The sequence below is a fragment of the Seriola lalandi genome, unplaced genomic scaffold (genome assembly GCF_002814215.2).
Source record: "Seriola lalandi dorsalis isolate HSWRI2012SDOR001 ecotype SW California unplaced genomic scaffold, Sedor1 jcf7180002054966, whole genome shotgun sequence".
In the NCBI taxonomy this organism is placed as follows: Eukaryota; Metazoa; Chordata; class Actinopteri; order Carangiformes; family Carangidae; genus Seriola; species Seriola lalandi.
The window spans coordinates 1,304,612-1,376,700 of NW_019525517.1; the positions used below are offsets into that span (position 1 = coordinate 1,304,612).

Here is a 72,089-nt window from a genome sequence, read left to right on the forward strand (position 1 = left end):
TCTGGCAAGACCTTATTTTTATATATAGTCAGTGTTGAGGTTAATACAGACACACTAACACTCTCAGTCTAATAACTGAATCCCCTTTACGAATAAGGAAAATGACCAAGAAGCTCCTGATGGCATATTGATCTCTCCACAGCACTCATGGAACATTATGACTGCAGCCAAGCCATATGACTTATTCTAGCACATTTTTTCTGCCTGTGCCTTAAAATAGACACAACTATAGTCTCTAAAAGTGCAGTCACTTGTGAGTAACAGTCTCCCTAAAACCGACCAAATTGAGGATTTGATAGATAGTGACTTAGGGGAATCAGAGAATGCTTGATGGAGATGTGAGTGAGTTACTGACACTTGCGTTACTGACTACCCACATGTTATTTATGGATTTTCTCATGTAATTCTAATAAGGTTATATGAGGAGATGATAAAGCCAGAACAAAAGCTTTAATAGTCAATTACTGCATCCAATCCAATGATATTTCTGTATGGGGTTTGTTTGGTTATTTTCTTGAATCCTAATAGTGACATCTGCTGGACATTTAAAGAACTGATTTCTCTTTGCCATAAGACAGTATAGAGACCAAGGCTTTTTCATAGAAAGCCACAAATATTCTGGCAACGCTAGTAAGAAATAAACAAGTAAAACATTACTTATGCATATTATATTAACGCTAAAATACTAAATTCATCTCATGCCACATCATTATACTTGCCATTTGTTTCCTACCCTATGGAGGCTTGGATGTGCTGTATAATGGCTGATCAGAATTTCACATTCACAGTTCTGATGTTTTGAGAGCATATATGCAGTATTCTCCATAAAACAGATGATTTAGTCCCAGTAACACAAGGGTCACACTCAGCTTCATTTTGTCTTTGTTGTTACTTTTCTGTACCAAATTCTGTCCCATTTTCCTGGGGGAGTTGGTATTATTGCTTCTCTGCTATTGTCTCAAAATACCACCTTTGCCTGTTTGCTAGATGTGGCCAATTGTCACCAGAAAGTAGTCACTACTACATGCCTGAGTTCACTTGCCACACACAAACACATGCATCAGAATGGCTCAATCCTATAGAGTATATCCACAGTTCCCCCAGGACAGCAGAGGAAGTGTCTCTTGGAGTCTTGTAAAAATCCTCTGGGGACTGCAGAGCCTCAAGACTGTCCATACAAGTACAGTTTCAGTGGTGGGAGCGCAAAGAGCACCACACTGAACCAACTCTGGCTTGATGATCTGTATAAAAGTGGGACAGTGTTTGCCTGAAGCAGAGTGAAGTGGTCTTGTGAAGGGAGGTCAGTGGTTCAAATCCCAAAGCCCATGGGGAAAAATTGAATGACTAACAGTTTCTGCTTCTTGCAAAAATATATCCAAGGTGCCCTTGAGGCAACAAAAAAGAAAATGGCCTGAGCTGTTTAAGCTGCAGGACTTTCACACCACTACTCAAGTGTGAATATGGTGGTATGTCACCATATGTGTAGAAAAACAACACACAAGCTCAGCAAATCCTTTCCTTGATAAAGGTTAATAAAATAGTTGGTCCTCTACCTTTGCGCTACATTTCAGCCGAGCAGCAAAACCCTGAGACACATTAAGTTACTGTATCGATCCTCTGAAATGTCACACAAAGTCTTGTATGAGAACACAAGAGGGTCAGTACACACATTTAACTGCTGAACTTAGCTGAAATTGTATTAGGCTGGAGGAAAAGGTCAAAATTTAAGGCCAGTAAATTTTATTTTACAAAAATGAAATGCAGACTTCTGAAAATCTCAAAGCGTAGCTCCAGTGCAATAAACTAAAACAGAATCACTTATTTCATATATTGTAGGGACCAAGTATCACCAAGGAATATATAATATGCAGAATACTCTCAGTGGCAGGATTTAAGCAGATAATTGCTCTCTATGGACAAAAACATTATAAGAACTGACACAATTTATGCACAGAAGCACAGATGGTCTCATATTGTGACTTGTGTTTTTAGACATTTAATATGCAATTGTGTCATTGATGTAACACTCTAAAACTGGTTGTCATGACACAATCTACTAATTATATCCAGTCAGTCACCCAGATTATTTAGCTGTGTTTGGATTCCTACACACAATCCAAAATCATTTAAGCAGAAATGCAGTGAAGGTCTGATTAAAGTCAAAATGTGTGATTTTTTTAAAGAAAATAACTGAACTTTACATTTCTTCAAAAGTGTTCAGCATCCATGTTTTATGTATGTGTAGTGTAAGAGTCTGTACTTTAAGGGACTGTAAAGTTGCAATATCTGACACTGGTGAGTCCTTACAAATTTCTCAAGAGCTGCTGATTAGGAGAAGGTTTATATTTCACACAAGCATATGCACCAATCTTACATGCATATTGTGTATTTCATAGACCAGCAATTCTAGAAAGTAGCACTAAATACTGGTATTAATGCATTTGACAACAACAGAGGGAAGTCTACCATAATCATGCTATCCTCAGCATAGCCTCTGTATTACAGGTTGAATAACAGACAAGCACCTCCGTTATTTGTGGATGACGACCTTTAATTTGACTTTTTGCCCTTTTTATTGTCTGCTCAGTGGAGCGCTGGGTATGCTCATTTTTGCCTGCTCACACCAGTGAACCGTGTGAACGACACACAGAAAGATTCAGCTGATGCTACAGTAGCTGTTCAGCATCAAAAACCCCCCACTGAACCCTGGCGTCAGTAACAATTGCTCCTGGAAAACCAGGAAGAGCCCCTGATGTCCGCGGGAAGTTCACATCATAAACTCAACAACTTCCTCTTCCACAAGAAACTCAAGTGAACTTGAGTTTGCGTCTAAATTTAGAGTTTGACATTAGCATCTGCCTGGATGATTCATCATGGGGAAAGAAAAGTACAGATGCTGTGAAGAGCTTTGATGCCTTGTGCAACATCTTTTCCTGTGGTAGTTGAAGTTCCTAGTAATGTGGTTATAAAAAAGATAATTGCATTATTCTCTTATAGTGTAGTCAAGATGATTAGTGTCCACTTTGTTAAATAAATCTAGCTGAATCTAGCAACTGCTGATCCAAGGATAAACATCTAGGCAAAGTGGTTTTGTAACCAATCTGGACATGCATCTCTAAATATCAGGTAAGAGTGTAGCTTAGAGCAGTGGTTTCCAATCTAGGGTTCAGGAGCTCTCACAGGATTTCAAGATAAATCTCAGATACACAAAATTACAAAAAATTGTTTTTTGTAAATTACTGGTTAATTTTACCTTCTTGAGCTTATAAATACAAATTAAGAAAAAGTGCTCTTAGAGCACAGTGAAATAATCACTGTTTGATTAAACTTCTCTCAGTTGTATACACAGTGCAGCTGTAGTGAAGAGTTGAAAGTGTACATAGTCCCATTTTGCCAAAAACCGTAGGGTCGACAGAGGGCCATCGATATTCAGAGGTCTATAGTTCATGTCTGGAATAAACATGGTCAATTTAGGCTAAAATTTGGATGAGGAAAAAATAAACAAAAAGATTCAGATATCTGACTCTTCAGCTGCTAAATGCTAAATTGTTCACTTTGTCTGTCTGCCGCTTGGTGCTGAGCAGGCAGTATACAGTGTGTTTTTAGAGCTGACAACAGATGCAGAGCAGTGAGAGTGAACCAAAACAGTAAAGGCGCGGGGCCAGAAAACCAAAACAGTCGGCTGAAAGATGCTACCAAAGCTCCATAGAGCTCAGAGGAACTGTAGAGTCGGATGATAATTATCTGTGGGTTTAACACAAAGCTAAAGCTTTTATGTACAGGTTGTCATGTTTTCTACTTGCTAATGTAAAAATGTTGGTTATAGCAGTTTTAAATGCTTGACAACTGACGGTCTGACCTGAATTTGGCTCTTTAACTGGGGAAGCTTGAGCAGAAGAACATATCCATGCTTATAGCAGTAAGTGCATTACCTTCCTGGAGGGCACCAGTAACTTTACACAGACCAAAATGCCATGGTCTATACTTATTGAATTTGGGGCTGCTTCAGTTTCCTCCTTTGTTTGTACGTCACCCAGAAAGAGCGAAATGGCTCCTGGCATTTCACCCAGTCCTGTTTTATGAGAACAGCTCTTGACATTCTCACACTGCAAGATTACTTGACTGGAGGAAAGAAAAAAAAAATCATACTTTAATGCGAAAAGGAACGTTTATTTTTTACCTTTTCATAGACATATCTCAGACGACAGTGAAGCAAGCACTCATATCCTGTTTTCCATAAAAATGTCCACAGAGACAAAACATATAACACCGTGGTAAAGTTCAAATGGAGACATTAAATTAAGCACTATATATTTGTATCCGATACAATGAAACATACAGTTCAATTTATTGCCAAGGAAACACAGAATTAAAGAATAGATTGTTATTTGTTCTCCATATTTTAAGTGTGGTGGATATTGAAAAGAAGCAACATTGAGAAATACAACCAATCATTGTATTTACACTGAGGAGATCCATTTTGTCACTTACATATAGAACAAAACATGATGTAGAATTGAAAATATGCTTCGGGGGTTATGCTGTAATGGTTTTGACCTATGAGTATCAGTGGCTGTAGATCATTTAGGCCTTTTTGTCCATTTTAAATAATTCAGTTCAGCCAATAAGATTCAGCCAGTGACTGAAGACTAAAGATGACTAAGTGACATGATGAAAGAGTGAGGGAACCTTACTGATATAACCATTATGCAGTAAGTCCAATGACATCCCCATGTCTATTGCTGTATTATCTTAATAAAAAAGAAAAGAAAGAGTAACTGAACTTTTATTTTTTCAAACAAACAGCTGCATCTGGATTTAATGAAATAAGACCTCAGTGTGAAAATGACATACAAAATTGAATATTTTTATGAGTTAAAATGGGAAGACACTTTTTATGAAAAGCTAATTCATGGAGTATTGGCACACCAGAACAAATATCTCTCACTAAATAGCTTGTTTCAGAGAAAAGTGACAAAAATTACACCCAATTGTGCATTTTACAGCCTAGCTCAAATAATAACCTGCGGCTACAACTGTAGCACAACTCATATATTGTGTAACGCATGAAATCATAATGGCAGGACTTGTCTGGCTGCCAAATCAAGAAAAATTAACACAATAAGTCAAACAAAACACAACACTGCCAATATGAATGCATGTTAATTGCACCAAAATGAATGAGACTTTGAAGCTACAAAACCATGAATAAAGTATGAACAATGTGCAAAAACAAGGTCTAGATTTAAAGGAATCCTTTGCTTTTAATATTAGCATAATGCTATTTCCTCTCTATGTCACTTTTTAAAAATAATTCAGCATTTATTAAGAGTAAAATTTTATGCAAAGACAAGTGAACAGACAGCAATGGCTACTTTGGTTCCTTTTTAATGAAGGAGGGAAAGATAAGGGGGGATGACTATGAATTTACAAAATATACACCTGCTCTTTCAGCAACTGTGATCGATTAAAGTAGGGGTTGCCTGTGTGTATGCACTCATGTTTGTGTGTGTGTGTGTGTGTGTGTGTGTGTGTGTGTGTGTGTGTGTGTGTGTGTGTGTATGCAGTGTGTGTATGCAGTGTGTGTATTTGTGTGTAAGGGATTTTCAAAGTGCTATATCTGATAAAATGGTGTTAAACAAATGAAACAAAAAAACTGATTTGTGGCTTGTTTCCTAGTTGCCGTGGTACAAATATGCCCATCGTAGCCCAAAGTGCCTTAGAGAAGGAATTTCTGGTCCAACAAGGTCCATTTGTCCTGGTTTCCTCTGAACTGACTCCAGCTTATTGCCCTCCATCTAGAATAGGTTTTCACTAAGTCTTTTTGAGTCAAATACAACATGAACCAGCATCATATTTGCTTTTATAAATCATAATAACCAATTGGAAATCACTAATGAGAAGACCTCAGGAAGTTCTCTTTTTTGTCTTAATTAAAACTGCACTAGGCAACTTTGCACTAATAGTAGCAAGTGTGAACTATTTTGATTGAGAAATTTATGTCACTGGCTTACTCACATGCTAATTTTTACCAAAAATAGCTGGTCTATAGTGGTATGTACCAAAGAAAACCAAATGGGAAATGAAGAAATAATCAAGCAGTTATGAATTCAGCTTTTTGGACAAAGTGCTTGTTAGCTTCTGGTTAGGAGGCAGTTTATATTTCACTCACTGTTTTGTAACTGCATCTGTGTGTGTAAATGTTCACATAAGCAGAATTTAATCACTATAATCTTAGTGAATTTAAGAGGATGGAACACTTTTCTGTTCTCTATGCAAGCATGAGTATTATCACAAATATGCCCAGTGCAGCTTTAAGATAATGAGGCCAGTTTATGCTGATTTATTCATGTCTGTCTGTAGCTTTCAGGTTACGGGTTCCAGTCCCTCTAGATGGTCTGGGATGGGTAGACCAGTGAGAACCGTCAAACACTTATTCCACACGTTAAACACAGGACACACGGGCTGGATAAAGGAGACGTGAAATGTGTGCAGGTGCTGGGAGCCCACAGCATCATAGAAGGTCAGGTATCCGGCGTCGTAGTCCAACAGGATCCCAACGCGTCGCAGGTGGGGTGATGGCTCAATAGCCAGCTCCTTGCTGTTGTGGCGAACTACCCAAGAGTTGTTGCAGCGGCAAAGCACCCAGGAGGCCGAGTTCTTGCCAATCCACTCATGCTTGGGGGCTGATTTGTAGGCTATACCCACAGCGTACCTGAGGAGGATTGGAAGTTTCTGTTATCCACAAGTGAAAACCTCAAACTTTGAACTTTAAATAGATTCCCTAAATTATGATACTCACCATGTGCTACCTCCAATCAGAGCCTCCCAATAGTGACGCCCACTGTCAATATAGACATTTCCCACCACGCCATAGCTGCTCTGGCTGGAGAACCGATCCTGGCTATGGCCTTTCTTGGATGTGGTTTCATCCCGCTCCACTGTTAGGTTATCGTGAGACACTTTCAGCTTCTTGTGAGCTGATTTTGGGTCCAGCTTGAATGGCTGGCCTGAGAGAGGAGAGGGAAGAAAATGAAAAATTGATTTTGAAGTGGCAGTACAAAGAGACTCATACTCTGCAACATTCCTTACAGAACAGCTCATTTATTTTCAGTTAATTAAATTTCATATGTCCCGACAGAAGTCTTTCAAGCTCAGCAAGTGGAGCAAGTGACATAAGAAACCCAATAAGCTACCTCTGCGTGAATGTTTACTCATGAATTTTCCTGTAAAGGTCAATTCTATGTGGAGTGCTCAGTTTCAGTCATCAGTCGCTTACTGTTGGTCTTCAAAGTTCCTGGTTCACTGCTCCTACTTCCCGCTTGGTTAATGGCCTTGACAACAAAGATATACTTGGTGCCGCTCTGCAGGCCGTGCACCGTGTAGTGGTTCTGCTTGATGTTGGGAACAATCATCCAGCTCTCCAATGAGTTACAGAGACCTGGGAGGAGAGGGAGAGGAGGATGAGATAAGGAAAAAGAAGCACAGCAGAGAGAGAAGGGAGATACAGTGTGAAGTCAAATAATTCAAGGAGATGACATTCAAATTTTAGTTGTTTAAGGGTCCTAAAAAGGATGCATTTTAGCAGTTTATAAAGTAAATACTGTGCTGTTTTAAAGGGAGAAGAAAAATTTAATTTTGACATCAGACAATTTCACCAAGCAAGAGAAAAACTATTTACTTAAAAGTCTCAGAGAGAGGAGTGATGTACAGCTGTGTGAAAGGATAGTGTACTAAATGGCTGGCTGTGTTCAAGCCTGTGGCAGTGGGAACAGGTGAGAGGGTGTGAAAAGGCACATGAAGAAAGCATTCACACCTAGTTGGCTTCATAGCTGCACCGTGCTCTCTCTGCTGTGTGTGCGTGTGTCTTTGGTGTGTGTTTTATTCAGTGGCACTTAAGCACTGCTGCACCACCTCCTAAGTTGGGTATGTGTGGGTACATTTTCCTCCCATGTCATGTCTTTGTTCGCCTGAGGAATTTCTGCAGGAAGTTACTGCTATAGTGCTGCTCTTGTTGGCCACCCAGAAGTGAAAACCAGTAAAACAATCTTCTATAATGAGCATCTTAAATTCTCAGCAAAATATTATAATGTCACATAACAATATTGTGTTAACACCATATAACCTTCTCCTGAAGTCCTGCCTTTTGACCAAAAAATATGCATGTGAATAAACTGAAATACCTGATTCAACATTTTAATGTTAAAGTTAATAAGGTAAATACGAAACAGAACTAAAAGTATTTTTTTGCATCGGATAAACATCAAACTGCGCAGCTAAAACAAGAGTGCTATATCAAGTGAAAGCTAGCTAGTGAGTTAGCTAACATTAGCTAAAGCTAAAACTAAATATACCTATTGATTTTTCCTTAGCTGTTATCTGTAATTGAAAACAAACAATCAATTGATGAACTGACATCTTGGTAATTAGTTTAGTTTGTTATTACACATAAGCTAAATCCACTCATTATGGGGGAAAGAAAAAACAGATAAACTCCTGCTAAAGGTAGCTAGCTTTACAGAGCAGCAGTAGGCTATCAACATTTAACTCTGGTGGAATTGATGCCATAATAGTTTCCATTCAGAGATCTTTAAATAATATTTTTAAATGGATTCTAACTTAATTTATTATATAATTAATATCAAGAGTAGACACCTAGCAAAACAGAGATACATTTAATGTATCTTATTTGAACTGTAAATAATTTTCAACAAGTTAGATTCAACAAGATAAGCTAAAACAATGAATTTTGTTGATAGATGCAGCTTTCTTTCAACTTAACTGCAATTACCACTCTCTGCCCGTCTGTCAAGGACACATTCAAATACATTAGATATCTAGCCTATTTTTGGTCCACCCAACCCCAACAATGACCAAATTTAGGATTGACACAAATCCCATTGAGGACATTATGATTAGAACAATGTTAATTGTTAAAACGTAGCCTTCGAAGTGCTACTATTCCTGTCAGTACACTCTCAGACTTAAAGTAAATACATTCGTTAAAATTAAACACATTGCAACTTTATTTGATCAAGCTTGTAGTTCCAGACATATCAAACTGAAATGGCAGATAAGAATGTGAGTCACTATCATCTTGACACACATTTCCCCCAGGAAATCCAATCCAGAAGGCTGCACAGAACAATTACGCACAGGAGTTAAGTATGTTATTTTTGTGCTGTTATTACATTAACATTATGGGACTGTTTCCCTTCTTGCAGTGATTCGTCTGAATTGGGCCTGGGGGAATTTTCTGGCACGTGATTTGGACGCCAACAGCAACACCTCTGACATTATTGGATGTGAAAACAGGAGGAGAGAAAAATCACACCATCTTTAGTGCACAGAGGGAGGCAGGGATGTGAAAACAAGAGGGGGACATAAAGAGGGAAATAAACTGTCAAATTAGTTTAATAGGCCAAGCTGTCAATTCTAAACATGCTTTAAACTGTAAAGTAATGAAGAGGCAAAGACAAATGTATAACCATGGGAAGTAGGAAATAGAAGAAGGAAGGAATCCCTTCCCAGATTGAGTTGAAAAAGGAGGAAGAACATGAAGTAGAAAAGGAAGGAGAAAAGAAAAAAAAGGAAGGCAGAGGACTTTTGTTGTGAGGTAGATCTATTTGAATCTATAAAAAAGAATAATTGAAAGACAGAGAACATGCAGTTTGATTGAAAGGAAGCAGGGGAGTTCGTCTTTAGATGCCCTGACCCCATTTTCTTCCTTGTAGTTTTTGCTAACTTGAGTGCGCTCATGATTTTCTGGGTCTTGTGTGTATGCGATTTAAGTGTGTGTGGATGTCAGCCTATACAGTATGTCTGTTGCTGTTAAACAAGACATTGTGTCACTAAGTGTGTGTCTGGGATGCTGATTCATCCTCAGCTGTCATCTCTCCTGATAGAACATCTCCCTCCTTCAGTGCCACTTAAACCTAAACGTCTTGCTTGTGCAGACACTGAAATATCTCTGCACATCCACTGAAGTCTCATCTGCTGAGTGCTCTGCACACAGTGTGGATTCTTTGCTGAACTATTGTTAAATCTTACTCACATCTTTCATTCTTCACAAGCTACAGTCATTTGATGTGCGACAACATCTGATAGTGATAGTAGCATAAAGGCTAGAGGGTTCTCTTCAGGAGATTCCACTTCTACTTCACCACCATATAAGCTTTTAGAAAAGCACTTCAACTCCCTGCTGCCTTAGGCGAGCTAGAGGCCACCAGTGAAGCAGCGTGATTGTATAGAGCAGCTCTGAGGTCTGTAAATAGTCTGTAAAGATTAAACAAAATGTGCATCTGCACAACAAATGCAATGGCAATGTTTACATGCGGGATGTGGGACAAAAGCCCAAGTCCACAACAGTGGTTATAGGCTCCCCCTAAATTCACAAATATTATACTGTATATGTATAGTGTTACATTAACAGATCTGACTACTTGATGTACTCATTAGATTACTGTGAATTCAGTGTGTCATGCTGTGGGCTGCAACTTATGTCCAATTCTTTTAGCCTATGTTTACACTTTTTACAAATAGGCACAATTCAAAGTATGCTGAATAGCTACTGGGAGTTCCTCCTTGCAGTACACCCTTGGATGACTGATTACTTTGACTCTAAAGAAAACGGAAAAAGGTGATGATTCTCTGGTATGTTCTGGATTCTTAAGGAGCGTTTGTTTTTTTTTTCTACGACTTTTAAGGAGGTTTATTCATGTTTATTCACAATAGACGTCAGAGATAATGCTGTCCTCTAAAATTAAAAGTCCACTGAATGTAAAAATATGTGCATCATGTCTTTGTGTTCAGATTTGACATATTCAGTCAACTCGACTACACCCTCCATCATAGGGAGGTGCACTTCATTGTCTGGAAAACCCCTGGCTTATAAAACACACTGTTTGGAAGTATAATGTAATTGTAAATTACCCCCAGGATGATAAAACCCATGAGTCCCATGAGTAGATTGGACTTGTGATGGACTATGTTCTGTAGTTTGTATTTTACTGTCAGTCACATATACTGTACTTACTGGCAATGTTGGACTGTCCAGTGAAGATGGCATACTGGAGCTCATAGGACACCACTGTGAATTCATCATCAGATGTCCAGTGGACTGTGATAGTGTCGTAGGAAGCAGTGCACAACTCTTCCCTTATGGACGGAGCACTTGGAGCTGTGTGTGAGAAAAAAAAGTAACATCATCCAACAACATCTTAGGCTCCAATGTTTTCTTCTGTTTGAGTATTATTGCAAATTACATTAGTAATATTCTTAACTGATAACACTCTCAAAGGTTGTCAGTTTTTATAACAAACAGTTACCCAAAGTAATATTGTATGCATTCATTGGGTTGAATTTATGTGAAAAGGCTTCATTACACAGAGGAGTGAAGATGTTCTTTCCACTAGAGTGGTAGGTTGAGCATTTAAAGTAATGCAGTAGAGAAATGATAAAATAATCAGATAAAAAGCAGCTCAGATTAAAACAGTGAATATCCTTTAGTAGTAACAAATGTGACTTGTTACATAACCAGAGATCCTGAATTGGCTCTCTTACACGCATGTACTGATTCATGGGTAAACTTTATTATGTTTTATTATGTTAATACCTGCTTTTGTTCTTTGGAAAAGTAAATTAAATAAAACCCCTTTGTAATCAAGCCATGAAGCCTCTAGTAGAAATATGGACTGAGGTAAAGAAACAAAGATACAAAGCCACAGCTTGAATTGATTTTAAGGCCACTTCCTCTCTCTTTCTGTGTCACTCTCTCCTTCTCCCAAGCCTTCTGTCATGAGTGGATGCACATAGTGGAGTGATTCAGACTGATTCACTTAGTGAAAAGGCCCTCAAGCGAAGCCCTCATGCATCGCAGAGAATAAATTTGAGCCAGCCATTTTCACAGACCTTCAAATCCACTACACATGATGCCTTGTTTTTTGTCCCCAGTGTACTCATAATTCATAGGGTGACATTTTGATGGGTCCTCACAAATCAGAAATTAATGTTGAAAACTAATTTTGGAGTTAAAACGCCTGTTCCTTAAAATGCAGTGCCTGAAGACAGAGACTTCAAAAGAAGTAAAAAAAATGGCAAAATTACAATTTGAAAGTGGAGTAAAATTGTAATTACAGGAGATTTTAGGGGTTGTATGGTCAGCGAGGAAGTGAATTAAAGGGCTAGATTCTAGATCCACCAAAAAGAGACATTTGATTTGCAATTGCAACCTTGAAGAAAGTAAACATCAAGTGATTATGGTGCACATGAATTGAAATTCCTGTTGATTTTAATTATATACTTCTTCAAGATTTAAAAAAATGAACCTGGGACACTTCAATGAATGAATAGCTTTTAGTTGAATCAATAAAGTCCTTCAGAATGCAAAGACCTTGATGGAAACGCAAATGTTTACCAGTGAGGTAATCCAGAGTCTCCAGCAGCTTCTTCTCTCTGGTGAAGTCCAGGGCGAAGGTGTCGAAGGTGTCTGTTAGGTGTATCTCAGGGATCAGCACTTGGGTTGATGCGGTTGCCATGGACACCCTAGATGATTACCAATAAAAATTGAGCAGGTTTTTCATCCTCCATTTCTGCACTACAAGCTGATTAAAAGAACAACTAATAAAAATGGATTTGCCAGTTCAAAGGGACAAACAATTCCATGTGTGGGTTGTATTGTACTTTTTGAGGGATGAATTACGTCAAATAGGCTGCAAATGTACTTTAAAAGTACAAGTATGAGTTATGTGCATATCAGCAGCATAAGGCTTTGTTATTATCTCTAAAGAATTGAGGAGCATAAATGAGTGTTTAGAAGTTTCACTTCAAGATGTAGAAACATCAGCATTTTCATCAGATGAGATTAGCTGAAGGGGTACCACAGATATAAATTATTAAAAAACTTGCTCAACAACTGCTAAATTAAAAAATACTGAGTTTCAAATCTGAATAGAATCAGCCCCCTAATTAGAGAAGCTCTAAAGATTAGATTCTGATTGAAACACTTGTTTTGTTTGAAGGACTAAAGGATAATGGTTTTGTTTTATATCACTCTTTGTTTCTCCTGAGGATGCACATATTGGACATTGGGTTTTGTTCTCAATTGCCATATCAATTAGTCAGACAGCTTAAGCAGGGAGTAGAATAAGACTGGGCTGAATAAAAGTTCCCTTTCTACTTTTTTTCATCTTTGCTGTTGGGGTAGTCAAGGACATAAAGTTATCACATTGTTTCTCAACATCTATGTGTGCAGTCTTTAACCTCTCCCTTGACTTAGACATTATATGGCCAAGCATGTGTGGTCAGTGTGTGGGCTGTCTGACCTCTCGTTGATGCTCTTGGCGGTCTGCAGGAAGCGAGCATGATCGGTTTCTTTCAGCGTCTGATCGGCCTGTGTGATGAGGGCCGAGGACCTCTCGATGCACTGCTTGCAGTTGGAGATTTGTTGGGCGAGCTTCCGAAGCCTTTGTGTCTGAGAAAAACAGCAAATGCAGAGGTCTGAGAACAGTATTGTTAAGATGGATAAACTAATCAAATCAAGAGTTTGTTAAATGTCCTCATCCAGGTTAAGGTGTTGCAGATCATTAGAGATAAGAACATAATCAGAGCTGACGACAGGAAATGACCAAAAAACACAGTTTTGTGTGTACAAGGAGATAGATGTTAACTTTTCGAAGTCACTCACACACGAAAAGGTCAAATCCAAAGTTGATTAATGTAGGCAGTCATCAATTTGTTCATGTTTTCTTAATTGGTATGAACATCACAGAAGATAAATTGTAACAAAGGGCATGAACACATCCATCATGCTCAGCTAAAGTTACAGGGACTGAAAGCTGATTTGTTTTGGCCTCCTTACTTGTTTTTTGTTCTATGAGGTTTTGTTTGAAAGTAAATGAACTGGAAACTTCAAGGTTAACTTTTTCTCCATGTTGTAGACCAAATAAAACAGTATTGGGTGTGTATGGAAGGGATTTTTACAACTAAGCCTCAAAAGAAAGTGATTTCTAAATAACAGGAGAGAGTTACCAAGAAACATACAAAGATGTTCGGACTACATGAGTTAAGCTTCGCGCATATCCCTACTAACACTAGATTTGTTCCAGGCCAGTGTCAATGATTCTATTGCACACAAATCTGGGATTTCATTTCCCCTTGTTTGCCCCTCAGTTTCATTCCCTCTCCCTATGAGCAGAGATTTTAAGAGACAGATTGAGGTCAGTAGCTGGATTGAGGTCAAAGGACATTTCATCAGCAGTTTGGCTTATAAAGAACCCAAAACAGTGTAATCTCAGCCTAATTATACTGGCATATGCAAAATCATCATCATGTTAAAAAATAAAGACATAAGGTAGACTAAGAGGAGAAACTTTTTAGTGGTACTGATCATGAATTAGCACTCCACTAAAAGGCAATTTGTAGAAATGTGTTGGCCTAAAGATAAATATCTGCGCATGCATCTCTGTATCTTCTCTGATGCAATCCTAAAAGCTAAAAGCCTACATTACATGGTGAGAAAAAATCCCTCATGTGTTCAAAGTCTCATTAGACACAGCTTTAAAAAAAAATCATCTGGGTTTAGTAAACAAGTAAATACGCCCTCCCATATGCTCTGGGATCTACTTTTGGCCAGTCGGACTGTTTTCACCGTCTGTTTAGAATGTGTTGAAGGGTTTGTGTTTCAGGCAGCTGAACAGTTTGCTGTCTGTTCTCAATGTTAGGATCAGGTGAAGTGGCTGTGATCTAGTATTGCATTTGACACAAAATGAGGTCTGGTGGTAGCTTAAAGTGTTTTCAGTGTGTTTAAATAGTGATGAATATAGGTGATGGCGTTAGCAGTCGATCAACTGTAGCAACCCAGCCCTTTGGATTGTGAATGCCTGTCAACCAGATATTAATATGTACCACATTTGCAAATTTCATTTCATACACTGAAGGAATAGTGTAGTTAACCCGCTTTTATTTTTATGCATATAACTGTGGAATATTAGATCTGCAGGCCATATTTGCCCCTTGATGATCATTATACCCGCTGGAATGGCTCACTGATGGAAGAAATCATCATTCTCAATGATTAAGAATTGTTGTAAATCAGTAGCTACAAAAGCATTAGTAAATTGTCAAATTAGGAATCAATAAGAATAAAAAAAAGCACATTATGCTGTTAGCAGTGGAATAACAAAATGACAAGTGGCTCCATGGATAGCTTTAAAATGAGCAACAAATTAGAAGTTATTCACTGTTTACCACGCTATAAATCAGCTAAGAAAAGTGAGCGGATATGAAGTGAAAGATGGATATAAAAAAGAATAAATCCTATCTGCTATCACACTCCATGGCCCTCTGAGTGTTCACCTCACCTTCCCCTCCTTGATCTTGCTGCCAATGATCTGCCTCCTCTGCTGAATAATGTCAATCAGGAGATCGCACTCCTCCATGAGCTTGCCCTCCTGGCGGGACGCGTTCACCTGTGAACCAATTCAAACACAGTATTAGATAAACAAAGAGAGTGATGGAGGTGGGGGCGGGCTGGTGATATAGAGGGATACATGGTGAGTGACTCCTCATCATGTCGACCAAGGGACAGGATGTCATTTTCATCCATCAGCCGGTGCTCTTGTGTGGAAGCAAACACTTCAGGGAGATGAGGCCTATTCGGCCATTTTGCCTTCTGCTGGCATGAGAGCTGAGTGACAAGTAAAATAAGCAGGAAGCCATGTGGTTATTAGAGGTAGACATGACACTCCAGACCAAAGGACTGTGTCCATAATCAGTCCCTATTTACTATATAGTGTACAATATTTTCCTCTGCCATTATATTCTCCAGATTCTGAGAGTGTCGTCCGTGCAGAATATTACATAGAGAATGGCGAACGAGTTAACAAGGGAGTGATTTCAAGGAGTAGCTCTCATTCCCTGAATGACAGACATTTTGAAGTTGGGGAATTGTTGGACAAGATGAGAATCAGACATTTGATATTGTTTTACATTTTAAGGTGATATATCACACATTAGCAGATAGAAACAATCTTATGAGCAGATACCAGGTTATGTGTACAGTAAGTAAGTAAGTAACTTCATTTGAGTGACAGTAGGACACTAGGAATGTCAGTGACTTTTTTTTTTTGTTTTTTTATCAGGGCCTCATGAGGTTTCCTGTAGAGGCCGAACAGGCCATGTTACACCAACACTACATGGAATAAAATGACAAGCTGTTGTGTCCAACACTCATTTTGTTTTCTGACACCTCGCGTAAGTCAAATCGGGCCGGATGTCATGTAGCCGGATCCCTGCTTGAGATGCTCTAAACGTCAAAGTTAAAACCAGGCAAGATTTGCTTTCATAGTGTTTGTAGATGAACAAAAGAACATTGAAGCAAGGTCCGTGTCATTTTATGTGGGTACCTGCTGTCAGCATCATTATTATGTGTTATATTGTAGAGTTGAACTCTTGAGAGTATATTGTCCATATTGTGGAGTTACAGACTCCGAGAACATAAAGGCAAGTGTCGTCCTGGCTTTATATAAAAGTATATTTATGTGGCTGTGGGTTCAAGGATCTGCTTGGCTCAAAACCCACTGATGGCAATTAAACTGAAGAAAAATGATTTAATTTAGTTGGAAGGTGTTTGGGAAACTGCAGTTGATGCTGTTGATTACATTAAGGTTGTTCTGCCATTAGGGTCTTTAGAAGAAAAATGGCATCCAGCTACATTCTCTGAGGTATGTGATTCACTTTGCTTTTGGAACTGTTGCAGTCTCAGCAGGCTGTAAAAGTTGTCCAATTCTAAGACTGTAGGTTTAACATTATGTGTAATTTCTCATTGTGGTGATTTCCTCACGGTCCTTTCAGCACCTTGTAAAGTGTTTTGTTGCTGCAGCAAAGCGATAGCATGGGGAGCAATGAACGGGAAGCCTGTGTTGCCAAGCCAACAAGAGATTGCAGAGTTATTCATACACACATACACTCCCTCTAACACACACACCCACACATGCTGACAGGTGTTTTAGTAATGACATCATGGGGAGTCATTTGCCTTTCCTCCACAGAGCCAAACAAAGCTGGACAGGACTTCCTCAATATCCTCAATGTCCCTTCCTAAAAAGCATTTATGTGATTTCTGGGATCACGTTGCCAAAAGAAACAATTTGCCACCTGGATTACATGTCGGAGCTTATGTGAGACACGCTGAGCTGAACACCTTAGCTGTGCTGTATAGGGTAGCTGCAGCAATGCTGGCATATCTGTCTTTTAAACACTGCTAATTGGTTTCTTTGACATCGCTGTGACAGCTGTGGGGAAGCTTAAGGTCTAAAACTGTTTACTCAGTGAAAAGCATGTATACTGTATGTTATCTCTTTGTGGCATTCTGTATACCAATTAGTATAGTTATGCACATCTAAAACAATGGGCTTTTTGGGTAGAGGCCTCTTTGAATCTACCCCAAAAAAGAGACACACAAGTTTATCTGCTCTTTAGGTCTCCTGCAGATTTTGCTTACTTTGCTGTTTAATGTGCCAGTGGGTCAGGAATGCTTTCCAACTACTGATAAACAACAATTAAACTTAAATGGATCTGTTATGAAGGTTTGGGTTTTGTCTTGGCAGAGATTTATGTTAAATTTCCACTGAAGCTCTGATTCACTTTCTCTAACATATCAGGACTCTTCATCTCAAGAATTCATTGTGAATAAAGATGACATGCTCATCTGTCTGGAACAGCCGCCCACAATCCTGCACATGTTGTCATATGTACACACACTGTGGTCAATCACTCTCCAAAGTCCAAAGCATTGCAGTAAGAAAAATGCATTGAAAATTAGGGAAGGAAGACTTTTATAATAGTAACAGTAGTGTGTATGTAGTAAATGGCCGACATGATAAAATTGTAATAGACCAGACAGTGTACTGGCCACACTATCGCACACACACACACACACACACACACACAAACACATACAGAGAGAGAGAGAGAGAGGTCCAGAGGATGTGGAGCATCTAATGACTGTGGGCAGAGCCCTATGGAGCATGTGATCAGTATGACAGACTGAACCCTTACTCACATTAAGTGAGTCACTTAACCACAAACACACACACACACACACACTCACTCACTCACTCACTCACTCACTCACTCACACACACACACACACACACACACACACACACACACACAGAGACAAAAACGAATCAAACCCAGAGGATGTCCAAACTTTTAGAAGCCACATCAACCAAACATTCTGCAGGGGAGGTGTATTTAAACTTTACAGGCCGAATATATTCACTGACCCTCCAACACTACATTTGTGCAGCATGATGCCAAAGACATCAGAGATATTTATTCCACTGTGGCTTTTGCTAATAAGACTGAAATTAGATTTTCCAGGCAAAAGCTGTTAGCCTAGTACTTTGTTTTTTCGAGTGGTTTGGAATCCAAAGTTGTCGTTTTTTTAAAATTGAATGACACTTGGATTTAGACAAAAACATTTGAGTTCCCTATTATTCAAGTCCAAATATTGTGTGGCATATGACATATTGTGGTGCAGGATCGTTAAATTACACAGAGAGTGATTCATTGGAACTGGGGGTGACAGATCAGTGAAGGAAGGTTGCCATGCATAATATTTTAAATTTGTTAAAAAAAAACAAAACCTAATAACTTATTGAACTTCCCTCTGCAGAAATACATTTAAGTTTTATCATCTAAGTATGCATGTACACGTACATGCAGTTTCTATACAACATCTAGATGTCAGGGAATCTCAGCAGAACATCTCCACAGAAGCTTTGGAATAGACGAATCTGATGTGAAATATTCAGAAAGCTGCCTTCACAGTGCTTTTCCTGTGTGACCCTCTTTTTTTTTTTAACCCTGTCAAACCCATCCCTCTCATGTGCAGCTTCATTTAGTGAGTTTCTATGAGTTTTTATGTATTTATTTCTGGCTCATGATCTCCAGTTAATTTAAATTTTTATTTCAATGTGTATTTCCATCTTCCTCTTGTGCAATATGACAATAAGACAACATGCAATCACTGTACACTACACAAGCTATTTTAGGGCTTTACAGTGTGTTTTGAAACACTGCTATATGTGTAGTTGTCACCCTAACATACTGGGGGGAAAAAATAGGTCAAGCATTTTTTTTGCCCTCCATATGTGCATCATTTATTCATTTCTGATTTTTAAAGTGAAGTGTTTGCTTTTTTTGGTCTTTTGTGATGATCGAAAGGATCAAACAGGGGCATTTTTAAAATTCCTACATCAGCAAAATTTGCCCTCCCGCTTAGCTCACCGACAACATCTTGCGCGATGGTGACATAAAAACATACTCACAAAATACACACTCAGCACTTCAAAAAAAAAATCTTAAATCTCCTTAATAAATCACAATCCTCTTTCCTTGCAGTTTGTATAGGTCTTGCCAGGCAGAGATGGTGCTCTCCATTATTGCTAAACTAAGATGTTACTGCCTTTTAACCCTGTGGCATTGCTCTATTTAAAGCTTCATGTGCCAGCATAACATGAGCAGGCAGGCTAAGCACAGATTTGCCTTCTGTGGAGCTAAACACAGAGACATTCACATGCTTTGTTTTTATAATATAATAAGAATATTAGACAACCAGATGTTGAGTAATTTGCAAAAATACCACAATGGCTGCACTGCTCATGTCATTTTCCTACTATTAAAACTGCTAGTGAAAATGTGAAAACAGGAGTTAAATGTTATGCCTGCACATTGTTTTAAAGATAGAATATACAGCATGATGCTAAATCTGGATCAACTGCTGCTTAAATCTGTTTCTGTACTGCAGATATAATTAAAACACATCACAGTGACTTGCATCTAGTCTTTTCTTTCCTCATAACAATTTTTAACATCTGAAGTTTGACAAAAAAAAACAAACAATAGGGTGGAAAGTAACTATTCTCATTACCAACAGTCCAAACCCCAAAGACATTCAATTTACAATGAAATAAAACAAACAAAAAAATAAATGAATAATCAAATTCCAAATCCTCACATTTGAGAGGCCCGAATCAGGGATTGTTTTGCAACTTTTGCTTGACAAATCACTTAAATGATTATTCAGTTGTCAAAATTGTCACTTATTCCGACTGATTAATCAACAAATCCTTTTAGGTCTAAAATGCAATTTGTTTTTAAAAAGTACACTCATGTTATTCGGCCCTTTACAGTGAGCTACTAACCTTTGCTACATGCTAAGCTACAGAACACCGGTCTTTATCCTGAGTCATGATCTGGGTATGTAGAACAGTGACTGGAGAGTGTAAAACTACTGTGTTTTTGTAAATAAATGCATGAATCAAACTAAATTCATAAAATATTAGGGTTTTTACAGACAATAAAATTACCAGTGCATAATTGTGCAAATGAAACAAATAAACATGTTAAAAAAGTGCTAATCCAGTAACATTACACACTTTCCAAAGCAGATCAATTGTGTAAAATCCACAATAAAATCTAAATGTATTAAACAATATAATAACCAGTCAAACAATGTGGGCCAGTTGTGACCTGAGAGGACCACAGGAACTCACCTCTACATGTTGACAAGTCTGGATCAGTTTCCCCATAAGTGACTCCAGCTCATTGTTCCTCTTGATCAAATTACTCAGGTTGGAGTCCAGGGCTTGCTGTAGCAAACACAACAAAGACAAAACAGAATGAACAAATGAAAAGAATAAATGTCTGGGACATAAAGGCAAAGAAACAGAAATGCAGGGCAGAGCTGTAAATCAAAGTGAGATAAAAAAAAAAAAAAAATACAACAAAAAGTCCCCCTTAGGTTTGTCTATTTACAGGAGCCAAAGACTTTGTAAGACAACCTCAGGTGCTGCATCAGAAAACAAAAAAGTTGCAAAGCAAGTGGAAAACAATTGCATTTTAGAAAATGCAAGACAAAGTGAGCAAAAATTCCTTGGTGCCGATTCACCAAAGAACAACAAAGAGTAGCAAATTTTCCCTTCATCTGCACAAATATCCCCAAGAATTACACGGTCTTCTCTCTTTTTTATTGTCCACGTACCTCTGAGCGCGGGTGATACCCCTCATCCCTGTACTGCCTCCTCATCCTGCCCTGTCTGAGCCTCCGATAGAGGAGCCTACACTAGGAGAGGATGTTACTGGAACAGCCACTCCACTGAGCACCAAGCCATGCGCAAACCCGGCCAAGCGGCAAATTAGGCATCAAAAGCTTTCCCTATGAGAGGACGCAGCAGCGCTCTTGGCTAACGAACCGGCAAACAGGTGACAGCACGTCAGCGCTGTCCCTTAACGCTCCTCCCTGTTTTTTTATCTTATTTCCTCCCCCTTTTCCATTTTTTCCCGTTTGCTGTTTTTTATCCGCTCGGGCACAAGCTGTCTCTTTTCCCACTAAGACCGTCATGTTATTGCCAAACCGAGCGTGCTTAAGCCGCTCTGATGCCACGTCTCCACTGTCCCGTTCAAAACTGTTTTCCAAATGACTTTAGGCTGAGACGTGGTGAATTTTGCGATTACCTGCAGGTCTCAAAAATGGTTGCATAGGTGCATTGGAGCAGCAAGGCCGGGACAGCAAAATGTCAAAAGATAGCTTCACTGGGACACAAGTATCTGAATACATTTTGCATTTGGATAAATCCTTTTTTGCTTCTTTTTAAAATGCAAATTCAAACTGTTGGGCTTTAAATTAAGAAATCCAACTAGCTAGATATGCTACATTATTATCTAAATGCGCTTAACCTTTAACCACTTTTGAGCGGCAGTGTAAACAAAGCCAGGTTCTGATGCTGTGTTGAGGATTAAAAAGGAGCTACCCCAGAGGGAATATTGAATAAGCAACAACAGTAAACACAGATAGAGATGGTGGGATTTGTGTGTTTCTGTGTGCACTGTAGTGACACTACAGTGCACACACTGTAGGGTGGGGTGAGGGCTAAATGGATGGCCTTAATACGCCGATGACACACAAAAGCAAAAGCAGTATAAAGGTCTACTCAGTGAGAGGAATGTGATGCTGTCGGCGTATTATCGTTCATAGAGATAAAAATAAACTAAACCTCTTAAGGAGGTCAAGAATCCCAACAGCATCTGCATCACGTGCAGGTCATGTATGCTGCAAAATGCATACATATATGCGTAATTATGTCTCCATACCAACTTACATCTCTGCATGCAAAGGTACAATCTTCAGTTCATGAAATACACTGTGACATATACACAAGGGAACAACATACAGCATGAAACAACATTTAAAAAATGAAACCTGTTGTCAATATCCATGCCTCTGTGTGTGGTTGTGAATCTATCCTTTGTGTGTGTGTGTGTGTGTGTGTGTGTGTGTGTTTTAGGGTAAGATTTGGACATGAAGGGGTTAACCCACATCTACTGCCCTGCTGTCAGGTTGATCACCTGTCAATCCTGCTTGTTTATCCACCCTATCTCTCTCTCCCTCTCTCTGTCTGCCTCGCTTTTCTGTTGTCAGTCTGGGCCGGATTTTCCCCCAAAAAAACTGCCTGTGGAAAGTTAATCTCTGCTTTGAACCCACTGAGCTAAGCCATGTTGATTTGATGAGTTTTTAGATATACAGTAAGCCAATGGGTTCAGATTATGATGGTTTTGAGCTGCATGGATGCAAAATCAATTTAACAGGAAACTATGTAACCTAAAATATGTTTTCACTTGCAAGTTGAAGCTCCTTGTTCAGTGTTGGTTGTATAATTGTAATTTACCCTTGAGATGGTGGCGTTTCTTGTTGGTGTTTATAAACTTGTTTTATCTTGGTCCAGAGAGAACTCTGGTTTCCCTGAGGAAATAATTTCTCCAATAAATAACAGGGTAATAGGATGAAATTTGGTCTCCACAGTAAGTGTGTACAGTTTCGAATATGTTCCACCTGAACCCAACTTTACTGTCATTACATTTTGCCATTCCAAAATAGTGCAACCTCATGCAAGTAAGTAACAAGTAATAATAAGTAAGTTATGTTCAACGTGAACACTGTTGTATACAGTGTAAACATAATGTACAAGCAGACATGGTCATAGTTGTTTTGACCCTTGATGTTCAGACTCGTTGATGTCTGTACTGAAAGCCTCCATTAAGGCAGAGTGGTGAACTGTTTGTATCCTGGTTGGGAGGGTCTCTGCTAATGTTGGCAGGTGTCATGAATGGAAGATAAGTGGGCACTGATGCCATGCTGTGCTACATGATATCCACAGTGCAGAGCTAATAGCAAGTCTGTTTTAAACTAAGAGCAGCTTCTGCATATGTTTCTAATATATGATGGACTGTTATATCTATCTATCTATCTAGGTAAAATTATTCTCTGTTTCGCGCTTATCAAACCAATATTACAACATGTATTATACAGAACACGCAATAAATATCAACGATACAGGAACAAAAACAACAAAGCAGAACCAATAAAAACAGTCGTAAAATAAGTTAATAAGTTGTACAGCGTATAAAAAATGAAGTCGTAAACCTAAACACAGGAACAGCCAGCATGCTCTTATCTGAAAAACTGTTAAGGGGACAGCCATTTTAAAGTGGAATCTGGAGCCAGACTATAAACAGCCTTTAGAAGTAATCGATAAAACCTTAAAATCTGTTGTAAATTCAATGGATGGAGACTTGTAGTGGAGCTGAAAGTGGAATAATATAATCTCTTTTCCTGGGTTTAGTTTGAAGTCTGACAGCTGCCTTCTGCAAAAGTGTCAAAAATTAAAAAAGCCTATTTTTTTCATAGATGGGGTATCCCACATGCCCCACCTTTTCAAAAAATCTAAATAATGACAAGGTATTCAGTCTGTAATCCGCAGTGACTTACATGGCTGCTTGGCAATTGAGATGAGCAGTGTAGTCATATCACTTGAAATGTAAATACACTTCTAAAAATAAGATTTATTTTCCGAAGTGTGGTCAGCTGAGGTTTTTTTTCTCAAAGGAAAACTGGTTCCTTACACAGCATCTGCTCTTAATCAGTGGGAAGCTGCAGCACACTCAGATCCTCCACAGCTTCTTCTTATATCACCCAACAAGAATCCGCTCTTTGAAAGCGCACTTTGCATACGTTTCTTAAACTAACGTCGTCCTCTCGGCTTAAAAGTAAAAGTTGTATGGCTCCATATTCCACACTGTATCACTATGATTTTTTTTTTTTCCTTCTTGATATTTTCCAGCATTGGACTAAATCACACCCAAGAAGTGATGATAAGAAGGTATGCAAAGGGATCACACACAGACTCACACACTTAACCATAGATGGAGACAGGTAGGCAGCTGAACTTCAGAGGAGCTACATCTTTTTAAGATTTGCTGTGACACTGAGCAGGATTGTGCTCTGAGGAATCCTCACTGCACTGACAGAATTTCACTCCATTCTTTTCCTTGTTGCTCATATGTATATGAGTCTGTGAGTCAGAGATCAGAGAAACCTTAGTCACACAGATGAAGATGAAGAAGAAATTTGAGGCAAGTACAGAGGACAAAGGTGGGCATTTAAACAGCAAGATAGACATTAAAGCAGCAGTTGTGAGACAGGGACTGAGAGGATTCATCATTGCTGTGACTTATAGTGTCTTTACACACATCTACACCTTACTGTATTTACTGTATGTCTTAGTGCTAAATCATCGTATTGGGTGTTCTGTATTTGATGGAGGGCACTGGTGTCATTGCTCGACACCCACTTTACTACTAGTAAGCCCCTCTGTAAATTGAAAACCGTGTTTGTATGTGTGTGTTAGTATCAGTCCGAGAGACAATCAGATGATTTCTGCAGAAAAAAAGCAGCACTGACTCAAAAGCAAAACACAGCAGAGAAAAAAAGAAAAGACAGCAAGGGAAGGAACATTGTACAGGGGGAAATTGGGAAAGGATGGAGTGTGTGTGATCGTCTTTGACTGAGAGACAAGAAGGCCCCAAGCAAAGGGAACATTCAGTACAAAATGTAAAAAAAAGTTGATGGCACAATGCACTGTAAATCTTCAGATAATGGCTTTCATTTACTTCAACTGAACAGAATACCAGGCCTTTTTTGAGAAAGGCTTCTGTTACAGACAGGAGGGTGAAACTGGCAGGTCTTTTAGGAGGCCTACAGGAGGTGGTTTAGCCTCAGAGAAACTCTAACTGATGGTGTGATGTAGTAGTAGAAGTAGTGGTGCAGCTCCACCTCAATGTGTGCAGGAGACTTAATGGTATATATAACAACACATCTTGTAATGCTAACTCTCTCTCTAAGCTTTATTTAAAAGCAAACTTCCACGTCTTTGTATTGTTACTTAAGTTAGCATGCTAAACAGCCAGCACCAGCCCACCCGGTCTCGTAATACCACTCTGTACCTCCAGAGGCACTGAGTCACTCTAGTGTCCAGTCTGCCCTCAGTCCAACATGAGAGGATGAAGACGTAGTAACTGAAAGGAGTGATGCACTCTCTCGACCACATTCCTCTTGTCTTTCCTTGAGCTCAGCTTATTGATGCTGCTGCTGTAGCTGCTCTCGCTCTCCCTCACGCTCCCTGACTTCTCGTGGCTCGTCTTCTCCTCCTGCCACCCACTACATCTTCCCTCTCTATCTCTGACCGGGCAGACTGTTTGTGAAATTATCATCAGTGTAACAATAACCGAAGAAAACAGTGTACCAATCAGAATGCAAGGTAAAGCTATGAGGAAAACATTATTCCCAGATCCATAAATGTTTTGGAAACATATTAACAACTGCCCTATGATGAAGTTAGATTTATTCAGGCTAATGTTAGCTCAACGTGAGGGTGAGGGTAGAAACTTGGTTGTGATTGACCATCTGCCGGCCCCACTGAACGGCTAGTCATCAGGGGGAAGGGGACAGGGTGCAAATCCTTGTTTCTTACATGGGTAGTCACCCCAACTTTCTGGTAATATGCTGCCGCCTATTTGTCTGGAAAAATCTTACACATTAATGCCATGTCTGGGTGAAAGTCTCAAGTGAGAACTGATGGATATGATGTCACAGTGCACTGACACACCCTAAAATACACTTTTACAACAATTCTGGAGGTCATAAAAGCTGATATTGCACTTTAATGATTCACTTTAAGAGTACTTTGATGAAGCCAAGGTTGAAATGTTTAATAACAATATTAAGGGAGGAAGTCAGGGAATAAGTGTATTCACAATATAAAAGATGAATGAGACAGCTGGAGGACATAAAGGTAAATATTGTGTTTATCAGAGAGGCTGTGAATTAAATGTAATGTTTTGTGTCTGCTCATGTTTTATTGTGCATGTTGGCACTTGAAAACCTAAAGTATGTTGTCTCAACACTGAAGGACAGCTGATTAAAGCAAATGGATTACTGCAGAAACACAACAAACCTGTGATTTGAAACCAGAGCTGGCACAGAAAGAACCACACACACACACACACAGAACAGCAGCACCCATCTTTTATCCTCAAGGTTCTTTCTCCTCAGACCCAGAGCCAAGGACTTTAAAAGCTATTTCCAGCTGCCTTCTTCGTCAATTTCCTGTGACAGGGGTAATTTTATCTCTGAAAAAGGATGGGTGTTCCCACAATAACCTCCACGGCTCTTATCATACACACCACCACTGAAAAAAGGAAAGTATTCCAATCATCTGATATTCTTATTTTTTTTCCTGTGCTGAGTGGAGATATCTCAAAATCCAGCAGATCAGAGCAAAAAGTGATATGCATGAAATGGTATGGAAAATATGACAGTTTCAACTTGTCAGACTCCAAAGTGAAAGAAAAACATCATCTCTGAGTGAAAGCGGGAAAAGGGACTGCCTGTAACATCTTAAGTATTTCAAGTTTAACCACTGGGCTACCTGCCACTGAGGCATCAGTGCCTTTGCTGTGCTTCCTCTTTTAAGTTTGTTTTCTGTCCTTATGAATTAGAAATCGAATGTGTTGTTCTACATAAATATTACATGACTGTTGGGCTGTTTCCTGTGGTATTAGCTGAGATCAAGACCCCAATTTATCTCCTTGGTCACAATGTTTTGCCTCTCAAAAGCTTCAACTCAATACAAAATCACTCGCAAAAAAAATCATATACAATTAATCAAGCTGAAGAATTACTTGAATTAAAACTGACCCATTTGTCTTGGTCTAAAGGTTATAAAAGTTTACATTAATTTATTAACATTACTTGTGTTATATAATTATAATTGAAGATGACTGTTGTCAAGATTTGTTTGCATACGCAGTGTGTGGGTTCACTGCATGCCTCTGCTTAATGCCTGCCACAAAATGCTGCCACACACATATTTAAAGAAAATTTGTTTACTGGAATAAATTAAAGTTAAGTGAACTGACATGTACAGAACTCGGCTTTCTACTTGGAAACAGAATTTAGCCCAAGGCTGAGATACATTTGAGGCTTTGCTGTAATTGAAGATGCAGCAAAACAAGTCAGTCTTTTGAAAAAAAGTAATAATGTTGTTAGGTATAATGTGCCTTTAACGAAATTGTTGATGTATAATGTATCTTTCAAAATAAACCTTTAGTCCTGAACTTGAGATCATTTTTGTAAAATCCACAGCTTATTTGTGGCTTTAACCAGATAAATACAATCATTTATTTTGATAATTGATTAACTATTTTTAAGGAAAGAATGCCATATAATCAAAGTTCCAGTATCTGACTTGTGAGGATTTGCTGCTTTTCTTAGTCTTATGAGAAAATAAATATAATATCTTTAGTCTTGAAGTGTTGGTCAGATAAAAAAAAGCTATCTGATAGAATCATCTTGAGCATTTGTCACTATTTTCTTACATTTTATGGACCAATTGATTATTCAATTAATCCACAAGAAAAGTGATTCTTACAAATTTTATGTGTCATTTATGTTTTATTCACAACTCAGACTCAGAATCATTTGCAGTCTTGGTTTGCAAATATCAGAGAAAATGTAAGTGTGCTGTGCCTTGAGTCTGTGGAGGTCATCAGGGCTAACGGGGTGTAAACTCGTGGTTTGTATCAAACTCACGTCATGTGCCAGCTGGCTGGTTAGAGGGTTTTGAGGGCTAAACAGGTGGTCAAGTCCCGTCCAACTTTTGGCAGAAAAGCCACATTTGTTTTCTGTGTGGGAGACAGGAGGTCCTGCCTGTGTTTTTTCAGATTAGTGCGAGGCTACAGGGCAGATGGGGGGGTCTCTTGTGTATGTGTGTGCAGACATGCAAGCCTCATGCGCGTGGCTGTGTCTCTGTGAGTGTGTGTGTGTGAGGGGAACAGAGCACAAAAGTCAACGAAGCAGTAATACATGATTTGTTTACCCATCTGTTCTAAATGTCCTCACAAAATATTGTGACTTGTGTCAAATGGCAGCACATGATTTATTTATTTTGCGGATTACATATGAAGCAGAGTGGTGTACCAATAATTTCACACTGATAAATCCATCAAGGCCTGTGATACAATACATTGTTTGTCACTGTCTCTCTGAAAAACTCATGTCTTCTGACTTTGACATTGTTAGTCAGAGCCTTAGAGCATGCATATTTATAACCATTACAAAAATCATTCCTTTTGCTGTTATAGTCAGTCAAGGTTAAAAGAAACCAAAGTTGACTGTTGGAAGGAAAGGAAATATAATATTTAGCTGTCTCTGAGGCTTGTAAGTGCAACAGTAAATCATCTTTTTCAATATTGCTGAATGATAAACATATTTTTTTGGACATTCTCCGAAAAGCTGTTAACTACCGGCTTCTTTATGTCTAAGTCCTGCTCTATGTTCAGCAGCTCAGCCTGTAAGGCAGGAAGCACCAGGGATGAGCAGTGCTCGCATAAAGTCCTCAGGCAATTCATTTAAATTCAAACGTATAGAGTTACACAAAATGTAAATGACATGCTACTTGCACCTGTACTTCACATATGAATCCTTTCATGCAAACGTTAAGTATTTCTTCTGGGGTGGGAATACACATGTATTTCATGTGGGATACCGTGTGACATGTCACGCTTGTTATAATGCAGTTGGACTTGATGACTTACGGTTGTTCATTTTCTTTGCAACCCAGGTAACCCAGGTAACACAGGTAACATTTGGCAGTCTGTGAGTATGTTAGACTGAGGAGAAGTCTGCCATTGCTTTGTTTCTTTTTCTTTTTTGTGTTACATCACATAATTAGCCTATATGATATCTGCTGGGTGCACTGACCTGTGCTATGCTACGCTATCTCTCTGGATGAATGGAGGGAGAGAGCGGGGGGCATAATAATTAGAAACAGAGGCATGATAATTCGATGATGCACTGACCTGTAGCTTTACTGCTAATTATTCTCCTCTGCTCAGATTTGCTGAAACACGCAAGATGAAACGGTGTAAACACACGCAGCAAATCTGATGGCAAAGGACGTCAAGCACATTATCTGAGGCAGAATGGCTTGAACAATAAATAGTGCCAACCAGCAGAGGGCCCATAATATTAGATGAGATGGTGCATTAGCGGCTACATGCAGATTTAAGATGACCCCAGGGAAATAAGCGGGATGTGGTTTTTTTTTTGTTTGTTTTTTGTTTTTTGTTTTTTATTTCTTGAGAAAGAAAGAGAACAGTGAAAATTCATGGTTATAGTCACTCATTTTGGTTTGGTTAAATGTTAAAAAGGCATTTTACTACTCAGTATTACACTATTGCAGTAACAACAGTACCAGCACCTTTTCTTCTCTTGAAATCTGTTTGTGTGATTCAGTTTCTTCCATTATATCACTGAAGTCATGCCCCACTCTGCGGACAAATTACAAACTACTTCACACTTGAACATGTGTTTCAAACCTCTGGTAAAGGGAAAAACCTGTTTCTCATAGGAGTCACACGATGACATTTCATTTAGCAAGGCAAAACCACTCTCTGAGTGAGCATGTAGCAGTAGGGTTATTGCTGGAAATGTTCCCAGGGTAAATGACGCTTTGGAAAAGTTAGATGTAATTCTTCACTCATTGTTCTGTGAGAAAATCTGTGTAACTAATGTGTGAGATAATCAGTTTGGTTAAAAAATGTTTTTGTTGGATGGATTAATCAACAGGCAAGAATTTGTTCTGACTCAAAAGGTCAAGTCGTACCTATTTTGTGTAACCAACTGAACTCCAAAACCTGAATTCAATTTACAGGGATACAGTGTGAAACAGAGAAAATCCACACATTTACTGAAATTACTCCTTTTGTTTTGCGTTGTTGCTTAAAAATGATTGAAACAATTAAATGCCAATCAAAAGTGCTGCACACCATTTTTCTGTCTGCAAATCATTCAAACTTTGGAAACTCCACCACTTCTATACATTAAGGTCAATTTACTTGTCACGGGCAGCTTTGAAAACAGTCGTATGTCAGGTTTGGGAAAATAACCCTGATGATGTCATCGAGGTCATTTCAGCTTGGACATGGAGATCATAATAAGTCTGCGTAACAAACTGGAGGTATCCGTCTCACAAGTTCATCCAACTTTATCAAAGGACAAAGCTAAATCAGTGGAGTAGCGCTTTAAGAAGAGTTTTATATTATTAGAGGACAGATTAGGAGATTATTAGCAGCATCTGGTGGACATTTTCCTCCTTGTGTGTGCTCTGGTGTAACACACACATATATACTGCCTCTATGGCCATTACCAGCGTACTCTAATAGCCATGCTCAATTAAGCACACCTACACCCAGCAGGCAATTGTCGCTTGTTAACCTGCAACCTCATTGAAGACACCATGCCTCGTCACTAATGACACTCCCCATATTCAGTGTGTGTGCATGAATCTGAATACCCTCCTGGCACACTGGCATGGTGCAGTGATTATGCTAATTGCTTAATTATTCAGGAGAGATAATAAGTCAGTGTGAGGTGATAACATCTCATTTGATAATCGAGTTAGATACCTGGGTAAGGATATTAGGAAATTTCATACTGCAGAGCGGAATAAAATTAAAGTTTAAAATTCATTATGAGTTAGATAAGGAATGGGACTAATCTACAACCTTATCTGTCATTAAAATTAATCTGTTAAAAATGGCATCGGGTTTTAATGAGAGCACCATGAAAAGAAACTGGGCATATTTGCAAAATTTATGTGAAATCACCCAATCACCCAACCAAAAACAACTTGTGTGCTTACCCTGAGTTTTTCATAGCGGTCACTCAGTGCTGCCACCTGGTGGTCCCTGTGCCTTCCAACCAGTTTGCACAGCGAGCAGATCAGCTGATCATCAGTGACACAGTACATGTTTACCTTCTCCTCGTCGTGCTCCAGACACTGGAGCCCTCTAAGGTGGGAGTCAGGCATGGGCTCAATGAGCCGGTGGCCGGTGAACGGCTTCTTGTTAGGGTGTGTCGCTCTAAGGCATTCCTCGCAGTAAGACACCTCGCATGTCACGCATGTCTTGACAGCATCCTGTGGGGGGTCCTGCTCACAGAACTGGCACTGGACCGGTTCAGGAGGTGTGCCTGGGCTAGACATGGCGGCGCTAACAGGGACCAGCGCCAACCGGTTGCTCCCTTCCTCGCTGGGAGAGTTGGGCCCACTGTGGGGCGCAGGCAGCGGCAGTGGTAGAGGGAGCCCAGCTGAAGATGAGGCCCGCTGAACTCTATCGATAATGTTCTGCAAGGTCACGTTTCTCTTAAGTCCTTCTAATCCACGCTCTGGACTCAGAGAAATGACATATCTACAGGTGGGGCACTGAAAGGCGCTGATGCTCTGAATAGATTCGTTGGTGGTGCAGTGGGAGACAAGGATGCGGTGGGCGCAGCCGAAGCAAAGGCTGTGGGCACAGGGGAGCAGAAGTGGGTCTTCAAAGAGCTCCAGGCAGATTGGGCAGGTCAGCTCTGACTCCAGAGTGTCCATCCTGCTCAGAAAAGGCCAGGCGGGACCAGGCGCAGTGTCAGCGAAATCCAGAAGAGCCGCTCAGCTGTCTGTAGGCCAGAGACAGAGAGAGAGATGGAGGAAAGCAGAGAAAGGGAGAGAGAAAAGGGGAAAAGAAAGCACAGGGATTTGTGATTAAATGGTGTGAAACGGCTTACTCCTCACTGCTTTCTTGGGAGGGCTTATATCTCAGTGGAGCAGACCACTGAGTGGACTTAAAGAATGCCAGTGTTAAGTGCTGGATTTTTTTGGTGTGTGTCGAAACAGAGAATGGAGGAAAACGGATATCTTTATAGAGTACACAAACAGAAGCAGTTCAGTATGCTTCATCAGCAGACATTTAGATCTGACAATGGTCTGGCTGTGAAACTTCCACTTGTGTCCACAGATGCATGTGGCATTTATATTCTCCTCAGACAAAGCTGCTGATAGAAGAGAATATTAAATAATAAAGGGAGGGTGTGACTGTGCTGCAGCAGACAGGAGATGCAGACCCTCTTCTTATTGGCCTTGTCAGAATAACAGTCGAACCAGGATGACAATCCGATAACTGGTGACATGATGGAATAATTATGTGTAGAACAGAAAGAAACACACCACAAAAGAACCATCAACAACTCACTCACAATGAACAGTGCCAAACTTGATATGAAGATTCAAGAGAGTCATAGTGTGTTTGGTTTATTGTCTATAGAAAAACCAAACACACACCCAGTTACACACACACACACACACACACACCATCACTACTCTCTGTGTCTATTCGTTCGGCAATTAGTGCATCACCAGAGGAAGGTAATACATTTCATTTTCCAACTGACGCTGACTCATGATGTATAAAATCACTAGAGGTCCATGCCTACAGTTGTATAACAAATTCCATTTAAGTAACTCTGCACTAACACTCTCTGTAATGGATTTGCAGTGTCACTGAAAATGAATGAAAATAAAACCAGTGGTAGCGAGGAACTTATTTTGGGGGTTGGAGTAGAATCGTTTTAATGACAGTTTTTAACACTCAGCATAATGTGGCAGTGTGGGTGTGGTTTTGATGGCGGGTGCAGCAGTGGCAGCTGCAGCCACAGCTGTAGTCAGGTGGTAATTAGTGCACACGTCCCCCTGCACAGTAACTGATTTCCATCCAACCCTGAATGCTGTCTGTGTCTCTAGGTTAAAAGAGGACAGTTACCTGTGTCTATTATCATGTTTGAATACTTTGTGTGTGCAGTAGAAACACATCTAAACGCTTTTGAGAAAAGTGTCTCTCCACTTTGACACAGGTGACTTCAGTCTCCCTGTAACCTGTAAGATGAAACAGTTTCCAGGTGAAAACAGCCGTGGATGTTAACTGGAAGCTGAAGGGGAGTTTTTTGTTAATATTTCTGGATAATATTCATTTTAAGATTTCGACTGATAAGCATATTAGTAAGGTATTAGTAATGGTGTGCAAAACCTGACTGATAAAACACATTGGAAATAAAGTAATCAAAAGTTAAAATTGAGCCTCTAACTTAAAGTTAAAAATTGAATGCTGCGTGCAAGTTGTGTTTTATTTTACTCCTTCTTTATTTATGAATTTAGCCAACGGGCTGTAAATAAAGCAACTGTCAGTTTGTGGCAGCTAATGAGGATTTTGTAACTGCGGAAAAAACCTTGAAGATTAGATGAAACCTAAACAAACCCCATAGAGAAATGGAATCATTGCATAAGCAAATGTATTTAAGACTGGCACAAATGGAATCTACTGAAGATAATACAACACAGAATAAGAATGAAATATCACAGTTTTTTTCAGTGAATGTATTGAAGGGAAAGCAACAAAGAAAATGAAGACTGTCTGATGCAGGAGAGACGTCCACTCTTCTTCCCACAGTGTGGTATTTTCAGCAGATGTCACTGTTTACTGAGCTTGAGGCTTGTGTGCGTCTGAGTGGACTAGAATATCCCTCCTATTCATTCTCTAACCATCTTAACGCATGGTTTCCTTTCTTCCTCTGAAAGAAAAAAAACAAAAAACAAGTGCTGTAGATAAACTATCCTCACTTGAGCTCTCTGCAGTCTAAGCACTTTAGTTGTCCGTAATTTTTGAGGCCTGCTAACATTCATTAGCACTGCAGTGGATGGGAGAAAAAATACTGCGTACAAAGAACATTGTTTGTTATATGAGTCTATTTTGATCTGTTATTTCCAAATAAGAGAAGGACAGCCTACCATTGAAACTGTGGGAAGACCTACTGTAGAGGACAGATACTGAGTGGGGAAGATGGAGGTGATTCAGCAATCCCACACTTCAAATGAAATTAAATGTGTTTGGAGGGGCTGTAAACACAACAAATCCTTAGAGAGAGACACACACACTCACATTTACACTTCCAAGTCCCTACATGTCCATACACATCGATACACACTCACATTCCCACAGACACTGCAGCACCAGAGAGCCTCCCTCAGGTGTTTATATTTCCAGAGATATTTTGTCGGTGAAGACTGAAGCTTGTTGACAGTCCAGTAAAACTTGGAGAGGTGTTAGGAATGCAGTACATTGTGTTATTTTTGGCCTGTTGGTCAGTTTGCCTTGTATCCCCAGACTAGCATGTCTAGCATGAAGTGGAAGTGGAGAAAAACTAGCAGCTCTGCAGCTAAATAATCAGTTGTGTTGTGAAATGAGGAACTAAAGTTTGTGTAGGAGGGTGAACACTGAAAGTTGGAGGATTTCCATGTGTGTTATCATTTAACCTCATTTAATCCACAAGCATTTGACAGTATTGCACTAATGGGACTTTTCCACTGGTCAACATTTTGCTAAAGCTGTTTTTAGCAAAACTAAACATTTTTGTTACACAGCCTGCTCAGCCCCAAACAGCACAGCAACACAGTTATCACTTAGCTGGGGAACACAGTGGAGAAATTAGCAGCATTTTTGTTAAAGAAGCTGGTAAATATGCTAATGATACTTTGTGTGTAAAAAGGGATTTGATTGCAAACAGAATCACCAGACGTTAAAGAAGCTGTGGTTCTAAGTTTGATGCTGCGTAATACAGATTTTAGTTGTAAAATCAACAATGAAGTTATTATTAATATGTTGGAGGCAATAGCACTTTATGTCACTTCATTAGCAGCCTTGTTTTTGCATTCCTGCACACAGCTGTCCCACAAAGTAACATAAACAGCAGACAGCATTTTAAAGATGCACAGAAAGTAGAGCAAAAAAAGTCCCTGACAAAGCTGGAAAAGTTGGACATTGATGGAGCTCTGACAGGTAACCGCTTTACAGGAGGGAAACCTGGAGGCGCTAAAGGATAAAGAAAATAAATCCACTACAATCTGTCAAAGACAAACACACACTAACTGAAATCTGTGCCTGACATACATAGTCGCACAAACCCAGACAGGCAGGTGAGACAGGGTGAAATGCCTCTCAGCATACCATAGGTGACACTGTTGAACCATACACGGAGGTGACAGAGCACAGAGCAGAACACAGTGTGTGTCATCTGAGGTAGAGGAGGAGAGAGGAGCATAGAAATGGGGGAAAGGTAGAGGGGAAGAATGGAAGAGGAAATAGGAACGGTGTGGGGTGGGGGGGGGGTTGAGATTGGTGGAGGAGGAAATTGATAAAATCCAGGCAAAGTTGTTTATTTTTCCACCATCACTCTGTGATCCTCATGACTGTCAGAGCTGCCACTGTGTGTGAAAGACTTATCTCCCGTGCTGACACCACTGAAACGTCAGTACCAATACTTTTCAGTGGGGGGCAATACAAAGCTGAATGAGTAGTGGAAAAGTCCTGCACTGTGCAGCCTCTGCATGTGAGCAATAAATGATGTTTCTTACCAATAGTCATATACTGCCACATATGGTTTATATACAGCCTTTATAATATGAAATCTGTATGAAATGTTCAAGTATTTCTTCTTCCCTCCTCATTTCCTTTTAAATAGTTGACACTTTGCTCTTTGCAAAGAAGAAAAAATAGATAGAAAAATATGAGAACCTTTCATGGCCACAGTTTCTTTTATTCCACTTTCACTCTCTTCTCAAAATCAAAAACACAAGAGCAAAACTGTGAGGAATGTATTAAACGGTGCATCTGTCTGCTCTAACATAAGCTGCTTGTAACATTAAAAATGAAAAGAAGAAAATCCCAGCAATGCAAATAAAGTAAACAGTCTGGTCTCACATTTTTCGTACTTACAATATTCACACTAAATAGCAGCACACACAGTCATAAAGTGGTGAGGATGCCTCACCCATCTCTACTTGTCAACAGACAACAATATAGGCTAATATAAGAGAGATACTGTATATTTAAGTGTGTGTTGGTGCTCATCCCTTCAAAATAAGAATCAGATTGACATTCCTATATCTTCCTGTGTTTCTATTGCTGACAGTTTCCATTTCTCTACCTCAGATGCTACTGTCAAATGCTACATTTCTTATTACCAGGGTTACAAATGCCATTGCCCCAATGCCCTCAAATTTCTGGTGTTTTTATTTTGAAAGAAAACTTCTATAAGGTCTCTGATCCATAAATGTCAGCGAATAACCTTTTGCGACTGAACATTATTTAGTGTTACGTCAGCATAAAATCCAACCTCAGTTTAATATTTTAAAGGATGCTCACTGGCTCCTTGGAAAACAAATAAGCATGTCGATGAGAAACACTAATAAAGCCCATTAAATCCTTCAACTTTTGATCTCTCTTTCTGTTTATATTTGGGCAGACTCCCCCATTTGTCTGTGCTCTACATCTAAATCTTTCATTAACTTTGGGTCCAGGGAGGTTGCTGCTTTCTATTCCACTCATAGTTTAAGCTGTTAAAATTTTCATAGGAGCTCTTTCTATCCATTTTCTAAAAACCGATTCGACAAGACCACAATGCGGACAAAAAAACAACAACAAAAAGATATAAGAGTCTTAGATAGTTTTTAAAATGGGAAAAGAATGTGAATGTTTCCTGGCGTTCAACATAATACATAGAGCTGAACATTATACTGATGTTCTGTTCATAATTGCTAATAATTGTGGTTCTACTCAGTCTTTTGTCCCAATGTTTTAACACAAAAACTTTTGACTTTCTTCTCTTTAAACCCTGCTTCAGGGGAATTTTATTTCACTTCTGTTTTAGCAAAATTAATATTTCAATTACAGCATCGCTCAACAAATTGAACCGAAAAAGTCTTATTTTCTCTATGGCAATTCTAGCACCCTCCCAGAAAATGACACAAAATCACTCAGAAATAATCACAGTGAGCAGCCGAAAGCTTTTTAACCACCCCCCGAAACAACATTTGGCTGGGTGTAGGGGCGAATTTGGTGAGTTGACGTGAGCGGCTGTGGCAGTCTGCGGAGTAGAAGCGAGAAGTAGGTCATCCCCATTGACCTGGCTCACATAATCACCATACACTGTGTGTGTGTACGTGTGTGTGTGTGTGTGTGTGTGTGTGTGTGTGTGTGTGTGTGTGTGTGTGTGTTACTGTATGATTGTGCTGTTTCAGTTCTTTAACTCACAGGCAAAAAATAGCAAACTGTGAAATGCTGGAAACAGGCAAAAGAAGGCAAAGCATCTGAAGCTGAGCATAAACATGATGACGTCTGACTATCAGCTGTGGCAATGGCACATTTTTGGAACAACAATCAGTGTCTGGTCGAATTGAAATATGAGCCACAACAGATTTAACAAGGGTGATCGTGAGTTCTGTCTTTAGTCATGTTTTGCTAAATAATATTTGTACATTTACCAGTAAAATGTACAGCTAATTGCGAGTACAACAACATGTTTAGTGTCAAATTTTCAGACCTGTATCATCTACATCACCTACTTTCACAGTAGGTAGAAAGAACCAGTGCTCCATTTTTCTAATTTTTATTAAAACTAAATAAATTATGGACATTTTTGTTAATTATGCAACAAGATTTCTAATTTGCTCATGTGTAGTTAAACTCCCCTTTCTGTTTCTCCAACATCTAAACCTTTTGACACTGTGTTTACCCCGAGTCTGTCGCAGAATTTTTTAAAAAACCCTCAACTGCTTATGAGATTTGCGATTCACAAAAACTGTAATCTGCTTACACAGCAGCAGCGGATAGCGCACTATGACAGATTAACCCTCGACCTCGCAGAATCGTTGAGAACAAGTTGTCTTTTCAGGGTCATGTTTTCCATGCCAAGGTCGTAGTAAATTTCCTCTGCAAATTGTTTTTTTTTTTTCCTTTCGTTCTTGCTTTCTCAAAAAGGGATTTTATTTATCTTTCATACAGTATATAGAAGCAGCCATGCGGAAACAGTGCTGATATGCTCCCCTGCCATGTGAAGCAGAGGAAAAATATTATGCTACAGCATAACAGCATTTCCTAGTAAAATATTTGTCTTGGCCACTGCTTGTAGGAAGTAAGTGATAAATCTTGTAATGCTTGTTCTGGAAGAAATTCATTCATTTCATCTCGTCCACACCACACTGGCTAGCAGGTGTAGGGTCCAATTAGGACAGAAAAAGAAAAAGTATACTTGATCGTGCCCAGAGCTCAAGCTAAAGAAGTCCAAATTCCACTTTTATGCTAGTGATAAAAGGCTGGGAGCTTTAGATGTCAAATTCAAAAGAGAATAAGATTTCCAAATCTCTCTCATCTCTTCACATCCCTCCTTTTCCTCTTGTCTCCTCTCCTCCACCACCTCCTCAGCTTCCCTACCTCTCCCTGTACAGTATGAATCTGCATTCTCTGGATCGTCAACACACGCGCATAATGTCATTATCTGATTCCAGACGCCATGTCATGTTGATCTCTAATCCGCTTCCTACCACACCAGCCGTGACCAATCGCAGCCTTTCATGTTCTAAAGCGGTCAGTCACACCTAACAGGATTGGCTGGTTGTAGTCTGGGATGCCGAGGCTATTAGTGATTATGATAAAGGGTGACATTTGTGATTGTGGGTTGTTTGTTTGTGTGTGTGTGTGGGTGTCTGTGTGTGTGTGTGTGTGTGTGTGTGTGTGTGTGTGTGTGTGTGTGTGTGTGTGGCGGGGGTCCGTCTGGGACCTTGCTTGTGTGACCCAGATTGGGAACAGTGCTGCATGTGAAATTAGATGTGATGTTTTGGGGGCTGGAGATTATAGGGGACAAAAACAAGTCTGGTGTTGTCAAGGACATATTTCATCAGGGTGAATGATCTTCACACCCATAACAGACATGCCCACACACAAATGCACACAGTGGCGAGGATGTTAGGTGAAAAAATGTTCTAGGGACTGAACAAAAATTATTGTGGTGATGATGGAGGAGGAGGATGCCAAAACTAAAGAAGGGAAAAAACAAACCTAGTGAAACTGAATACAGTGACAGAACTGTCATCTGCATTTTTAAGAATCATGGAGCAATATAACTATATTGCAAATGAAGGCTGAAATTAAAACTTTTGCTTTCCTTTCTTTCCCAAAAGACTCAGACTACCCTAACTTTATCAACAAGGAATATCACAATACCCTCCCCCCCTTTCCAACCTCCTCTTCCTCCCTAATAATTTGTGTGCAGTCCCTTAATGCTCACTGTAGCTTTAATAATGCATCACACTGTTTGAATTCAGTTGTTGTCAGTTTTTGTATCAGAAAGGGAAAGCTGATGCATGATGCACTTTTAGACTTCACTTCTACCTCACTTCTCTGCCTTCTCCTTCGTGGAATCCCACTCATGGCATCCAATTTAGCACTTAATCTTGTGTGTTCCTTTAATCTTATTGGTGCGGTAAGAAAATAGAAACCTTGGAAATGTCATGGGATGATGGAACATTCACAGTTGAACCCATGTGTGCTCTATTTCCTTCAAGGGCTCGACACATTTAGTTAATGCTTCCTTCCATTATCAGTTACTCCATAATGCATTGATGTTGCCTCAAAATATGTGCTTAGGATCCCCTAGTGGAGATGAAAGTGATTAAATAGTGGTTATTCCCCAAAGTGTTGAATTATCATTGCAACTTTGATTGGATAATGAAATGTTTTCAATATGAAGGCAGCCTCAGAGAGCTGATGTTAGCTTGTGTATGCATGTATGAACATAGCACTAGAGCGATAAAGCCAAAGCATGCAGCATCTGCATGGCTTATGCAGGGCAGCTGCAGGGGAGTCATGTGACAGAGCCAGATTGTCTCTTTTGAAGCGAACTTTCCTGGGCATTCATGTGTAACTGGAAACATATCCTCCTCATCAAGTGATTTTCTCACTGATATTTGAATCTTTAAAACAAGTGAAATATGCTGCTGCAACAAGAATATTTAAACGTGTGTCCAGAATTCATGACTTCATGTTACATTTGTAACAAATTATTGAGACAGTATTATTTTTATTTGAAACAGGTTGGGCAGGTGGCAGGTGGAGATTTTTTTTTTTACACAGTTAGCTTGGAGTTATGTGTCTGCACCTTCTCGAGAAACCTGCTTCTTTGCACATGTGACCACAGTTTAACCTGAGCATGCCTTAGATGACCCTGCTGACCTACATCACAGAGGACATAGTATATCATAATACGTAACATATGGACATCTTGGGAATGTGTTTACAATTACACATGATTTTGAGCCCTCTGCATATTTTGAGAATGAACGATGACATTACAAGGCAAAGTGAGGCTTTAGGTGATGTGTTTACATTGAATGGGGGGGGGGGGGGGGGGGTAAAAAAACATGATATTGGATTTTCAAGAGCTGTCTCTCATGGCAAGTACTCCAAAATGAGGTGACCTGACTTTTAACATCTGTCGGTCTGCAGCAGATTATCCAAAATCCCTCGATACATATCAAATGGCCAGGACATATCTTCAGACTCGCAATTTGAGGAGGAAAAATAACTGACACCAAGCAGTGGCTGAGCTGACACCTGTGAAGGTTGTTTATCAGGCAGCACTCGAACTGCTTATTTTGCTTTTGTATGGAAACACTGTAAAAGATTTCAAAGGGAGTGAGGTTTACTTTAGAGAGGAGCAAAATCTGGTGTTTCACTGTGTTTATGTCTGAAATTCCATTATAAGAAGTGTAGCAAGCTATGATGATATATTTATAGTTCAAATGCTAAAACTTTTGGGTAATACCACACTTAGGATTTGTAAAATATCCCACTGCAGAGGCTCCTGACAACTGTAAAAAAAAAAAAAAAAGTTTGAGGAACCACTTATCCTCTCCACAGGACTGCACAAGCTGCCAAGTCTCACTGAACCGATTCTGCTCATTGTCACAATTTCTGAAGTTTCCATGGCAACGTTGCACTCTCATCTTATTCGGTTGGTGATTAAAGAACGCACTGGGGTGAATAAAATGAACTGAACTGGAGTGGAAATAAGGGGAGGATGTAAGCAGGAAAAGTATTCCAGTCTGTCTTTGTCCTTTATTGAAGGATGTTTAGATAGCAATTAGTAGTTTGGCCCTCAAGCGTCTGAAGTGGGCGACTGCTGACGCTTTGAAGATCAAATTAACCAATTATGGAAAGATAAGACTCTCACGAGTTATACCTCCCCATTTATTATCTAAGTCACACACTGCTGAGATAACAGGATGTTTTGGGGGCAATGTAGGTGGCTAATGCTATCAGCAACAGGCAACAAAGTTTTCCTGAAAAGATTTTGTGATTAAATACAACAACACTGAAAGTAACTGCTTAAATTTTTAACAAGATCAAGAGAACACCTTTACCTCCTACCAAGTTTTAACTAACTGACAGACGTGTCCCAGGAAGAGACATAGCAACACTGCCATTGCTATATTTGTCAGCACAGTTCCCACAGTCAATCTTCAGGTTGTGGCTGGGAGGAGTGCAGAAGGATCTGAGAGCTAACATGCTTTTCTCAAACTCGCCTCTGCTGACAATACCACTGAAATGTGTCAAGGGAAACAGGAAAAGAAACAGCAACAATACTATTGTTGCTATATTGGTCGGCATCGTGACAACTACAAACCAACCTTCAGACAAAGCGTTTTTGTACTTCCTAGTCTCCATTTGTCAAAGCAAATGGGGGATATGGCAAGCTACAAGCTTATATGCATCAAAAGTATTAAAATGTTAACGCTTTTTTTAGAACAGATCTCTATGTATGATTTTCACCATCACTGTAAGTCAAATCTGACACTTTTTTACAAACATTTAAAGTCTTTTAAAAAATGTTCACTTCCTAAATGTAGAATTTCAGCATTAAAATCTAGGGAAGCTGCCACAAAAGTCACACATGTTTCTATTTAATTCAAAGTTACAGTCATTCCTTTAACTAGCACTATAATCTGCAGTTACAGTAGCCTCCCTTCCTTGAGCTCCCATTGTCTTGTAGATCAAACACTGACCCTGGATTTTCTTGATCCCTGTGACCCATGGCAGGTGAGAAGGATCAGTAGTAGCACTGAGCCTGTGGCAGCCAGCTGTCACCCACATGCTCCAGCACACAGGCGACACATGCACACTTGCGCACACATGTACAGATACATGCCTCAGCACACAGGAGATTCTGTGAAATTGAATAACCTGACCTCTGGGAGGCTCTGAAAACAGACGATGACAGAGTTGTACCGGCGTGAACAGAAGAAAAACATGTAGAGCGTACACTGCCTTGACCTGCATGTGGCTGTATCGTAGCTGAATGTGTTACATTTACAAATACACACCAAAATTTGGGAAAAAATGTCATCTAGCTAGACATGTCCTCTCCCCTGTAGCGCTTAAATTAACACTGTCAAACTTGCTCCCTCCTAAGTGCAAAAAGGACCAAACATTCTGGACCTTTTAAAGCGACTCACCCTCACTCACATACTCAAACGCACTTCCAGCACTCAAGTACACATACATTTTAAGCATCCCTCAAGGCACTGTCTCCTGTCTTTATGTGTCTTGGGCTTCAAGCAACCACCAAAACACACAGTGGCTCTTTGAAATTGGGTCACACAAAACAGACTCTCACACGCAGCATAACCCCACCCACGCACACATGCGCACGTACACACACACACACGATTTAATGTTTAATGTTTTTCTGGTCAATACTCAAAAATGTCAGCGTCAATACCTGTGAACCTGTTAAATATAAGACCCAAAAAAAAGAAGAAAAAAAAAGACATGCCATCAAATTCACCACTGACTCTACTCTTGAAGCAATTCTGCATTTGTCAAAGTTGACCGCATATTTTATGAGACTAGAACATATAATTAAACTTTTTGTAAAGCAGAATTTGCTCAGAGCTCAAAGACTGACACATTTAAACCAATCAGGAATAAACAACTCATTCATAATTATATAGACCATATAATAAAAACAGACTCCTTGTTGTAAACATAAAGTTTCTCCTTGACCATCATACAGATGGCTCCACAACTCTCATTGGCTGAGTCCCGAAGCCACTGCTCTATCATTATCATTCCAGTAATGCTGGCACTCAACTCTTCCACTCCTCATTTCCACTGAGAATAGTGTCTGAGCTGAGATAGAGGGTGAAAGCATGCGGGAATCCCCTAGAGACTCTCATAGATGTAAGTAAACTAAGAGGAACACAAAGTGAGACAGACCCATTTTACAATATGCATAAGAAAACAAAACAAGCTCCCTTCTCCTCCTCCTCTTTTCCTCTTACCTTCCACATGATTAAAATCCCATCATCCACAAACAAAGTGAAAAAGAGAGGAAGAGAGAGAGGTGGGGAGAGAGAATGGAGGCTATCTTTGGCTCCCTCTCTCCTCTGTGGGATGCAGCAACAGCAGCAGCAGCGGTAGAAGCAGCAGCGGGCAGCGAAGTTGGGAGTCAGTGAGGATGTGGATACGTCTCTGTGGCTGTGTCATCACCTCTCATGACATGTTTCCTCCCCTGCCTGTGTAAGCCTTTCCATCCTGACCCGGCACACAGAGAGAGAGAGACAGAGACAGAGAGAGAGAGAGAGAGAGAGAGAGAGAGAGAGAGAGAGAGCAGGGACAAACTAGTGCACCGCCCCCCTCTCTATCTCCCCGCCCCTCCTCCTCCTCCTCTTTGTCCATCCCTCCCCCTCTGTTTCCCTGTATTCAAATCTGCCAGTGGGCTGCCCCGCCTCTAAGTAGGCCAATCACTGAACCAGTGGGGGTGGAGTCTGGGCTGTCTGTGTGCAAGTGTGAGTTTGCAGTCAAATCTGTCATACATACGTATGTGTGTGTGTGTGTGTGTGTGTGTGTGTGTGTGTGTGTGTGTGTGTCTATTTGTCTTTGCTCATATGCTTGCTTACATGCAAACTTGAATGTGGATGTGTGTCCAAAGCCAGGTTCCATTTTGCTTTGAGTAAGAAGACCTTAATGTGATCTGGTTGCCTTTTCACTATCCATTAAGTGTAATAATATAATTATTAATTTTATTCACTCTTGTACAGTCATGGCTACAGACTCTCTCGCCACCTCCTGCTCGCATTTGAGTCTAATTAATTTTTCAAAAATGTTTTATAGATACCGCAATAATATCATTTCTGTGAATTCTTTTGGCCACAATAATCGTGTTGTGAAAATCAGACAAATAAGGGCTAGCGCTCAAATATATGCTAAGATTACACTCCTGTCTTATGAATATTTACTCATCCTCCCAGCTGAAGCAGAGTAACTAACAAATTCAAGCATACATTTCTTGTTTCAGTGCTAAATCTCAACCATCATGGCTGGCCTCACAGTTCACTTTCAGTAATGTGCTATGTCAGGAAATGGAAGTCCGTATTCCAGGTACAGAATGTGCCAACACTTTGTTTTTACACACCGTCCAACTCAAAACCTGTGGAGTTTTTGAACCTTCAGTACTTAGTATTATTGGGATCAGCAACAGTAAATGCCGAGTTTCAGCATCTCTGCACACTGTTTACAGTTTATCATCGCTTTGCTCCCTATCTATTCATTAGTTTAGCTGAGTGGAACACTAATGTTGAAGACTAAAAACAAATGGGTGAAAGCCATTCAAGCCGGTGACATTACCCTTACTGTAATGACTCACATCAAGAGAACAACAAAGACATGTTTTACTCACCTCTTTGTTCCTCTCAGTTTCTCTTTTTAAAGTTTCATCCACTAATTAATCCAAATCGTTTCTACTTTGTTGTTCTTTTGATCTCAATGTAGACGTTTGACATTAAAAGCCTTTAAAGACAGGGAGGGATTATGCCCTTTTAGCTGCTGGAAGGCTTTTAATTTGAAACATCTGTGCTAGAAATGTTCAGATCATTGACAGTAGCTGAAGCCACATTGATGTCATATTGTAGTGAGAATAATTACAATTTTCCGACTTGTAAGTAGATGTCAACACCAACAGGAGGAAGAGTTGGGTTTGTGTGAACAGCACACACAATCAAGAGCAATTAAAAATGTGAAAACATCAGGAAGTATGATAAAAATATATACTTCTAATAAAGCAGAAAAGTCTCTGTCATAAGGCTCTTTGTGAATTTACTGTATATTAACATTTTATCTGTCTCCACATTTGCATCCATGACACATCCTCAGCAGCAACTCACCCCTTGTAGTTTTTTTTAATTTGTATGTCTCCCTGCTGTCTCCCTGTCTCTTTCTCCACCTTGAAACTTCAGCTGTTTTGGCCGCTACTCATAAAAACAACCCCCTTTTTTTATGTGGCCCACAAGGAAAGCAGCTTAAATTAATCTCCAAGATGCAAGTCAGTCATTTACCCTCCCACACAAGGCACGCCGTCCTGCCATAACTGCAATCTTTGATCAACAATCCTCAGCATTCATCAGCTGTCTCATTGGAAACTGTACCTCCTGTCATGTCTGATACTCTGTCAACAGTGCTCTCCGTCTTGGCTATTGAAAATAACAAAAGGCAGAATAAAACCAAAAAATGGAAAGCTATCAGCCCAAACCATTAGTTAGATCTTCTCGGTCTATGCAATGTGAAAGCTTTGAGAGCTTGCTGCTCATTGGTAGCTATACACACCAAATAATCCCTAACATTTTGCCTTAGGGCAATGAATCCTTTAGTGTAGAACATGGTTCTTACTCTGAAAAGGGTTGTGGGTTTAATTCCATCCTGTTTGAGATGCCAGAAATAGTATTTTGGCCAAAAAATTAGGTTTTATGCATCAAATGAAACTGTTTGTTTGGGTCTGATAGGTTCCAGAAAGCGAGTCCAAAACTGAATGCACGACTGAAACGCCAAGCACTGACAGAGATTACAATTAGATAAAGTGTTTTGGAATTTCTCTTAGGTCCCTTAAAATGTGCTTTTTACAGCTTTGGCTCAACGATCTCAAATGGAGGTTATTTGGTGGATTCAGTGAAGAGTTTCCACACCAAAACTTTTCTTGAAATTTAACACATTTACAAATTCCAGTGATCATGGAGATAAAGTAGCGAGTAGCTAAAGTATACGAGAAAATTATAGAATGTGTTGCATGGCTATTAGCATAGGTGTTATGGGTGATGGCCTTTTCCATTAAACAGCTTTTTCATATGATAGGCCTTCAGTATAATAATGTAAAATGGTTGGATTTGGATATCTGTCGGTGTGTGTGTGTGTGTACTCTGGTGGGGATTTTGGCTGTGTGTTTCGAGTGGTTGGAGTGGGATCAGTCGAGGTGAGGCGGCTGCTAAAGAATGTTCTTCTGGAAAAGGACGAGGAAAGAGTTTCCATCTTGGGTCAGTTCTCAGCCACAGCAGGACCACAAACTTTTCGAATACTCTACTGTGTTCCCAAAGCACAGCAAGAGGGAAAACATAGGCACATACACAGTTAGAATTATGATTCAAAAAAGAGGAAAATATATACCTCTACAGTGAGGTTGTATACTTTCCAGCTCCCTTATTTTATAGAATCACACATCACAGAAAATAGTTGCTACACAGTGACTCAGCTTCTAAGTCATGAGCTTAACGATTAAGTTCTAGGCAGCTTCAAACCTTGCTTACTGATCTCTACATAGATTTCATCAATCTATGTGTGAGTGTCGGATTGTTGCCCTATTTTAATGTGTTACAAACCTGCCTGTCCGCCATATAATTGAAAGCATGACAACCATAAATAGAGTTACAAACTCACTTGAGTACTGTGTGCCAAAGTTAACCAGTTTTAACCAGTGCAAGTAGTGACTACCTGAAACATGTTTTGAGACCATTTGGCACTATTAACCAGTACAAACCTGTATACTTGACTCAGCCCGACTCGGCTGCTGCTGATACGAGCTCACGTACACGCTCACTTCCATCGACACCTCCTGTACATACTTAACTGCAGCCCATACACTGGATCATGCCGAAGGGGCTCTCCAGATTTGTTCATGTACCACAATCAGGCTGTATACTCAGTGCTTGTTAGCCTGTTAGCCTGTGGATATTACTCCTGATTCCTGCTGCCTGCTGAGTTTGAAGAGACTCACTGCTGCGGTTTGCTTAAGTTACACAATTTTTAGTACCAGTTAATAATTTTTTTGCATTTTTATCTTAAATACTTGCTAATACTCTGCTGTTGTCATAAGACAGCATATATATAAGTTGGTAAAGTTTTGTTTGTGTACTTATCATAAATCAATTTTCAGCACTGCAGTGAACATTAGTGCATTTCTGTATTTGGTTGTGTTGTTTGTTTACAAGACATTTTGTGCAGCATTGTATCCCTAAGTGCTGCACATATTGGAGATGGTTTTTTCATTTGAATGATTTTTACCTAATTACATGTTTTCTCAAGTTGCAGTGTGTCGATCTCTCAGGACCACCTTAAAAAAATTCCAGTTTGGTTCGTTTTTAATTACCTGCAGGAACACTGAATTTCTATTATTGCACTGATGCAAAGTGTTGACAGAGATGCTGTACAGTCATTGCATCACATACAGTGATTTAGCCATGGGGGGTTATGCAACAGCATTTTTAATAAAATTTAAATAAAGCACACCCACAAGGACTCTTCTTACATTCAAGTCTCCCAGCAGACACAGTAACTAAGGCTTTGTGAAGTGTCCTCTGCCACAATGCTGCAAAGTCGAGTGGTAGTTTTTCACCTTGAACTATATGTTCCCATCTTGCCCCTGGTGGTATTCCACAGCTTCTAATGATAATGTGCAAATAGAAATGGAGAGTATTGAGTTCAGAATCATAATGACTTGATTTGCCAGGCGCAATGGACATGTAAGATCTGCAAGAGACAGTGACTCACATTCTATACCAGGGACAAAATAGAAGGAAACACAGAGCATACAAAACTGTTGGGAAACTTGAACAAAGCAAACTCAAAAGAAATCTCAATTATAAAGAATAGAAAGAAACCCCTCAGTTCTTCATGTACTGCTGTTAAGCCAAAAAGTCAGTGAGAAATTGTTGAGCTGTTTTGTGTCAGTTTTTTAGTATTCTACAAGGACTTGGTTTTGTGCTCTTAAAAAACTATCCTGGAGCATTTTGTGTATCTAATGTAGTCATTTGGCATGATTTGTCAGGATATTATTCCTGTCACTTGTTAGAAATCAAGCAAACAAGAAATGAAAGAGGTTGTGACAATTAAAGCTCTGCTATGGAAAACAAAATCAATATATTTAAACTAGTGTTTTTATTGTTTGCTTTATGTTAGCTGCTGCCGTTTCTGTGAAATGTAAAGGGAAAAAACAAACCTTTGACTCTATTGTTGCCCTCCATTTCCAGCCCTCTCATGACAACTCTCCTACTTTAGGAAAGCTGGCCTCTACTTTGCGTTTAGAGAGGTTTTATTTTTAACAACCAAGAATGAGTGGAATGCGGCGGAGTCCGTCTCTGCTCTCAGGGTGAGACCATTATGGGGGATAAAGTCTGACAGGGTTATGACCAAGACCTTTTGTAGAGGGCACCGTCGCTGTGGGTAGCCTGGGGTTTGTAGGATTTACACCACACATATGTGCACATAGACACGTGACCACAACACTTTGATATTTTAAATGGCTCTTAGTCAACCTCCCAGGTAAAATGAATGCAAAAAGACACTTTTTGTAGGCTATCCGACAATGCAAGTCAGCATCCTTTCATGCAAGCACACACATATACATTAAAATATCCATACACACATGAGCTTCATCAGCATATTATCTTCCAGATGCATCAACTCAGATATACAGTGTCTTAAAACCTCCCCAGTCAGTGATCATACGTTAGATATGCATTCATATTGCATGACTCATGGGAGGGTCTTTTGTAGAGCTGTTCATACATACGTTTACTTATTTAAGTGCAACCATGTCTTGCATGTGCCCCCCAAAAAAATGTGTTTGTGACCTTTTGAGCACCTTCATAGTCACAGCTAAGGCACTTCGGGAAAATGTCAAACACATTTCTCCTCAAACTGACCTCTGGCTTTCAAAAGCAAGTTCACATGCGGGTAGTAAAGGACTGGTTTCAATTAGTGAGGGGAAGATGTACAGCTGGTATCAGCCGAGCAGAGACACAGCAGCTGCTTTGAAGCTCAGTTTGGGATTAGAAGAGAAAGGAAGTAGGAACTCTGTGGCTGTATTCAGTATTTCAGAGTGTTTTGTTATGGAGATTCTGCTGTAGTGTCTACGAGCTATCTGTCTCTGTCAAGTGACCTCGGTTGATAAAATGATTGAATCAGGGAGAAACTAATACACAGAAAAATGCTCTGAAAACAGATTTTAAGAGAGAAGGGGGGGGGGGCAAAACAGACAGATTAAGAGATGTGGAGGGAGGGGGGTCGGGAGTGGAAGAGATAAAGAAGTCGAGGTGATAAACGTTAAAATGTAGCTGCAGTATTTTTGGTATGCAGAGTAGTCGGAAAATCAAGAGGGGAAAGGGAGATGAAAAATGAAGCAGTCTGGATGGATACAGATGCAGCTAGGGGTAACTTTTTTCACTTTAGTCTGGGTGAAGTGACCCTTTCAATGTGCCCACTACGAATAGTTGCAACTATTGTGAGTCATTATCACTGGAAATCACACATTTACCACATGAATCAGCAAGTTAAAACACAGATGATGGATGGTGTGTGTGTGTGTGTGTGTGTGTGTGTGTGTGTGTGTGTGTGTGTGTGTGTGTGTGTGTGTGTGTGTGTGTGTGTGTGTGTGTGTGTGTGTGTGTGTGTGTGCAGTCAGGTCTGTCTGTGTGATCTGACATAAACATTCCCTGAGGTGCTTCAGGGGAGTACAGGCCATGAGATTCTCTAAGAAAACAGGACAGGGAACACGGCTCACGATGCTTTCAGTCATTGTGAGTCAGAGAATCAAAGACAGGTCAGTTGATAAACAGAAATATTTTGATTCACTGCTGTTTGGGAATATCTAATAGGAAGCACAAGGCAACTGAGGTCACAGTGAGTAATAATAAACTCTGAATCAACAGTAGTTGTGAACATCTTTACCCTGCTGGCTCCTGTCAAGCATGACATCAGATTGGATGCAATAAAAACAACATCATCCAGGACAATGGAGAAAGAATATGTATTCCTTGTCAGATTTCAGGCTTTAGATGAAGATAAGAGCATCCAGTAGTGGCTTTGTACATTATGCATGCACACCACACACACGCAGATCTAGATCTATTGCTGGAATCTGGCACATTCACCAGCAGCTACAGCTCAAGGTCATTCTCTGTCACAGTAAAGGAATTCACTGCAACATCATCCAGGCTAATGCAAATGTGCCCATACACACACAAACACATACATGCCCAAAAGCATGCACACAAGTCCACGAGGATGGACACACACACAGATGCTGATAAACCTAAACACATACACACAGATGTACTCACATACACACAGATGTACTCGCACACACGCATTAACACACGTACATATACGGGTGTCAGGCGGCATCATCATTAGCTGTCAGCGGGCCCAGTGTGTCCTCAAACTGTCACAAAGGGAGTCGCATCCCCGGCTGGTCGCCCTCAACCCAAACCAACACCAGCTGGTTCACTGCGACAACAACACATTATCCCACTGAAAACTGACTCAATCAGTCAGAGAAGAAACATTAGCATTAGCATAAAAGTCAGAGTTTATGATGAAATTATATATTTTTTTCTTATTCAGTTTCAAGTCTGTTAATTTCTAAGATAAATAATCTTTTTAGAGTTAACAAATGCCTATAAATCAGTTTTAATTGGCAGCCCTTTAACATTTTTGCAAAGCAAAGTCTTTGAGAAAAGCCATAGAAAAAACTCTAAGTCACTAATCCAGGAATCTCAGTGCTGAATCTTCAAAGTTCTTTAGTGTCTGCTTCTTGCCAGACAGCTTGTAAATATCCTTTTAACATAGCCTCTCATCTGTGCTGTTTCTAGGCACAGCAGGAAACTGTTGTTAGTGAAAAAGCCCTGGTGTGTGACAGTGAAAGACAGACAATACTATCAACTAGTGGCCAAGAAATGGATAAATACAGTTTCAAGTGAATGGAAGTGGCTCCGATGTTATGTAAGGTTTTGTATCGTTAATCATTTTGGTGAACGTGCCAAAAGTAAAGTATTGTGTTTATTTCAAATAAGAGTTTAGTTTACGGTTTATAGAGACTCAAACCAATGTCAAAGCTCACTATCAAGGCCAACAAAGCCAGAAGATTTTCTGCCAGATCATCCTATTGTCAAGAGAGAAATGCACATTGATTATAGGTCAATGAATATCATGGACACTTGGTGAGCATCAGCTGCCTCTCAGGCGTTCACTGTCTCACACAGATATGTGTTTCTTTAGGCTAATGTGCTATTTCAGGCGTCACTACATTATATATTAAAGTTCTCCTACAGAGGAGATTACAGTATATCTGCCATTTAGTGTTGAGTGAAATAAGGGTGTTATGAGGCATAAAAAAATTCTCTTCACTTCTCTTCCTTTGAGCCTAGAGTAAAAGCACATCTAATTCAAACTATAAATTTGGAGTCCATGGTAGGAAGGAAGATCATTATGTTGTCCTCTTTATTCTCCTGTGAACTACAGTCCTATATCACACAGCTTTTCAAAGTGTTCCATACTAATCATCTCAAATACTGTATATGACCCTGCAGTTAGTGCATCAACGTGTGGTACCGCTCCACAATGCCTAACCTGTATTTGTATTCACACTCCTAATAAATTCAATCTGAAGTGCTCTAATCTCAACTGCAATAAAAACTAGTCATATGTGCAGGGAGATGAAATACCTTAATAGACAGCCCGACCTGAACCCTAACCCTTGTGACCTTTTAGGATGAATTTCACCAACCCTGCCCAAAATGGCTCCAGCAGGGACACTGATTCATACTGTGGGCCCAGAAATGCAGTGACAATACCATACAGCAGCTTGGCTACAGAATAAAGTCCAACTCTGTCATTTGAAAACTTGAAGAAGGAGGTAATAGGAAATTCTATGTGAAGACATTTGAGGAGCAAGTTGTTATTTTAAAGTCATATACCGCTGCTTTATATGAGCCTCCCCACTGTGAGAGAAATCGACTTTTTCCCAGGTGTGCCAAATGACGGCGTGAAGCATGAATAAGTTATAAGTGAAAGTCAGGCTCTCCGACCTCCCCTGCTCTTGTCCCTGCAGCGTAGTTCACCCCGGTGTGTGTATATGTATAGTGCTGGTTAATGTAATGCAATGGTTTATGCAGTGAGAAAAATATTCTGTTTTATGGGCCTGCCATCACCTGAGACAGTGAGTGCACACACATGCTGTACACATACACACTAAGCAGGAAGTGGGAACATCTCACTTTGTTCCTGGTGAATATAGAAACTTATGTATCTCCTATGGCCATAAAAAGATGCTAGCTGGGGATGCAGATGACGACTGAGAGGAGTGCAGTCAGTGAAAGCTGGAGCATTAATCAAAGAACATGCATTTTGTATGAAGGTGGGGAGGGGTCTTCACACAGTGTGATGGCAGTGTGACTACAGTATAGGACAGCGATGAATTATAAATGGAATAAATGGTGGTCTCAGTTGGATCATTAATGTTTTGAATTATTAATAAACTCTATTGGGCTGAGGTTTGATTTTTAATAATCGTAAATTATGATGTTTAGGGCTTCTTCAAGGCACAACTTGTTATTCATAGGAACATACAAAATATTTCCCTCTGTGTCTTTAACTCCTCAGTTATGTATGTTTGTTCAAGTTGTTCAAAGGGAGTACATATTGTGTATAGTCAAGCATTTTTAAGATGAGTTTAATGACCTTTATTTTTATCATATCCTGTCATATGAACTTCTGAATGACAGAAATCGGGAGAGTAGCAATAATTGCACCTTTTGATGATGATGATTGATGCAATTGAAAGACAGTGAAAGCTGCGGCTGGATCTAAATCAAAATGACCATAGGAATATGTGCATATGCAATTGAATTATGTCTTCTGGTAACACTTTTTTTGCAGAGACATCCTAAGCACAGCAGGTGGTTAGGTTTAGGCAACAAAAACACTGAAGTTAAAGTTGGCAAAAGATCACGTTTCAATTAAATTTTATTAAAGTAAACATGTTCCTTCTTGTGCATCCTGTTACTTTAGACAGTTTCAGTATTAAACCAACCACTAAGCTCAGTCAACATGTTTCTAATATGTTCAGTATTGATGTTATGTGACTTTGTGGATACATTTATTTAAAGTTCCTTCATTATGTTTATAGAAGATTCAATCAAACATTTGCTGTTGCAAAGTAGTAGTATATAAATGTAATTTCTAGGAGACGGGGTTGGCGTATGTCCAGACTACAACCACTCGTGTTCTAAATGGCAAAAAACATGTTTTTATTTAGACATGTGTCTTTCTTTTTTATATTAACATGTACTACTTTTCATCCATCGATCCATGATCTATTCCTGCTTACCCTGTGCAGGTCATTGGAGACTGGTCCCTATACCAGCTCACATGTGAGGCATAGCACACCCAGTCTCCCACACCCAATCTCAAAGCTAACACATAGACATAGGCAGCTGTTCACAGTCAACACTTATGTACAAATCTGAGTCTTTGAACAGTGGGAAGAAACCAGAGCTCTCAAAATAAATGATGGAGATACAAGTAGAATATAGATTTGAACACAGGACCTTCTTGTTTTGAGCTGACAGTGCTAACTACTCAACCACACTGGATTTTCAGTTGTTCAGAATTTATCTGTATAATAATTCAGTTCAGCTCACACTCCATGGCAAGTCTGGGTACTTGAGAAAGTTGCTCACTAATAAAAAATGAAGGAGGTTCTCAAAGCAGAACAAACATCTGAGTCACTTCTAATGCAGTATTTAGACAGACAGGCAGGCGGGCAGACAGACAGGTAGTTTTGCTGGCGCACAGAGGTGCATCCCAGGGGACAAAGCTTCTTAAAGTGAATGGCATTTGCTTCCAACATGGCTACTTGCCCTCTCTGCGTGTCCTGTTTCTCTATCAAGCTGGAGTTATGCCCTCAGGCCGAGCCAACACCTCGTCTCTATTCTTCAAACATCAGCACAGATAAATACTGCCAGCTTCAGACACACAGGGCCACTCTGCAACACACACACACACACACACACACACACACACACACACACACACACACACACACGTAAACACTCTGACCTCAGAGGTTCAATCAATAAACCACCCACGGCCCTTTTCCAAAGCTTAGAGAGAGACAGTGTGGGACTGTCTGTCTTTGTGTGTGTGTGTGTGTGTGTGTGTGTGTGTGTGTGTGTGTGTGTGTGTGTCTGTGTGTCTGTGTGTCTGTGAGTGTCTGTGTGTGTGTCTGTTTTGGTACCGCTCTCCAAAACAAACAAAAAAATCTATAAGACCATTAGTGATATTGCATTACTCTGCCTCGGAATGCACAGCTTTATACATCTCAGCACACGTTATCTATTTGCTCAAAGGGATCCATTCTCAGAGAAAACTCTGGTCCTTCCTTAGAGTATGTATCACCTCCTATTTAACAAACATCCAGTTGCAGATGCAGAACCGTGTGCAGATACCAATAGTGGATGCATAAATCAAACAGAGCAGGTGGTGGGAGATAAGCATTGTTTGAACCACGAGTTGACTAGTTCATTACACCATTGGAGATTTTATAGAGAAGATCATCTTTTGGGAAGGTTAAAGTTTCCTGGAATAAAAGATAAATAAAGAAAAGGTTGTATTCTCCTTCCCTTCTCTGGCCTCAAGTTTCACTGCAGTAAACCAGCAGAAATGGGGAAACACACTGCATTCATTCCAGTCTTAATATAAGAAATATCCCATTTGATGCATCCTGACCCCTGACACTGATCAATATGGTATGTGTGAGCGACCTATACTTTATGTTAACTTTAGAATAATATAGACATAGAAAATATGCATAGAATGATACTGAACATCTCTCCTTGGAATAGTTCTGTCTATCTTCACAGTAACTCAAAAGTCAAAATAATTATCTACACCCTTAAGGAAATACATATTGATCAAGTTGCACCCAGATTTGGGCGATGCAACATGATTTGTGATGCTCTTACAGGTCAAGTTCAAGTTAGAGATATGAACTTTCCCCTCAGCACTGCACTGAGAGTGGTTTTCCAGGACAGTCTGGTGACTGTGATCTAGTTTACTAGACACATTCCTTTTGTGGTTTTTCCATCAAGGATAATGTGAACCCAAAGTGATCAGATCCCCAGTAAGAATCTAGCAGACTGTCATGCTTTGTTTGGACATCACGCAAATCGAATTGTTTTTTAAGTGATATTAAAGGCCGACTTGTCCACTCTGTCATTCACAAGCTTGCACAATGGATTTGTGTTTAGACAATCTTTTATTGTCATTAGTCGTCGTAGTAACAGTGCATGTGAACATGATGACTAGGATTATGTTTTCTGACAGGAAAGGCTGAATGTGCCACAATGTTTGGATGTTTTTGGATTTATTTGGGGCAGCACTGTGAGACGTGGCATGAAACATCTTAACTCTGTCTCCATTGTCTGCTGGCCAGCCTAGTTTGTTGTCCTGTGGTTGTTTTAGTTAAATCAGAGTCTTCTTTATTTTCTTTCTGAGCTGAACGTGTTGGAGCATAGCTTGAATTTTTGTTGTCATCCTACAATGTATATTTTTAATGAATGAGAGTGCACTGGAATGCTTTGAGGTTTTGCTTAGAAATCACAACGCTGCACATAGGAAACCTGCTCCCATAATTAGTTGGCATCGTTTCCTGGAATCACATGGGGTGGGGTGTGGGGGGGGCATGATGTAATATCATGATACAGTGATAAAACTGAAGTAGATTCTACCAGCTTTGGGACCGGCTCTCCCTACACTGCTTTCCCATTTTATGAAGTCTCCACGAGGACACATCGATCCACTTCTGCTTGTAGGCCAGACACTGACTCTGAGCTGCAGCTAATCAAAGAGCCAATTAATGCAGGCAGCAGTATGCAGACCGAGCTGTAGTGTTAATCAATGGCATACTAAGCTGCACAGACACAAAGACTTTGTAAACGAGATGAGACAGTGTCAGCTATTATGATTGGGGAAAGATCTTGTTTGAATTAGCTTCTGTCTGTATTCAGGAGGTTTTTTTCTGTTGCATCTTATTCTGACAGTCACACATCAGCTTCTGTTGATTCTAACTGTGAAAAATATCAGGAGTCTGATCAATCTTTGTCCTTCTATGGCAATACTCCACACATCACTGACCATTCATTCATGATGACCTGGGGCTGCAATCTTGCATGACTAAGCAATGAGCAACTGTAAATTGGTAGTGTTTTTTTTTAACACTGGTTCGCAGAGTAATTATTTTTTGTCTAGTGTACTTAGTGAGTGTCCATAAGACACATTTTGCATCTATTTAGCTGATAGGTCTACTTTGTTATCATGTCATTAGGTTAAGTTTACACCATCCATCCATTAGCTTAACCTGCTTATGCTTGAGCATTGCTATGTAGTATATTTCAAACCTTGAAAACATTTCTTTGTTATTGGGAACATTTTTTAACCTAGATGCTGACCATTGCTGTTGTTACACCACTGGCTCATTACTATCAGCTGATCTTGGTAATACCCAATTGACCTGGCAATTTAATTAGTAATTGCATTAATCTGGTTTCAAAAAGTAAATATACCTGTAGCTTAATTTCAGTGCAACTCAGTTGTATGAAACTTTTCAATCACAAGGTAACATCATGTCCAGTCTTTACACATTAGCATTTGTAAGTTGCTCTATTGTGTTCCATTGAAGATTATTTTCACCCTGAGTGTGAGTTCTCATATAGGTAGTGCTGTCTGTACAAGGTTCCCATCACATTTAACCATAGTAAGACCTCACTATTGTCCTGTAGAGGCTGGCACAAATACACAATGTATTGAAAGAAGTTGGATCTCCAACATGGCTAAATCTGCTGTCGAGCCAAAGCTGTGTGTGTTCAGCGGAGACTGAACAGAACAGGGCACTTGACTAGTTCACGGTCCATCTCATCACCAAGTGTCTTTGGCTCTCTCAAGCTTTGTCATTGTGCAGATAAACATTCAAGTGCCATGTTTGGTCACCCGTGGAACAAACCAGCCCATTCATACAGTCCAATACCCACAGGGTGGATGAAAGGGGGCCATTGCAAATAAAATGCCTCAACTTTCATTTAAACCTCCTACCACCCACCTTCTTCTCTCCAACCCCCCCCCCCCTTTTTTTTTTTTTTTTTTTCTTGAGCTTTGGTACAAGACAAGGAGGCGGCAAAGAGCCAGATTTTGTCTGTTTGGGAGCTGAGACTTGAATGCCAAGCTCTTGAGTCCTCAGCAGAGAGATGGGATTTTATAGCTGGAAAGTAGTGGGGTTTTGGCTAGGCATGAGAAAGATTGGACACACTGGCAGTCGATGATGCCAAGGCCTCCAAGCTTGAGACCCTGCTGGGCTCCAAATATGGCAAAGAGGGTGTTAAAAGTGAAAATAATTTGAGCATAGTGCAAATAGTTGGGACATCAAAAGGAGAGGACATGTTTCGATGTGTATTACCACATTATAATCTTATAGTTAAATCAACAAATCTTCTTTTTTCATAGCAAAAATGTTTTATGTTTCTGGCAGAAGGAATGGCTGCTTGTGCGGAATAAAGAAGAGTGATACCTCCCACTCAAATTTCTCTACTTTTAATTCACTCTCTAGCCATTTTTTTGCTTTCTCCAACACCTTTACCCTGCACTCTGACTAGCCAGGAATTCACATGTATGCTCCAGGTAAGCATCAAGTATCTAAGCCTTCCTCCACATACCATTTTCACTTCATTTTAACTCAGCGCCAGTAGCTCCAGCTATGCAACTGTCACACTAATGCATTCACTAGTACCTCCCTCTCCACATGTCAGCACTGATAAGGGAATCGAGTGTGTGGCATCCATAATGGGGAAGGGGATGGATTGGGAATGTTATGAATTGCATGACCACTGTAGTAATGGCAACCTCACCACGTTTGTTGGCTCGGGTAGAAGTGAATAATGAAACATTTCATCCATGTTGAAAAAAAAAAGGTCAACACATGACCAGCAATCCTAAAAACCTCATCTAGAAAAGATAAGCATAATTTAAAGTGCATCGGGCCTCATGAATAAAGTAAAAGAATGTCTTAAAAAGTCAGTATTGCTGCTGTTGTGGGGAAATCTCCTTAGAAAGTCAAACATTGTCACATTTTCAGAGATTTCCAACTCATAAACCATGTCAGAGTTGCACAAACTGAAACATGAATTGCCATCAGTCGACAAAACAAGGTTGTTTTTCTGAGTCTTTTGAAAAAAATGTTTCATATATAGTTTTTAGTCGAAAGCAAAGATAAGTTTCATTTATCTTGCACTTAGTAAGTTGTAGATTCCAGCTACTCAGTCAGCCATGGAGAGGTCCCTCTGACTGCACCAGCAGCTAAATGCATTTACATTGATATTCAATATTTAGAGCTATGTGTGTTTGTATGTGAGCCTTCAACAAACCAAACACTCTGCAGAAAGCATCCTCATTGTGTCAGCAGTTGAAAAACAAGTCCACACTGACATTTAACGAGGACAATCACAAATATAACCATGAAAGAGTAGTGTAGGTAAACGCACCTGTTCGTACATCTCTATATTCAGCATTCAGCTTAGCAAAATTGTCTATAATTGATAACAACATATATACACCATTTGTATTATTCATTGGCCATGTCAGCTGCAATTCTTTTCAGACACATTGCTTTGCAGTGAACCATGGGAGGGAGTTTGATGATGGAACCTCACAGAATTTCATATAGAACAGAAGGAATAAGCAAACTACTTATCATATGAAATTGAAGTGCATTGTTTAATCTGTGCAGAAGAGTGAGTGCACATTTGCATTAAAACCAAGTAGAGGTAGAATTGTAATGAAGAATGCTCGGTTTGGAGGCGAGAGCACAAACAAAGTTAAATCTGAATAATTCTGCAGAAATCATCATTATAGTAAAATATAATGAGAAAATACCTCTCTGTCAGTCAAAGTTGTTTTTTCTAGAAGTTAGGAATTTGCTTGTTCATTCAAATCATTGCACACATTATTTAGCATCAGCAAGTTTTTGACAGCTCGTGGGAGAAGCTAGTAGACTCATTGGGCTTGTATTTAAAGTATCCTAATTAATTTTTCCAGATTTGAAGACTTAAATTAAAGTGTATGTACCATTTTCTTTTTTATCTTGCATGATGTGTTCTCATAATTGAAATATTCTGAAGTCTCCATAGCGACTAACAGACCCAACAAACAAGGCCTATTATACTGACTAGCAGAAGATTGGGCTTTATGATATATTCAGTTTAAATGTGGAACATTGCCTTCCTTAATATGGACATGAGTCCAAACAAGCAATTTGTCCATTGGATCATGTACGTAGAGAACAAAGAATAAATTGGATGATATTTTAAATAAACAAAGGTCTTCTGGGTACTTGCAGTGTACCGCTAACAAGCCAGTGGTAAAACACAAACATAACATTCAGAACAGATAGTTGTAGTCCTCTGTTTCTTTGGTTAAACTATATTTTAGACAAGTGTAAAATACACAAACATACACCTTGAATTAATCAGCTATGACCATCATCACTGAAATTGGTACAAATGTATTGCAGATTGTAGAGTTGATATACATTCATTGGATGAATTGCCTTTATATATAAAGGAATAAATGGTTGGAAATAATTTTCAATTTTGAAAATTGAACTTAATTTAAGATGTGTATAACCACCATTAAGTAATAGCAATAAGCCACTCAAGTCCTTAATATGTAGCTTTTTTGATATATTTAAATAACAGACTGTTGTGTTTCTATTGTTCATGTATGAAAAATAGTTGTTTTTGTGTTCTGCTTCTGTTGCTCATTTCAGAAATCCAGTACACTGTCTACTTACAGTCAAACTAAGGATTGTGTAGATCTATAATCAAGCATTTTGAGTTCACCAAATACAAACAATACAGAGCCAAACAAAAGTCAATGAGCAACACATGCAGAAAATCAAGTTAAAAACTAAAGACAAAGCAGCACAAAAGCTACCCTGAGACAATGACAGTAGCATACACGTGCATTTAGCTCCCACGCTTGGACCACATGGAGTAGGCAAGCCCCCTAAACACCCCCACCTCATCCCGACCCACTCCACCCCTCTGATGTATGACATCCCATTGTGCATGTGCTACGAGGAAAAAAAAAAGACAACCCTAAACCTATTGCCTCTAAAGGACTGGTCCCAATGAAAGTGAATTAAGCAACAAAGGAGCCACTTACATTCAAGAGCTTCACATGGTCCTCCGACAGAAAAGAAGAGAAGCGTGCAATGATTCCAGTCTGGAAAAACAATAGTGAGTAACCTTGAAGAGTGAGAGAGAGACAGACAGAGAGAAAGTGAGGGAAAGAGAGAGAGAGAGAGAGAGAGAGAGTGAGTTAGAGAGATGGAAAAGAAAGGTGAGAGAGAGAGATCACAGATTCACGCATCCATACACCCTGCGTACAAGCAAATCAAAACACTTAGGATCTTTTCTTGCATCTCCCCTCCTCCCCCTCCTGTTCAGCCACCCCCCACCCCAGTGCCTTCGGGTTTTACTTGTCATGTGTTCAGGCTCAGGCGAGCGTGAAGTGGGCTGAGGAAACCAGCACTCCAAGTGCTTTGTCCAGCGGTTGGGAAACTCATGCTTCCATTACGTGGAACATTGAGCTTCTTGGCTCCTTCTGTGTGTTTGATCCAGAGCAGATGGATCGAGAGGCAGGAGATGATATCCAGCACCTTGGCTCCTCTATCACACCTCACTGGGATCTCAACCTAAAAATAAAATAATAATAAATAATTTGTCTTGTGGAAAATGTAGAAAATGGAAAAGCCACTTATTCTGATTGTGGACACACACTCAATTTAATTAAATGGATGCCTTCTGCTGTGCAACTAATTGCTGATTACACAAGATATTATGGTGCTTATATATATTTTTTTTTCTCACTGAAAGAGCTGATGTAAACTGTCTCAATTTTTTGTAATGATTGCAATTATTCCCAGCTTTGAGTTGCTTTTAACTTTTGGTGGTTGTCACCCAAGGGAACAGAAGCACAGTGCAGCATATATATTTAGATTCAAACTCCAACACCACAGTTTCAATTTGAATGCTCTATGCTGAAACTAGCTTTTTTGACTTATAGACTAAGTATTTGTTTTGCCAATAGCTGATACTTATCTGCATTCTCATGCTGGGAAAATACTAAACTATTATTTTATTACAATAAATTTGGTCTTGGTTGGAATAAAAAGTATTGGAATAAGTATGTAGGACACATATGGGAACATAGGTCTGTGCAAAATTTCATTTCGATCTATCCAACAGTTGTATACACATTTCATTCCAAACCATAAATATCGTCCACATGGTTGAGATATTTCAGTCAGAACCAGTACTGCTGGACCAACAGACTTATGAACGTACCTTCCATTGAGTCATGTCTCTAGCATGAAAATGAAAGATGGGAAAAGAATTGCCTATTTTAGAAGAGGTTTGTGTATCTTAATTGTTGTATTTAAAGTACATTGCAAATTTTTACATCCTTGATACTGTGAGCATGGAACTCATTACTCTTGGGATCAGAATAGGTAACAAAATAATTTCAACTAAAAAGAGTTTTTATGGGAGGGGGTTTGTGACGCCTGTCTCTCTTCTAAGATAGTCTGCTTTGGCATTGGATGTGAATTGCACCCATGATCTTTCTCTGGCGTCCATGGACTCCTGGTCAAGGACTTCAACCTCATCCCAGTCAATAATGATGCTGTGGTTTTGGTCTGGTGTTCACAGGTGTTGTCTGTTTGCGATGTTAATCACTGCTCCTGTCCATGGTCCATACCGTTTTACCAAAGTAATGTCCTCTGCAGTTGTTGCACATGATATCATACACCAGCTCAGTCCAGTGTACCAGCGGGGGATTAATCTTAAGGTGGCAACCACCATGGCTGAATGTTGAAGCCACTGCAAATCACAATTCTAACCATAATGAAGTCACGACTCATATCTGAAAATATGACGTCTAATTATAAACAGATTAGTATTCAGTAACTAATGTCACTTCTTGTCACATAGCTAATAGAACAGTAATTTCTAAGAAGTGATGTGGGGGCATGTTTGCATGATTGACAGGTGTCTCAGACTATCACACTCAGCTGAGTTGTTTACCCCCAACCGCAGCTTCAGCCAGTATTTGGATTATTTCGGTAGCCCCAGCATCTGACAATGATAGTGAGAACAGACGAACCCAAATCCAACCTTCAAAACATTTAAACCTCAAAAATGTCAAAACTTCAAAACATTTCTCTACTGTCTGTGGCCGAAACCTTTTTTTTTTTTTTTTTTTGGCACTCTCTGCCCTCCGTCTGATGTCTCTGATGACAAGAGACCTAAGGCTGGAGATCAGGCGGCAGGTCAGTATACAGATTTATCCACACAAACCAAGCCCATGGCATGAAATGAAACTCAACACAAATGCTTGAATGAGAATACTTTCCTTCTGGTCAGCATCATTTTACGGTCATTATACAGCCAGTACAACCGTGTCTGGAGAGGAATTCACTCGACTAAATCATACAGATTAACCCATTTGGCCATTTTCTGCTTAAGGAAAGCAATTTGCGACCCCCCTTGCTGACAGTGGGTAGGAATTGAATGACCTAAGCTGTTCCATCATCAGTAACAACATGATCAGCAGCTAAGTTGAGCTCCACCAGGGAGCATAAAACCTGCTGATGAGGCCATAGGGCCTAATCATCTGTTTCAGTGCAGGAGAAAACTGATTACAGTGAATATTGAATGTGCCATGCTTTTGAATGAGGACTATTTCATAGTATATAAAGATTACAGAGGATGTAGAGTTGATTTTCATGTCTGTATCTTCTCTCCCTCATGCCCATGGACACGTAGGGAGATAATCTTGAGATGTGTTGGCTTGCCAGCAAAGTGGTAGGATAATCTTACAAGCCACCCAGGAGAAGGCCTTAGGTTTTTCATGTGTATTATCCGAGTCAGATTACGCAAGCGCATCTATTTTTGTGTTTCTGCTGAAAGGGTAACTAACTGAAATGGTTCTCCTGCTGCACATTGCTTTAAAAGGGGCATGTGTTATGTGCTCTAAACAATGCTACAGGAGCGTGAGTGATCATTGGGTAGACAATGTACAGTGTATCTCCCATGAGACATTTCAAAGCTGTATTGCTTTTGTGTTTGTGCAGGTTGCAGCTGTCTCAATACCTTCCCAGAGCTCAAACATCAGTCCTAATGCGTTCCACACAAACCTCTGGTACTTTTTTATTGCTTTCATCCTTTCTTAGCTGCAGTGGAACGTATTGTGAAAGACCTGTTGTGTTTTACATTACTTAAACACAGAGGCGAGTGGGACATTTTATTACCAGTGTACCAACTGTGGCAAGCTTGTCATATGTCAAGTTCTGGATAAAGATGGAAATGGATAACATTTAATTGCAATGTCATAGTGAGATTAAGGTAAGGTTATTAGTGTGAAGTCCTCTCTGATTCCAGAGAACAGAGAAGATGATAAAACCAGAGGATGTTAAATACAAGGTGTAGAAATTGACTAAAAGCGCAGTGCATCTGCTTTGTCAGACATGAATGGGATGGATGACTGTTTACTGGTCTAGACGAGGCCTTATTGTGTTGGAAGGCAGCCAAACTCACAATTTAATTTGGAGGGTTACATATATTTGGATCAAATTTGTTTCAAATCACGTGGGAAGGAGCATAAATGTCTCCACCAAATTCATGGCAGTCCTTCCAAAAGTCATTCAGCTACTTCAATACAAAACCTCATGCTGGAGCTGGAGGAAAAGTCATTAGAATTCATCATTAGAATAATGAAAGCGAAATTTATCATTTTTCAAATAAAAATGATTGGCTCCACTCAGAGATGAACCTTTACCACATTAACTGCCACCAGCAACTAATTAGAAATGTGGAAGGAGAATAAAAGGAAACTGCAGTTTAATTACTCGATAAGTTCAGTGACTTCTGGGTACTGAAGTTTCACAGTTCACTACCTTGCTCCCTAAAGGTACAAACCTGCCCTTAAATAGAGGGAGTTTGGTTTATAACCTCCAAAGTACATCAAAGAGGGTAATTAATGGGATCAATATGTGCCAAAGTGAGATGTTAGTTTATTTCAGTACTGTGCACACAGATCCCAGCTGTGTACTGCATACAGTTTGAAAGTGAAACAAACAGGTCAGGGCTGCTTTCAGAGGAGCCTCAGCAGCTTTTTCTCTGCTGAATCTCCACAGGCAGGAGGTCAGCTCTGCACCAGGAGGGAATCACTGACATATATCCACCGTCTGTTGACCCATTTAGCCCATCTGTACAGCACAAAAAGGCAAAAAAAAGTACGTCATACTACTGGTATTTGGAGGTGATATAACAGGTCAACAGGTCACAGTTATCAATATAACAGTATGTCCTAGTTACTGTTTCTACTCCCGAGTGGAATTTACTATTTGGACATCATTAAAAAAAGTTGTTCACATATCATCACACTTCAGATCACGCTTGAGCTAAATTTTGGGTCAAATGCCAATGACACTAAAGAGAGATCATGGACGTTTTGGATGGCAACACACCGTTTCGATAGTTTTTAATATATTTTTGCAGCCTGATAATGTTACTGTTATATGAATCTGGTTTTAAAGAGAAGATTTATGAAACCAATAAATATTTACATTATTTATATGATATTTATATGAGACCATTTCTTACAACAAAAACAAAAAACATTCTGTGAATATTACAAAAACATCAAATACTGCATTAAATACAAATGAGCAGGAAATATGTCGCTCTTTCTCTTTTCATGGAATGAAGACAATAGATACCAAATTGTTATCACATACATTTACAGTAAAATATGGCTTTCCCACTGAGTCATCACATAAATATTTCACATAGAGTATCACCTGAACCAATAACAACAAATATTCTTTAATATTTGAAGAGCCAAGACATGAAGCTGACTGGACAGCCATTGAAGCATCATGGCCAGAGGGATGCTCATTTTAACAACAAAGGGAGTATAAGTGGAAATTACATAGTTGCTAATACATAAGAATTGTGGGGAAAAAGTGTTACATAATATGTTCTAACAAGCTAGATGGACCATGGTCAACAAGCAATCCCCCTGTATCCTCACGCTTCCCCACATGAGCTCTCCTCATATATGTCAAAGAAATCAGCATTAGTTAAAAGAGTATGGTAGCTCAGGGATGACGCAAAGCACAGATATCCCTATGTCCTCCGGGACTAATCTTAGTAAGTATATTGTCATAGATAAATGAGTGGAATTTGAAGATATTTAAGTGACTGTATTGCCTTTAGCCCAGATAACAGCGCATGGGTGACCTACTTGCTCTTGGTAGTGCAATAAGTCTAAGTTTATTCGCTTTCACTGAAGGTTCTTTCATTCAAAGGAATTTTATTTTTACACTTTTGACCTATAAATACCCAATCTGACTCCACTACTAAAACAAAAGGGCAGTATTTCTAAAAAGAGGTCAAATCATGCAAAAATGAATGAGCCAGTCAGAAGGTCAAAAAGGTTTTAAACAAATTTGACAAAATTTGCACTAAGTTGAACCTTGTCATCTTCTCCAGGTCGCACTGTTGGGAAACTTTTCAGTTTGACTTGTCTAGCACAGGGCTGCAGCGGGCAACAGCCACTTGCAGCATGTCTGTGTGAATGGGTAAAAGTTACATTGATATGACGGCCAAAACTACAAAAGGTGAACCAAGTTGTCATGAACCAAAGCTATCCCTTACCCTGGTAACACACAGTTTTGGCTCCATTTTTGAACATGACTGAACATTTCCCATTTCACCAAATGTAAATATCCTAGACATGATTGCATCATTATATACTGATGTCCCAAAAATTCACACTACTCTTGTAGTAGACCACACTTGATCTATGTTTCTCATCAGCACTGGGTGATTGAGGTCTTTTCTTTATTTTTTCATCTTTTTGCAGTTGTTGTTCATGGATGATTAAATTGAACATTGAAATCCAGCTTGATATATTTGGTGTATTTGGAAATCTCATCAATTTAAGATCCGTTGGTTTTAACAATGTTGGCTGCACAGAATGAGATTATAATGGCTGGCCCTCTGGCAGATCAGTGAGATTTAAGTTAATACAGAGTTTCAGGATTTCAGGCTTCATAAATGCCGTCATAGAGCACGTTGTGTGCACTGCTTATTCAAACAGAGGTTGTGCTGTGTTGTGTGCTGACCTCTCCAAGTCCTAGATGTATTGGCAGTGTTGCTTTCTTCTCATATTCCTGTTTTTCCTGTTTTGTTTTTCTTCCCTTCCACTGCATTGCAACACCACAACAGGAACTGGCATTTACACTTTGACTGTTCGTGCCCAGTCGTCTTGGCTTTTCTACTTGCCATATTAGTCAGTATGCATCTGCCCCTTCACTAAGCCTTCATAACCTCAGGCAATGCCTCTGGGCTTTGGAACATGTGTAGGGGGAAGGGCAAGCATGTCATGACCGCTTACTCTTCATGCCAACTCCCTCAACCGTTGGTCCGCCTTTAATTATCCTATATGTTCTGTGGTAACAGTAGGCAGTGAGACTCAGCTGTGAGAAGTAAACACATGAGCTGACCTGGAAAAAGAATGCCTTTACTCCAAGGGGCCTGGAGGGTTTTATGGGCACTATATAGGAGAGTGGCTGGCAGGGCTGAAAGCATTGGCAATATCGCACCCATCAGCCCCAGATGTGTTGTTCACCATGAACTGCTGTTTTGAAACTGTGTGCAGAAAATGGGATGCTAGCATTCACATATGAGACAGTAGCTGTGCTGTAGTTTTGCTGTTTGCCAAAGACTTTGCTTTTCTTTTTACTAAATCCAGATATTACAGTACTAAGTGAAGGACTCAGAGGACGCTTAAAGACCTTTGAGCATCCCCATGGTTCTCATTCTCATTAGAGAAGGGATTGAACATTCGCAAGGCTCTGCTTTACAGGGTTATTTCCTACTGCTTCCTCCTCCGAGCGTGCATGGTAATTTAATTAAGTCCACTGACTTTTCTAAAGGGCAACTGCTAGAACCAACACAATTAATAAAATGGGTGACTCCTCTGCTCTTTGTTGCTCTTTGTTCCCCTTTCCTCATTTGAGTGGCTCAGCACAATCCCCTCACAGTCCCTGACTTGATTTGCATTTAGAAAAGTCAAATCTGGCCTCTCTTGTAATTATTCATAAACATTTAATACAAAGTAAATAGCACATGAAGAATTCAGCAAATGGAGTTTTGACAAAAAATCTTTTTTAGGAATTTATACATGTGCAAGTGTAATTTCCATTCACGAGGCAGAACATGGAAGATACACAATTTACACTTCATAGTTGTTATATTTTTGACAATATATGCAATAAAAATCAGTTTTATGTGCTATTTCCTGTGATTGCTCAGCTCTACAGCACAACCTACATTTTTTGGCTCAATCACAAGTGATGGTGTAAATGATAGTGTGTCAGATTGTGGCTTCAGCACATCCGCAGTCCTCAGGGAGTCTACGTATCCTTCTCAAATGTCAGTGTTCAACTGATGATGTTGCTTCCAAAATGGTTGCTTCTCTTTGGGATTTCTCTCTGAACCAGAGTGTTATTAGCAGGCTGGCTGTGGCTCATAGATGGCTCAGGGGTCCCATAGGACAGTTCAAAGTGTAACGAGGTTAATTAGCAAGAATCACGACCTAGACTAAAGAAAAAAATTTATACTTTATATCATGAGCAGTTGTGGGTAATTTATAACTTGTTAATTGAAGACTTTAGACAAAGAACTATATAAGTCAAGCAATATACTTTTACCAGTCTAAAGTGGGGTTGACTGAAATTGGTTTTTCAAAGCCAGTGTTGCTGTATCTTCCAATTTTACCATGTGAAATTTTCCAATCAAGCCCAGATCTGAACCAAATTACAAGCCATTCTTACTGACAAATGTGTATTGCATTCATCATTTATACAATAAATATGCAATTCATCTGTATGATATCCATCATATCCAACATCAGTTATTGCAGGCATTTTCTTTAAACTGGAACAATATGTGAAGGCACATTTGGGATCAACCCATGGCACACAAGGAGAAACTCAAACTGTGATGTACGAGGCCACACTTCAAACTGGACACATGTATGACACTAAAGGCATGGTATAGCTCTTATATGACTCTCCGCCAACACTGAACAGGGGTCCAACTTGCCTGTTATACCAAAAGACATCATTCATACCGTGTAAAGTTAAATTGAGAGCACGACCTGCAAAGGGAAAAAAAAAGATGAAAATCATGGAAATTCCATGAAAATGGATTCAGTTTTTGGCCCAAGATCATTCTGAACGCCAATGTGTATGTGAATCTGTGGTAATAACGAAAAAAGATTTAAATAAGTCCTGCAGACAGTCAGACAGATAAATCAACAACCGCAAAAAATCTGGCCTGCTCATTTATTCAGCATAATCCAGCCAGAAATCCCTGCCCACATGCCACACACACATGCACAAACACACATTTGGTTGAGTCCATAAGGGTGGTTTGAGGATACATTGGTCATGCGGCCACAAGCAGAAGGTCAGCGTGTAGAGGACAGTTCCCCACGGCGGTAAAGAGAAAGGTTTAAAGGTCAAACACAGAAACAAGCTCCCACACAGAGAGAGAGAAAGAAAATAATAGGTGTGTGTGTGGGTGGCTGGATGCTTGTGATCAGTTATTAACACAAATTCAAATGATTTCATCTGTGGTCTTGTGGCTTTGTCAGCATACTTATCCCCCTACTTTTTCTGCCTGCCTGAGTTTATGCACTGCACATGTGTGGCACTGTTGACACATGCGAGACATGTTGAGAGGATTATTGGTCTCTCAGCCTCACAGTATACCAACATCTGTTTTCCATTGCATGTCTTGAATTATGTATCTCCTTACCTGCTTTTAGCATACAGTCAAATGCCCCGCCTCACAGACTTACAGTACATATGGTGCTTTCATGTATTTCTGTACATCATTGTTTTTTTAATGTCGTAGTGCATGGGGAGGTCACTTGAATTTTGAATTTCAATTCATTATTTAAAATTACAGCAGTCATCAGCCGGCTTGTATGAGGTTAATTTTAAATCTACAGGGTTAGTTGAAAAAATTCCTGTTAATAAATGAGAATATTCAACCTAATGATTATTTTTATAATTATGTAATTGTGATTTATTGTACAACAGCCCTTCTTCATTTTCAAATGCACTGAGCAGTCGACCATTTGTTTCTGTAGTAAGTCAAAGAACCCAAGGTGCTCTGTTATACCATGGCATAAAATAGCATTTCTATATTTGTTTTATCACTCTCCTCTAAATTCCCAATTGAGATCATGTTGAGAGCTTTTCAAATAAAAAGGAAACCACAGCATCCACTTCCCTACATGTATATTTCATGCTCTCTGATTCTTGTACTGTATTTCTACATCTGTATAAGTCTATATTTTTACTTTTACCAAGCAGGTCCTCAGAACAATGCAGCCTTTGGCTCTTAGGAAGCATTAAGGTCTGTCAGATGAATCGGAAAAATCACGCTTCGAGAGGGAATGAAAGGCTCTCAAAAGCCACATGAAATCTTAAACACTTCAGCACTTTTTTTCTCTCTCTCTTTTTATTTGGCGAGCGGCGCTAGCACTGTACAAACTTAAAGGTTTCTCTCAGTGGGTGCTTGACTTGTTTTCTGATCAGGCAAGAAGTGTTGACTGTCAACAAGGAGTAACCCAGATGTGTGAACAGAATTTATAAAGTGAGGGTTTGTCTTCTTTTTGTTGAGCTTGAAAGGGGTTTGGTCTTGCTTTTATCACTGAGAAAGTGTGAACCCAGTAAGTCCTTGGTTTCATGAATAAAACAGATATCAAAGCACATTCAGTCACATTGATTCCTTAAAGAAATATAATTTGAAGTTTTTTTTTCTTTTAAAAGGTACTTTAAGTAGATTCAGGGATAAGTCTACTCATGTGCAAACCTTGCACTTACAGAGATAAAAATCTAATTTCAGTGTCATACTATTCTCTAACCCAAATTTCTGCCAAACCTCACTCCTGTGCTTGAAAATATGAAGTTGGGTTGGTCAATGTCTTTATTTCATACTTTATTTCAAGATGGTTAATTTTCTTTGATTCTGACCTCATTGTTTAAGCTTAGTGCATTGCAATTTGGTTCATAAGAACATGTTGCTTAAAAGAGTTGCCCCAAGTGGATTTTGTAAAAAAGATTAGCAAAAGCAGAATTTGGTGTTGACACCTTTCAAATTACACAGTCATCTGATCCATCGTTAATATAAGAATACTGATTAGTGCACCTTTTAAAGCTAGTTTGATGTTTTCTTTTCCAACACGGTTAACTGCTTTCACCTGCTTTGTTCTCAGCAAAATAAACTTACACCTTAAGAGTTGCACAGTGACACTGTTGCAAACATGCTTTTCTTAAACTCTGGATTTACAACATCAGCTTTAAACAGCTGAATTCTAAATCCTTCGAAATACCTAAAATATCTTTAAAATACGACCGACAGGTCGTTCAAAGGGCAATTTATGCAAACCTGTCCTAAAATGAGTTCCACTGCAAAGTTTTCTGAAAATTGTTTTGCAAGTGTTGATTTAATGAGCTTATATCTTGTACCGTTGCCCTCAATATGGAAAGTCCTGTCAGATTGTGCACCGTGAACATGTTACATTTTCTCCAGGGATGAAAGGTGTGTGCAGTAGTACGATAGTCTGACACACAAATACAAGGGCATGTTTGGATGTGTACATGCCACAGGACAGAGGCGGGCAGACGTGGCCTGTTTGAAGTAAAATGCACAACTGAAGTAAATGTGGATTTGATGTTGAGATCTGTTTGTAAAGAGGCAAAACATCTGTTTGCTACACTAACCAGCAAAATAGCATGAGCCTCTGCTTCTCTGAAGCATGTGGACCCACAGCACAAAGAATGTCTTGCAATTTTTTTTCTGAAACACTGGAAACCAGTATTTGAACAACTGAAAGGTCAAATCTTTCAGTGAAGTCTTCTCTCACATCAGATTTTTATCCTTGTGAGGTCTTAATCCTCTCTTTGGGAGTGATCCTAATATAGGATTGAGATTTTTGGTTCTTTGGGCTAGACCTGAACACACACACACACACCACCTTTAGTCACTTTTTCCACTGTATTTCCAGGAGCCTGTGGCTATCTTAGGCAATGTCGAAAGCCAAAAAATCTTCATGTGCTCCAACTTTCCAGTAGTCGTCTTCTTCTTCTTCATATGGAGAGTCTTAAACCTTCAGATGTCAGTTTTTGACATCAGATGTCTTTTATTACAGTATCTCTTACTCATAAAGCTCATGAATCCAGAGGACACATTGACTGGTACATTTTGAAGAGGTGGCATGGAAATTAACATTGTGGCATGGCCAGTGTATGAAGGAAATGGCTTTAAATTTGAAGACATGACGGTCTTTCCATGTAGCATCATCATCAGGTCAGAAATGTTATTTGTCTAGTGCTTTGTTTTATGGCCAACTATCAAAAAAAGCTAATGACATTTGGACTTTGTCTTTAGTGTTAATTACTAAGTGTTAACATGCTAACACACTAAACCTACACGGTTAAATAGGTGAACATAATTCCTGTTTAACATCAGCACATTAACTTGTTTGCTCTGTTGGCATGCAGATATGCCACCTTCTATTACAAGAAGAAAGGGACGGGCGCCCCCCTAACATGCTAGCATGGCTGTAGATGCTTTGTCTTGTTTCTTCAAGCCTGACAAAATGTTGATACTGCAAAATTGTTGTCA

General features: G+C 39.6%; 1 protein-coding gene across 4 annotated transcripts; it reads right to left on the bottom strand.

The window, feature by feature from the left end:
- Nucleotides 1-4,149: 4,149 nt before the first annotated feature.
- On the bottom strand, nucleotides 4,150-60,665 carry LOC111646186 (E3 ubiquitin-protein ligase Midline-1-like). 4 transcript variants are annotated; one of them, XR_015436410.1, is made up of 11 exons: nucleotides 43,449-43,721; nucleotides 31,107-31,900; nucleotides 20,562-20,657; nucleotides 15,360-15,467; nucleotides 13,323-13,471; nucleotides 12,416-12,543; nucleotides 11,036-11,179; nucleotides 7,280-7,441; nucleotides 6,803-7,010; nucleotides 4,623-6,715; nucleotides 4,150-4,590 (listed from the first exon to the last, which is right to left on the bottom strand). XR_015436410.1 is itself a non-coding variant. In XM_023395617.2 (10 exons), exons 2-10 carry the CDS (start codon nucleotides 31,830-31,832, stop codon nucleotides 6,367-6,369), a joined length of 2,070 nt encoding a protein of 689 aa, XP_023251385.1. In that variant the 5' UTR covers nucleotides 31,833-31,900; nucleotides 60,481-60,665; the 3' UTR covers nucleotides 4,150-6,366. The 4 variants fall into 4 exon arrangements, 3 of the variants coding, with proteins under 3 accessions (XP_023251385.1, XP_023251384.1, XP_087027009.1); XM_023395617.2 differs by lacking the exon at nucleotides 43,449-43,721 and adding an exon at nucleotides 60,481-60,665 and having other exon boundaries at nucleotides 4,150-6,715; XM_023395616.2 differs by having other exon boundaries at nucleotides 4,150-6,715.
- Nucleotides 60,666-72,089: the final 11,424 nt, after the last annotated feature.

Excerpts from the sequence above, each read along its gene's own strand:
- LOC111646186 (XM_023395617.2), bottom strand. The coding sequence starts at position 31,832 with ATGGACACTCTGGAGTCAGAGCTGACCTGCCCAATCTGCCTGGAGCTC. Across the intron at positions 20,658-31,106 it reads ACCGCTATGAAAAACTCAGG|CAAGCCCTGGACTCCAACCT; the intron begins GTAAGCACACAA and ends TGTTTGCTACAG. Across the intron at positions 11,180-12,415 it reads GACTCTGGATTACCTCACTG|CTCCAAGTGCTCCGTCCATA; the intron begins GTAAACATTTGC and ends TCTCACACACAG.